We start from the raw sequence: 71,149 nt of genomic DNA on the forward strand, positions 1-71,149 counted from the left end.
CAGATTGAGCCGAATCCATCATCCGACATACAGAAACATCCAATTCATTTTGGGTCTGACATTGCTAGCGGCTTCTTTTAGAACCACCAGTCGAGATCGGCAATATTTGCCCATCCTGACATAGTCCCGAAATCCCGGTCATTTCTCAGGCGCCATGAGCGGGCTGGCTGTCGACCTTGGCTGCCGAGCAGCTAAGGCAGACGCAGCCGTTTCGCCGGAGGTGGCGGACGCGGTGTTTTGTCACGCAGCGCTGCCCCCCCCCCCCCTTCCCCGATGGTGCTCGCTAATGGTAATGTTGATGACAATAGCGCCGCACCGCCGCGCCAGACCCACTTATCGCCGGCGCCGGCCGCGATGGACACACGCCCGTCATACAGCGGCCAGTGTCACACTGTATTTTCACAATGATGACGGAATTACTCGCTTTTTCTCACCCTTATTAGCTCAGAATGATGTAAACGTGCCATTAAGTTAATTACCACTAATACATACTGTTTGGACTTTGGAGGGCATTTTGGAGGTTATAATAACAAAGTGCGTATTTTATTGTACACGACAATATTGTTTCGCGAGCTAATTATTGTTTGCTTCTTTGCATTCTCTTCGCTTTTATCACGATAACATAACTGTACCGCTATCACTATCACCGACCGTAACAAACGGACCGAGCATTCATGTATTCATGAGCGGCGTTACGTGGTAAGCCGCCTGTTCTGGAGCTGTAACAATGCATGGATTCCTCCTCAGATTGCATTCAGGGTGCCGCGTGCAGCTTACAACGCCACGGCGGCTTCGTATAAGCTCCCACGTGTCAGACGGAACTAGCGGGGAAAGTGGGGACTGGGGCTCTTTGCCTGGGGAGGAATGCTGACCAGCCCTCGGTGCTGACTGGACCCGAGGGCTGGTGACCCGCCAACTGCCACTGAGCAAACGGTGATAAGGCCACAGGTGTCGAGTCGTTTGGATACCGCTGTCACTGACGGTTTGGTAGGGAGCCACCGTACTCGAGGCGTGTCGGTAGCGCCTGGGACTGGCGTGCAGCATATCGTCCTCAAAGCATGTCGTCATGGGGCAGAGAATACGCGTTTCAAATCATTTATCGGCACTCCTAGCCGTTCACCTACATCAGAGAGATCAGCAGAGATTATGGCCCCCAAATTTGCACAGCAGCATAGGAATAAAGACACAGCAGGCTGTTGTCCACCCGGTATCACTAGAGCGCTAAGCGACTCGCCACAACTTGCCACGATCCGAAGGGCAGAATTCCAAACATCCATATTACGTCTTAAGATCACGTGATGAGCTGATGACCTTAGGTCATTTACGGGTTTGGCCGAAAAAAATATCGTAAACCACTTCTTGAACATAAGAGTAGGAATCATTGCGCTCCAAAGCAGACCATTCGATAGCCGAATGCCGCTGAACCATATAAGTAACTTTCCCTTCAAACTGGCAGTGCAAAAGTGACCTCGTTCGACCTGTCCCAGGCCCGATTCATTCCACTGTCCAGATTCGGGACTCCTGCGATCGACCCGCGCACCGATGGGTGAGCTGGGGTGAGACAATTTTTCATGCTTTTGAGGCCACGTGTATTTTTAGGTGCATTACATCTGAAAAATTATTCCGTTTCAGTGCAGACACATTTTGTATATATGTAGTATATATTCGATATTATTGCCCTGTAACAATATATTAGGAAATACCATTTATTACTATAGAAACCACCACACTCACCCATCAGTTATGTACATTGTATAGTCGACTACAGAATGATGTTCAACTTTTCACAGAGGAGTGGTAGCAGGAGGAGGATATAAGTATAACCATGGGTGTCGATTTGTATACCTTTGGGGGTGCTGCAGCACCCCCAATGCTCAAATGAGCACCCCCAATGGTTTTCCGGGCACCCCCAATGATTTTGTCCCTCAATAACTCCCACTAACTCTGCTTGAGGAAAATAATTGTTCTGCAGTCTTTCACTAATAAAAATAAAACAATTACGCAATTTACAAGGCATGAAATAAAGATGTGAAGCCAGAAAAGTTAGTTTTAAGAAGAAGAGCGAAAAAAAGACGTTAAGTTGTAAAGACACTGGTGTGGGTCCGTCGTACACGGGTGTCGGACCCTTAGAGCTGCTGGCGCGTACCCTTTACAAGCCAGCAGGGGGGCTCCAGAGACCGGCGACGGGCCCTCAGAGGCCGGCTAAGGGCCATCAGAGGCCGGTGGTACCTTCAGAAACCCTGTGGGGTCGTCTTTAGAGACCGGAACGGACTTAGACGCCGATGGAGCCCTCAGTCGCTGGTGTGGGGCCTTCAAATGTCACCGGTGGCAGGGTGGCCGTCACATGCGCACTTGTGGGGCCTTCAGAAGCTACGATGTTGGGCCCTCAGAGCCACCGATATAGGGCCTTAAGAGGCACTAGTGTGGGACCCTCAGATATGGCAATGTGGGGCCCTCGGACTGGAGGCGCCGGTGTGGGGGCTTCACAGTCGCCGGTGACGGCCCTCACAGGCGCCGTTGTGGGGGCTCTCAGAGACACTGGTTTAGGGCCATCACAGGCGCGCGTGGGGCCCTCAGAACTGCTGTTACGGAACGGACCCTTCATAGGCCGACAAGAAGATATCAAGAGGTCACCGGTGCCTTCAGGAGCCTTGTGTGGTTCTCAGAGACTGGCATGGTGCGCTCAGACGCCGCTGGGATCCTCCGAGTCACCTGTGTGGGGCCGTCAGGGTCGCTTGTAACTAACAAGGGCCCTCAGAACCGCCCATGTAGGGTTTTTAAAGACATTGGTGTAGGGCCTCAGAGTTAGGGGTGTGGGGCCCTCAGAGACGCCGGTGTGGCGCTCAGGGGTGCCGGTGAGGGCCCTCACAGTCGCCGTTATAGGGGCCCTCAGAGAAATGGGTGTGGGGCCATTACAGGCGGGTGTGCAGCTCCTAGAGCTGGCCCCCTATAGGCCGGTTAAGACCCCCAGAGGCCGGCAAGTGGCCCTCAGAGGCTGGCTTGGGCCCTTATGGAGATCTTAATGTTGGTACTTGTGGGCCCATGAGGTGTTCTTACGAGCCCTGTGGGGCCCTTCTGAGTCCAAATATAGCCTACCTGGATCCTCAGCGGCCAATTGGCGCCGTAGTGCCCCTCAGGCCCGAATAACCCGATGGGCCCCTGAACCTAATGGGGGGGGGGGGGGGCATGTGCCTCACGGGCCCACCTGGCTACGCCACTGAGGAAAATCGTAAACCCATAAATATCGAAATGCGATCACCTGTCATTTTTTTTTTCAACGATTATTGTGATCGTCTGATTAACGCCAGAGCCTCGTAGCTATACCGTTGCCTCCCGCGCAATGTCCGCCCCTGTGGACCGCAGGGGCTGCTGCACCGGTGCTAATCGCGGTCACCGGTTTGTCACCTTATTACAGAGGTGCCGGGGCTGCTGCCGAGCTGCCGGCAAATGTACGCGTTTTTTTCGCAAAGATGTTTATGTAATGAGGTAGCCAAGTACTAGGACGAGCAGAATGATTTTGAAGAACGTTCAACCTTTGGGAAATATTAGTGGAAATCCCGGGATTATCAGTACCTTATGGGGATACCCAACCATGCCTTGTACGGTTGTGCCCATGGCAAAGCTGCAATCTTTCACCCGGTGCAGGGGTTGAGCACCCCCAACCATTTTGAGAAATCGACACCCCTGAGTATAAGTAGTGGTATAAGTGGTGTAGAGGATAGTGGTATGGAGGAGTGGTATAAGTAAAGTAATCTTGAGTGGTAGGCTGTGCCGCATCACACGGGCTGAGTTCACAAATTATAGCTTTGTCCCAATGCTCACAATCGACACGCTTAATTGCGTGATAAACGGCACAACTTAGCGCTCCGGTCAACTGATAGCTTCTCAGGAGTGGAACATCATTCTGTGATCGACTATACGTACCCAAATGACCAAGTAATTCATATAAATAAGCATGAACGTTTTCAAAGTAGGTAGGTATGGGTGTAGGAATGTGATCGTGTAATGTGCGATAGGTAATTATTTTTTCATCAATGATCATACAAATACCAGACGATCTAAAACGTTCTTCATTTCGGGATGTCAATTTATCTGTAAAAAACGATGCCTAAAACATATGTGTTACGACATTTGTGTTTAATTTAATTTAATCTTTAACATAATGTGTTGTGTTACATTGTGTGTTATGTTATGTTGTGTTACCTACGTGTTAATTATGTGTTAATTCGCGCTAACTGCAGAAGATCTACAAGCGATTTTGCTCGAGCGTCGGGAATTATTTAACCGCACCTTGCAATGTCAAATATTCCAATGGCGCTTTGCCTCGGTCCAAGGCCTTCAAACAAGTCCGATCTCGTGTTCCGCTTACGAAACATGAACGATTTTCAGGATAAGGGTTGAGCTAAAATTCGCTTAGTTTATTGTTTTTGTAAGATGACGTCTGCTGCTGGCGACGCACAGCCTGAAAATGCAGCATCAAGCATAGAAGAGGACGAATTAGCGACAAAGAAAAACGAATCAAAAGAAAAGTCGGTGCAGGTGGTAGCCAGCAAGCTAAGTCACCCCAGCATCTTCGATCCTGAAACTGAAGATAGCAACAGAGATGTCTGGCGTTTGGGCTTCCTTTTTACTATCGCGACGCTTGCGGCAAGTTTTTGGCTGAAAGCGTTATTCCGTTTACCCCAGCTAGCTCTGAGACATTCAGGTGGCGCTTTCTTGCTTGCGTTCATATGTACGATATTTTTTCTTTGTATTCCCCTGGCATGTTTAGAAACATTTACGGGTCAGTATGGAGGAAAGTCTTTATTGTTGACCATGGGAGAAGTTATTCCTATCACAAGAGGCGTTGGATTCGCTATCGTAATAGATCACTTTCTTGAAGTTATATTGTATGGTGTCAACCTTTCTCAACTGTTCATGTACTGTTTCTTTGCGCTTAAGTCGCCGATGCCGTGGGAAAGATGTGACGCAAAATACAACACCCCTCTCTGCACTACTGATCAGCTTGAAGAGAAATGCATAAAAGACAAGGCGAAATCAGGATATCTCCGTCATACCTGTGTGCCAGGTCAGCAAGTCTGCTCGGCCATGCATCTCGGAGCGGCGAATGCGACACACTGTAGTTTATCAGCTAACAAGACAACCGTTTATTTGCCGCTGCTGGACAGACCAACAGCGCAAGAAGAATATTACGAGACCGAAATACGAAACCATGGAAATCAGACGCTGAAAACTCTGAAGGGCATTGGCGAACCAAATCTTACCATTCTTGCTGCATTGGGAGCTGTGTGGCTGATAATTTTGGTAACTGCAATGGGCGGTATAACACCTCAGCCATTTATCGCCTTAATCGCAGTTATCCTTCCTATGCTGGGATATATTGTTTTAATGTTCTACGCACTAACATTAGAAGGAGCCGGTGACGGGATCTCCCACCTACTTCGGATGAACATCTCGGATCTGACGAACGGCCGATGCTGGGCAGACGCTGCTGGCCTTGCGTTTGCTTGCATGAGCGTCGGCTACGGCACTTATCCTTCTCTGGCAGCGAGGAACCGTCCAGCCCGACGATCTTATTTCGACGTCCTCGTGGTCGGCGTCCTGTGCATAGTGATAGTGCTTGTGACAACACTCAGCTTCTACGGACTGGTGGGTTCTCAGGCGAAATCCGGTGCACTAACCATCGACGCACAACTACTGCACGGCAGTGACATGGCCCGGGTGCTGTTCCCCACCGCCCTGGGACGCTCCAGCATGGCGAAAATTTGGACTCTGGTGTTCTTCTTCACCATAGCTGTACTCGGAGCCGGTTCAATGGCCGTGCACATGGCATGTGTCATCAGCGACCTGGCATCTACGTGCCAGTTCAAGTGTCATACGGCGGTGGCGTGCTGCCTGGTGATGCTGTTCGCCCTCGGCATCAGCGCCTTCTTCTCACTCGCCGGCACCATCTTCGTCCTGGACACCATCGAGGACTCCATGCTCGGCTCCAAGAAGTTCCTGCTCAGCCTGCTCTTCCTAATAGTCGTCATCTTCTTGTACGGACCGAGGAACCTGATCCACCACGTGAGGAAGCGTCTGCGGGTGCGCCTGGTGCCGCCGCCCTTCTTCTGGCAGCTGAGCTGGTACATCATCTGCCCCCTGGGACTCGTGGGACTGATGGCGCTGGCCTTTCTCGGTCGGGGCGGCACCTTCTTCCGCGACGACGTGCCGCTGTGGATCAAGCTTGCCGCCGTCGGCTACGAGTTCTACTACTGGGTCATCATCGTGTTCTTCTTGGTGCAGACAGCCGTGGCGTGGAAGCGACCGACGCGTCCGCGCGGCGTGTGGCGCCTGGAGACGAGTCCCGATGACGTCGAGAATGACGAGGGTGGCGGCGGCGGCGGAGGGGGCTCCGACGAGTCGGTACTGATCACTGCGTCAGAGCCGAGGAGCAAGCCGACGGAGGCCGCGTCTAAGACTGGCGCTATCGAAAGCTCGCCGACGCTGACGGGAGGGGGTGAGAGCGTCCCGGCGGTTCCAGCCGACAGCGAGGCTCCGCAGGCAGGTGACAAAGACGGGGAGGCCACCGAGGAGCCCGAGGAAGACCTGACGCTGCCCGGGGAGAAGCGGCGCGCAGAGGCGGCTCGCGGCGCCGTGGAGCGGATCAGAGGGCTGGAGCTGGAGCCGGGCCCGGACGAGGCCGACCTGTTTGTGCGTCTGCACGCGTGGTCGCGCGGTCCGCCCAAGCCGCCCACCCCGTCTCCGACCCCGACCCCTCCGTCACCAGAGTCGGAGCCGCCGCCGGAGTCCGAGCCGCCACCGGAGTCCGTGTCGCCACCGACATCAGCGCCGTCGTCGCCACCGCCGCCGTCACCGTCGCCCACTCCCTCGCCGGAGCCGCCGCCGCGACTGCCCAGCATCGACAGCATACAGACCGAGTACGCCAACTTCCTGGGCCGACAGAGCCCCAACATGCGCGCGCGCGGCCTGCCCATACCGGCACAGGAGCGGATCGAGAGGGAGGGCGTCAGCCGGCTGCCCTGGAGGGACGAGCAGCTGAGCCGCCAGTTCGGGCCCAACGTGCTGGGCATGATGAGTCCGTTCACGAAGCACGGCCTGTTCGGACGGGGACGGGTGTCTCCTGACCTGCCCCTGAGGAGGAGCCCCGAGTGGACGGAGCCGCCGCGACGGGCCGCCAGCGTGGCAGCGGCCATACCGGAGGGACAGGAGGCGGAGGAGCCGCCCAAAGACGTCAGCGAGGACACGCCCTCGCTCATGAACATGCTACGAAATATGAAGTCGTGAGTAAACCGGGTAAATTGTCAGTGGTAGTCACTCGCGATCGTGTTGGTTGTAGTTTGCTCAGCGTGGTGATACAATACATAATTGCAGGAGGCAGATGTTTATTGGCGATACAGCTGTTTGGTGTGCAACAAACGCGGAGGCACTCACGGCCGATAGACGCGGAAGGAATAAATGTTAACGATTACAGGGGCTAAAAGGTGCGACACTGTAGCGCTGCATGCATGGTCGAGGCACATCAACACGTCCTGAAAAACGTCCTTCTTTACGACGATGTTAAGCGGTTATAAGGCCCCTAAACGGTTCGTAGTCGACACATCTACTTACTAAATCGTGACTAAAAACCACTACTTCGTGGTTTTTCGTCGGTCGCGGTCGTTACACAGCATTTATTGGGTGAACGCCTAAAAGCAGGAGCAAATAAACATTCCCTTGATAGTTGATAATGATTAAAACTAATAGTTTGCGTGCTGATCTTTTTGCTGCTGCCAGCGATTAGCACGCTGGACTGCTAAACGAGAAACAGGGCGGCTGGAGGAGCGACTATCTAGCTGAGCCGGTTACCACACCGCGGTACGTTTGAGACGTTCGACACGACATCGGACATTCGTCGGACCAGTCTGACTCATTTGGTCCACGATAGCTCACACCGAGGTCCTCCCTTGACAAGCTCCTTCCCAACACTCACCACCTGTGCGATTCCTGACCCCTCGCCAGCTGCAGCTCATCCCCGCCGCCTTCTCTCACCCTGTTCAGGGGCTCATCAGGGCGCTGTTCTTGCGGAACAGTGCTGAGCGGCGCAGCGACTCCGAGATAGCCTCCACAGAGTCAAAGAGCGCCATGTGCGGGTTGGCCAGTAGTTTGGCCGACCTCTGGCGCGTGGAGCGGCGCACCGGCGTGATAACGGAGAGGATGTCGCCGCTCGGAGCCTCTCCGGCAGCGCCCAGACGCAGCGCCGCCAGTCTGCAGGAGGAAGAGCAATTCCAATTAAAATTTCATTCATCATGCCGGGGTTGCATTGGAAACGCAACAAAGCACATGATAACCAATAATCACGCGAAGCCATGGCAAAGAAATACGAATATTGCAACTACGCATTCATGAGACGATGGATCGACGTCACGGAATATTATGTCGTAGACTATATATTCCGTGATCGATATTATCAATGGACGTAATAATTGATAGACAGTCAATAAAAATAAACATTGCACATTTCGCTGTTTATTTCGCTGTTGAGGCTTTAGCTGAGGATCCACCTACTTCCTTTGTGCTAAATAGGACTTCACGACTTCGAGAAAGAATATCATCATCCCTCAACAGTCCACAATCACGCCCTCATCCCACCAATCACCACTCGCCTTCCATCCCCAACTCATACTCACTTCTTCAGCACCGTCTCATCGTCCACGAGCGCGTACTTGATCACGCTCGAGTCGAATACATTGCTTCTGTCGAGCAGTGGGCGTCGCGGGGTGCGGGTCTCGGCGCGACGCCGGCGCCCTGGGCCCGGCGTGCCGTCCGCGTCCACCGGCGGAGGAGCGTTCTCGGTGTCCTCGGATGCCTCCTGGGGGGTGCCCGGGGCGGCCGTAGCGCTGGCGGCGCGCTTCACGAAGTTCTCCAGCCCGGAGATCAGCTCGGCCACCGGCTGGGGAGGGCAGAAGGCAGGGTGAGGGTGTCAGTGGCGGGTACGGACAGTAGAAGTAGAAGAAAAAGTAAGAAGTACAAGAAATTAGGCAAGAGTAAGAAAGTAAGGGGGTAGAAACAAAGAAGAACAGTAGAAGAGCGATAACAACATAGCGGAAAAACGATGCATTATTTATTCGGAATCACGTTAAGATACGCAAACGATACCATTAATATCACCGACAAAGTTGTTGGTTTATTGAAGCTTTAGGGCGCTTCGACTATGACTGGGTCATTTTGCGCCGACAGAGCACCGACGGAGCAAATACGCTGAAAACACGTTACAAATGAATTTGATTATACACTGTCGTTGTCGTAATTGTAAATCACAGGTTTCGTTACAATATGACGACACACAAAAAAAAAATGTTACAGAAATTGGCAATGTACGAGCGTATGCTGCAGCTGCTGCTACTCGTATGCTGATCGAGCGATATAAGCATATATCCAGCAAAACGCAACGTTTCTGATGTACCATTTAAACTAAGGATCATGGCTAAATGTATCCATCTGACGACCGGCCTATTAGTGACATCCGCTCTAAATTAGTAGCTGCTGCGCTACAAAGGCCAATAATAAGGCCTGATTTAAAGAGGAAGCCGTCAGATATTTTCGTCATAATCCGTTCAACCAGGATTCATTGTATATGCCGTGAGCGTCCAGTGTCGGCACTAATTAACCCCTCTGCTAATTATATCCGATTCATTGCGTGCTATTTTCGCAGCTGCTTTATTAGGGCATCCTCAGGGCCACAGCATTAAGCTGGATCTCAAACATAATTGGGCACGCTGGGATCAGTTTGCAGGGGCGGCATTGTCGGTTATAACAGCTCAGCCCGCAGTACAGACGGACCTTGTAACTGACAGCTTCACGTCAGCGAAAAGGACGTGATGTTGCCGCAAATCCTGGCTCGGTGGATGTCAAAGTGGACAGCTCCCTACATCATACTGACGGGCAGCATAAAAATACAAAAACAGGTGGCCCATCACGTAACATGAATTGCATAGTCGAAGCAGAGGCTTGTATGCCACTTCAGCGGGCTGCTTTGCTGATCCTGACCAACATAATATAACGGTTACATAAAAATGCTTAGTTTTTGCCAGCGTCATGGCAGAATGGCAAAAGGAAGATCGACGAAGGGTAGGTGACTATGATTTTAAGAATGTATGGGACATTTTGTGAAATAAAATAAAAGACAAATATGAAAAAATGCGTTTTCTATGAACTTTTTTTCTTCTAAAATTCATCAAACGACTTCGATAAAAATCACACTTGAAATCAGCTCACTATAAGGTTTCGAATGATTTGTTTTATTCCTTGAATCAAATGACCTTCCAACGAGCCGTGTGTACTGCACCGTGCATTGTCCGCCCCGGGGCGGCAGAGCTCACCTCAGCCTGGGCGTGTGACGCCTGCCGGAAGCAGTGCAGCACAGTGTCCAGCTGGCCGTCCCGCTCAGCGGCCGAGGCGCGGCACAGCCAGTAGCGGGCGCGGCCGGCCGACACCGGGTCCCGTGAGAGCCGCTCCAGCCAGCTGACCACCTGGTCCGAGGGCAGACCCAGCTCCTGTGGAGGGGAGGGGAAGTTACAGACGCTCCAGTCAGCTGACCACCTGGTCCGAGAGCAGGCCCAGCTCCTGTGGAGGGGGGAGGGGGGAGTTACAGAACCTCCAGCAGTCAGTTGACCACCTGGTCCGAGGGCAGACCTAATTCCTGTGGAGGGGAGGGGGGAGTTACAGGCGTTCCAGCCACTGCTCACCACCTGGTCCGAGGGCAGACCCAGCTCCCGTGGAGGACAGGGTGATTTCGGGTAGACGGGGTTGCGAAGGCAACTGAAATAAGACTTCTTTCCCATCACTTATCAGACACAGGGCGAGAAAACAAACCAGTTAAGGCATGAAAAGAAGCAAAACTCATTGTCTATTTAAAACAAAAAGCATCCTTAACGCATAATCCAGATAAAATGACCGTCTTAAGACGCCAGACGAAATCCGCCAAATTTTCACTGATCGTTACAAACAATGACGAACCTGCAGCTCCCTCAAGTCGGAGAGCACGTTGTCCATGCGTTCCTCGCCACCGGATGCGGCATCGGGCGTCTGTGGCGCCCCCTTCTTCGCGGCCGCCGGTGTCACCTTAGCAGTCGTCACAGGCGTGGTTGGCGACACTTTCACAGTAGGGGTGGCCTGGAAAAACGGACCTTTTCGTCAACCAAAGCCGTTGGGAAACGACATATCTTTATGGAGTGAGAGCAAGCAAAGCACACTAGTTTTCAGTCATCTACTGACTTAAACAACAACAACAAAATCATGCATTGGATATAAAGTGAAAAAGAGCATGTAGTCTAGGTGGTGGACTATATGTATTCAAGGGTCAGGTCAGTGAGTCCGTGTGCTGAACTTAAAGCTAAATCACAATTAACTACTATCGATAAATTTGTGCAAAGATTATCACTTATCGAAGAAACATGCAATCTTCAGGTGCCCTCGATCGGGTCCATCACTAACCCTGAGCGGAGGAGAGCCGGGGTCGAGCTGGACTCGGGGAGCCACCGAGCGGCGGGCCTTGGCTGCCTGCGCGCGCGACGGCGTCGGCTGCGTCAGCTCGCTGCCGAAACAGTGAAGGTGCCTGCGGGAAGAGGATGAGGTCAAATCGCATCGGGGTCACTGAAGATCACACTTTTCTTCAGCCATAAACAATATAGCGTGGTTTCTTTCACGCCACTTTCACGAACGCTTTCCGTCTTGAGAATAGAGAAGGTGAAGAGACATTAAATCATCTGTATAGCGCACTACGGTGTTCAAACACCAACCAATTCGATGTAATCTACCTAACGTACAATCATTCTAGCTATTCCCAGCTCGGCAGCGTTTACTCCCCCAGACCAGACCCACTCTTACTTGAACGAGCTGAGCTGCTTGCCGCGGCGCGCCAGCCACTGCTCCAGGCGCTCCTGGAGAGTCTGTTCGGTAGGCAGACGGGGCCGGCTGGCGGATGGGAGGCCGCGGGCCGGGGTGGCGGAAGGACGGCCACGTGCCGGAGTGGCAGACGGACGGCTCCTCGCTGGAGTAGCGGACGGACGGGGGCGACCTGGAGTCGCCGACGGCTGCTGCTGCGGCGCCGTTCGAGGTACCTCGGTAGGAGCTGAAACGAAATGAGATAAAACATAAGCGTGGTGTTAATGCTCCCAAAAATGTTCCAGCACTGAATTTCTCCCAGAAATTGCCAAACAATGGCACTATAAACAATCGCACATCAACAGCATCATAAAAAAACGGCTGAGAATATTGCGCAAACTCGAGCACCAGGGATATCTATGTAATAACCAGCCCCAAGAAACACCGTCCGGCACATACCTCCACCAATGGCGCGGGCGGTGTCCAGCTCATCCTCCCTTGGTACGGCGGCCACAAAGGCGGCCGGCCGGTGCACCGCCGCAGAGCGGTCTGAGGTCGACCGCGACCGGTGCATGGCGCTCAGCGAGCGGCGCATCGTATTGGGCAGACCGGCCGGCGGCGCCAGCGACCCGCCCACAGACGGCGCTACAGTCGCGCGGCGCTGGACCGGCTTCACAATGCGAGCAGCGCGCGGCGGCGACGTCTTCCGCTGCGCCGGCTGCTTGGGCTTGGCCAGCGCGGCCAGCCGCTGCTTGCTGAGACCCGCTTTGACGGCGGTGACGCGCGGCGCCGACCCGGGCACGGTGCGCGGCGAGCGGCGCGTCGGAGCCGGCGGAGAGCGCCTGGGGACCGCCGGCCGACGGGCGGCGGCGGGCGGCGCGGGGCGGGCGCCGGCGAACGTCTGGCGCCGCGGCCCGGCCGGCACCGGTGGCGGGCGGCGGGCGGCCGGCCGGCCAGCCGGCGGGGCCGCCAGCGTGGTGCGCCGCTCGGCATCGCGCTCCGCCTGCTGCCGGCGAGCCTGGATCAGCGTCAGACGCCGCTGGGCGGCCTTGTTCAGCCGGATACCACCCACCGTCGGCGGCGGGCCCTCGGGGACCGGCGGCCGGGCCGCGGCGGCGCCGGACGGCCGCTGGGCCGACGTCGAGGCGGTTGCAGCGCCGATAGGTCGTTTGCGCGCACCGTCGTCCGAGCTGGGAGCGGCGGCAGTCGGCCGCGGCTGCAGCACGCGGGAGGCCACCGCGCGGGGCCGGGACGGTGCCGAGCCGCGCTGTCGCTCGGCGCCCAGGCCCAGGCAGGCGGCGGCTGCGGCGGCGTCGGCCGAGCCCTGGCGACCGCGCAGGATCCGCTCGGCCAGCTTCTGGCGGCGCGCCGCACGCCATGCCTCCAGCTGCTCGCTGCTGACAGTGGCAGGACGGTTCAGCGTGGCCATCTGGGGAGAGCGACACGCGCACTGAGGGATGACACTGACACTCATTTATGGAGGCTTGTTGCAGTAGCATCATCAAAACGTTAAGCATAAATTTTAAGCTAAATATTATTCTGTTTGCGCTTAAATGAAATAGAAATTCCCTGATTTCATCATCCTTTTAGTTTGTTTGTTTGCTTGTTGGGGTTTAGGGGCGCACCGACTGCGAGGTCATTTTACGCCCATCACCCTGATCATCCTTTTAGAATTCATCTATAAACTTACATTATCTGAACATTTGTTTGAAGATAAAAACTCGTCCTGTAAATAAATTTGTAATTCCCATAGCTGACACTCGTTATTCGTGCATCTGTGCTACCAACCTTCGGCACTGAGGCGGCCCGAGGGACGCTCGTCGGTCGGTCCTGCCCCGACTGACGGGGGGCCATGGGCGGCCGTTTGAGCGGGGCTCGCTGTCTGGGCGGCTGCTGGGCCGCCGCCCCCGCCTCCGACCCCGCCCGCAGGCCGGTGTCTACCCGTGCTGACACGGCGCGGGGCCGCTTGCTGGCCGGAGGGGCAGCTCCTCCGGCGCCGGCGGACGTCTCCGACTCCACCCGGGGTCGCTTCACTGGAGCCATCTGTCGACGGGAGGGACAGATAGAGGTTGGAGTGGGCAGTACTCTTTAGTGCCCTGGCAGTAACATATCATTACCAAAATGATGATATGGTGATGGCGATCTAGTTCACCTGCAGCATTGATAAGTAGGAATCAAGCCTGATTGGAATTTCAATTCCTTTATTAAATATGAATGCTCAAAGCCAGCTTGAGCTTTCAAAAATGCTTCTTCGAGCTTTCAAAAGTGTTTCAACAATCGCAATCCAACCCAGACTACATAATTTGTCCCAACAATCAACAATATTTGTGATTAGGTGGGTAGGTACCTGATTAGGATGATCTTGAACTGGAATTCAAATTCAGCACACATGACTGATGACATGGATCTACATAATGGTTAACCAAATGATGAATTGATAAAGAATTACTAAGGTTTCGGTCCTAATTTGCACTCATTCAAAAAATGGCGTTAAATGATATATACTGATAAAGCTAGTTTGTTGACGACTCGCTGGAAGAAATTCCAGTTCCATCTCAGTCCTCAGATCGAGATATCCTTGGGGATTGGGATATCAATCTCTAAGTCCATAGGCGGCGGAACGGGGGGGGGGGGCACCGGGGCACCGTGCCCCCCCTTGAATTCTGCAAGGGGGGCACCAATAGCAAGGTGCCCCCCCTTAAATTTGATGTATTAGTACCAGGGGCGGATTCGGGAAAACTCCAAGGTGAGGGTCATGAATCGAAGTGGTGCCCCTACCTATGCCCAAAATTAAAACCTCAACGGATTTCGGCCACTTAATTTTGGTGGTGCCCTATTTTCAGTTTTTTTTTCTATTTTCTTTATTTTTGGTTAGTCATGTGATGACTGGTGCCCCTGCTAGGCCGCTGGTGCCCCTGGAAAGACTGTGGTACCTACCTACCCTGCCCCCTGACAAGCCTACGGTGGGCCCTGACATGACTTAGGTGCCCATGGGCCCTGACAGGCCCGTGGTGCCCCTGACAGGCCTGTGGTGTCCTTGCTAGGCCTGTGGTGTCCCTGGGCCTTGGCAGGTTTGTGGTGCCCGTTAGAACGCAGGTGCCCTTGACAGGTTTGTGGTGCCTCTGACAATCCTAAATTGCCAACGACAGGCTTGTGGTACCCTTGACAGGCCCATGGTGCCCTTGCGAGGCCGGTGGTTCCCCTGCGAAGCCGATAGTGCCCCTGGCAGGTCTGTGGTGCCCCTGGAAGACCTGTAGTGCTTTTGCTAGGCCGATGGTTCTCCTGACAGGCCTGTGGTGTCACTGACAGGCCCCTGGTGCCCCTGCTAGGCCTGTGGCATCCCTGGCGGGCCTGTGATGCCCCTGTCGGCTGTCAGGCCTGTGGTGCTCCTGGCAGGCATGTGGTGACCCCAGGCCCTAAGTCATGGCCCATGTGACCTCACCCCTGGGATTCGCCACTGATTAGTACTGCGATGGCTTCTTGGGAATTATACATGTAGGATAAATGGAATTTATCAAACGACAATAAGGAAGAGACAAACACATACATAGGTACTTGAGGATCAGCTTAAAGTTAACCACACATACAGGCAGGGGTGTAATTTCCCTAAAATGATTGTGGGTGCCCAGCTGTAGGGGCGCCCGGCGCCAGGCCGTTTTGGGGCGCGATAGATATTCTTTATGTGGGAGCCTAAATTAACACCGAATTTGATAATATTGCTAGCCGAATGGCGCTTCAAGTGACGTGTCTGACTAAGCAAATACACGCTTAAAAGTGGAAACTGACCGGAAGGACGTAAAAAAGATGTAGAGAGGCGCCATCCAGTATAGGAGGGGCACCAAATGTGGAGGCACCAGACGGTTACAACTTACGAGGGCGCCGTGAGACGATGAAAAGGGCGCCATTCTCTTAGGAGGGCGCCGAGTGATTGAAAACGCTATGTGGTCCAGGGGCGCTAAGAGGCCAGAAGGGCGCCGCACAGTCAGTAAGTAGTGCTACGTTGGTGGGGACGTGGGGGCGCCAGATGGTTACGAGGGCGCCTTGAGATCATGAAAAGGGCGCCATTCTCGTAAAAGGGTGCCGAGTGATTGAAAACGCTATATCGACACCTTTTTTTAACCCCACATCTGCTCTCCCGTGAATTTCCGGGAGGCACGAAAGATCTCCTTTTAAAAGTGTCCAATCGTCCGATCCTGATCAAATATGTGTGCTCGTAGGCCTGTTCTGGTCTTGCTTTATCTGCCAAGACAGACAAACTTGAGAAAAATGGAGTGATTGTACCTTTTTTGAAGGTCTCTAACTAACTTGTCTGAAATTCACCGGAGAACAAATGTGGGGTTAAAAAAAAGGTGTCGATATGTGGTTCAGGGGCGCTGAGAGGCCAGAAGGGCGCCGAACAGTCGAGGGATACACGGTGAACAGAGACCTAAGGACGCGAGATGGTCAGGAGGGCGCCGTTAGACCATGAGAATGGCGCGGTGCTGTCAAAAGTGCGCCATTCTCCCAGAAGGGCGCCGAGTGATTAAAAACGCTATATTATCCATGAACGCGAGACGGTCAGGAGGACGCCGTTAGAGCATGCGAAGGGCACCGTGCTCTCGAAAGGACGCTTGCAGCCTTGTAAAAGACTTGTGAGTGCATTTTCATCATTGTGGGGGCATTATTCAGGATTGTGGGTGCATATGCCCCCACAAAGAGACATAAAATTACACCCCTGCATACGGGGGTTAACTGCCATTTTCGTTTAGTAAAAAAAAAAATCATCGTGTCAGGGCTGTGACGAAAAATAAGTGGCCTAAATCCGATGAGAAAACAGGATTTGGGGGTACCCTAGGTTTGGCTCCTTGAGCCGTGGTGCCCCCCCCTCACCCTTGTCTCAAATCGTTCCGCCGCCTATGTCTCTAACTTGAACTCACCGAAGAAGTTCAAGTTGGTCGATGCTTTCTTCGACTGCAATATCAACCAAGAGTTATGTCTTATAGATACAAAGGCAAATAACGGTTGAATGAAGGCTTTACAACGAATATAAGAAGAATCGAATAACCACCCGAAGCGTTTTCACACTCCGCGCCCCGCGCGTCGTCAACGCGTCGTCTCGTTTTCAAACACGCCGCTCTTTCAAACCGACCGATCAGCTGATCTGCATCAAATAAAATACCAATACATTTACATTATTATTATTGGATAAATTCTTACTTATTTTTTGTACCGTTGAAAGTGATTTTTTTGTGATACGAAGTATTAAAATTAAAACAATAAAACTTCTCACGAACTTTACTAAAGTTGTAAACAAATGACAAGCATTTCAATCCTGGCGCACCGGGCGCGTCAGTATTTGTGCTAATTTTGTTTGTTGTGAAGGCACGGTATCACTATATGCCGTGCTGGGTGCTATTTATTAAAGCATTTTAGGCAATAACAATTAACAGTGGGCTGGATCGGCTGGCTAAGAAGTGAAATATTACCGCAAAGCTGAACAGGTGCCTACTTTCGATACAACACTCTGTGAAAGAGTGTTTTGGAGTGTCTGTTAGTTCACGTTGAAATATTGATATTAGCGTTTAAAGTTTCAAATCAAAATGCCTATTGAAAATATGGAAGAGCAGGGCCTTGAGAAGAACCCAAAGTTGGAAATAGCCCAATGGATTTTCAATTTGACCTTGCCGTCAATGAAGAATGATACCACTTTGAAGAAACAACTAATGGATGCCATACGAGAAGATTGTGAGTGCTTACCTACCTACCTATTCTATTCATCCTAGAGTGCAGATACAGGCTGTACAAGCCTTTAACATCCTCTAAGATCTTAAGATTCTAAGATAAAGAAAAATAATGTAAAAGGAAAGAACATCCCAATCCAGAATCCTCATCCTCGAAAGCTTGGAAAGTGGCCCGCCCCAACCCATCAAAAATTTCAGTTAGCATTACAATTTACAAAGGTTTAAAACTTAGTGTAAAATTAATACAGCCTGTGCATAGCAGAATTTGAATGATTTAAAATGTTAAAAGAGAGATAAATGAGGATAAATGTGTTTAAGCACATGTCAGTCAAGAAAAGAGCACAGACATTGATGTCATTACCTACTCTTCTTGGCGGCACAAAGAAGGCCTCAGAGCTACAAGCCGCATGGACCGGGGAGCATAATGAAAACTGAATTAAGAGAAAGCAAGCTTTCTATCTTTCCTGATAAAATGACAAACAGAAATGAGAGGTCTAAGGCAGTATGATGCTTCTCATGTGAAACGATTTTATTAAACGTGTGATGCAGTCTGCAGGCCCTCATAAATGGTCATGTCAAAATGATTGCATTTATTGCCCACTAAAAATTCCAAAACTCGTGCTGAGAGTGTTTCAGTCTTTCCAGATGCAAGTGTGCTGCCCCTGCCCAAATCACACTTCCACATTCTAGGACTCATTGGACATAAGTGTGACACTCGGGTCCCTCACGCTAGTGACATGAGAGAGCACGGCTCTGCCAACGCTAAACAGCTAAAGCATGGACCTCTGTATAGAGTAGACCTTGGTATACAGAGGTCTATGGCTAAAGCAGACCGGAAGTGGTTTTGATTTCAGTTAGTAATCGAGAGCATTGATCAGATTTAGAGTGACGTGCCAAGTCTGGGACCTATAATGTAGCCAATTCAGATCACACTGAAGACTAAACAAATCCCTGTCACTCGTGTTGTCAATAGCAGATTCTCCCCACGAGCAGGTACCCCCATTACAGTCTCCTCACCCACCCACCCACCCACCCACCCTTCCCGCCCTCTCCCTCAGACATGGCTCCGCTGTACGAGTACGCGTGCAAACAGCTGGGCTGGAGTCCGGACGTGTCGCTGCTGCAGTCCATGCAGGAGCACAACGCTGCCCGGCTCAAGGAGCTGGACGCCAAGATTGACGATGCCGAGCAGAATCTCAGCGAGATGGAGGTCCGCGAGGCGAACCTGGCCAAGTCGGAACACCTCTGCCGTATCGGTGACAAGGTAAGATGTCCGGCTCTGGCGGCGGAGGACGCTGGGATTAGTGGGGTGAATCGATTTTGCATGAGTTATGCTGTGATCACAAAAATACAGCGAGGGTTGATTGGATTTCTAATTAGCTATGCTCAATGCTGTGATCAGAAAAATGCTGCTCTCAGTTGTCTTCTGTTTAGACGTTGACTCTCGTTTGATAAATTGTTGAGGTGTGAGAGCAACTGAAAATCCACTTGATATATGTGCATACCTCAGGGCGTATTTTAAGGGATTTTCACTGGGTCGGCAATCACATTTAGGGGCGGCATTTTGCACTCATAGGGGCGGCACTTGGCATCTGAGGGAGCGCCATACCTACTGATATTTAATGACAAAAAAGACATGTTCGACGGTTCTTTTATAACTCTTTCTAAGTAATGACTTCAGATTCAACCTACCTAAGCTCAGCGGTATTACGTCTATTTTTCCGGGATATAACTAGTATTTCTCGTGTCATAACGCGACAAATGAACTATAATTTGACTTTACAAAAATTGATTTAAAAATTTTACCTGAGGTCAAGTTCATGAACTCACCATAAATAAAACATGTTGCATACCAGTCGATCCGTATCGTCAAGCTTAAAACATTCACGGTGTTTTATGGCTCTAGAACAGTGGTCGGCAGGTCGCACGAGTGGTGCCCACTTTATGGGCGCTGGACGGGGCCATTACCCCCACTTGTCATACCCCATTGCAAGCCCCATTGCTTACACAGCAAGGGTCGCTGATATTGGGCCATATCCTTTGACGCCTCTATTTTTCTGCATCTAAATAAAATGCAACACAATTAACTCTCTTTTTATGGAGAGGGAGGAGAGCAGGTGGAGTAAGGATGAAGTCATACATTTTTTATTCGTTAGTTACTCGCGTAATGAACAGCGTATTGATTTGTAACGATACGTTCATCCCCCCCCCCCCCAAGTTAATGAATGGTATACCTACCTACTCAAATATTTTCGTGACCCCAGTGACATTTTCATTGAGTTTTTGAAATTTGAATGACCTTCACTCGGTAACTTTCTCTCCGGATCGGCCGGCGGACAAAACGCAAGTGAAGACAATGCGGGGAGTCCGGTGCTCTACCAACTGAGCTACGGAACAGGCAAATGCTCACCATAGATACACCGACTGAACGATCCCTTTATAACTTCAGCGATTGATAAGACAAACAGTGTGTAACTGTATATATAAAATGTAAGTCTCGAAATTGCTATGTCTTTGACCAAAGGTAAGGACAATTTTGCGACCCTTCCATTAGGTATAAGGAAATGGGAGAAAATCAGGGCATGCATGCCTCTTTTTTTAGGTAGACAAATGTCAAAGTTAACGAATTTAAACATCATAAAACAATTAAAAATGAAACACTTAATCGGAAAATTGCCACCCACGACCCCTCGTTATGTCCTTGAGGTCATGTCAGGTCATGGAAGGCCTCCATCAGTTTTTTCAATAACTTCTGATAGAGACATGCGACATGCCTGGGCGATGAAAACACCTTAGATGATATCAGTTTGACGATACAAATCGACTGATATGCAACGTGACCTTTACCAGTCAGGTCATGACCTGGACATGAGCTCAAATTTCCCAAATGACATTTGAATGTCAAATTATAGTTCATTCGACGCATCTCGACGAGAGGAGCACAGTACTGAAAAAACAATGTCATAACTTTCGTGAGTCAATAATTTTTACAGTAAAAAGGTTCTTCGTTAAAACAGCTCAGTAGAGGGGCGGAGGGGGGTCCACTGTCCACTCCAACCCTCCCCGGCCCGGCACGGGTTAAACTAGTTGTGCTCTGGAGGTTAAGCCGTTGATGTTAGGTCAAGTCTGAGGACTTTATAGGAACTTTGAAGAGCAATCGAATGCGCTTTTTTCGCGGTGCTGTAGTTCTATTCTTCCACGAGGTATGCGCCAGTTTGTCAATAAATGTTGAAACAGACAACATTTCACCTTTGATGACCTCTGGTCACCTGATATTTGACATTTGACTTGACCTAACCAAAGTACGGTTAACCAACTAACCCAAGTAGTTTTTGACACTCTTTCGAATGCCGCTTACCGCGTGTCGCTACGTGGCCCAGTAGCCAAGTTATAGGGGTCGGGAGGGGGGTTCAAACCTCAGCCCGGCGCCGGTTAAGGGAAGGCACTATCATTTTGGAGGCGCTGCAGATATGCTAAGGGACGACAGCATCATTTTGAGGCGCGCCACCAACTTTTTTAGGGCACTTAAACCACTTTGAGGGGCACCACCGACACTGTGAGAAGCGCAATTATCTCTTTGAGCGTTGGGGGTGGCACCATTACATTGAAGGATGCCATGTGCGCAGTGATGTGGGGCAAACTGACAATGAGGAGCGCCTCCGATGCTTTGAAGAGACGCCAACATTACTCGGGGGGGGGGCAACATCACTTTTATTTTGAGGACGCCACCCCATTGTAAGGGGCGGCACTGTAACTTTAACCCTCGCCCGCACATGGGGGGGGGGGTGGTTGCCACCCCCCCCCCCAGGCAGTCTTTCTGCTCTGCACTCAACATTTTTAGAGCTAGAAGGCTGATTTTTCGTATAGCTGCTCATCTATCCTTTCTTGATGTCCACTGAAAATTTCAATTTTCTGTGATTTTTGGTTTCGGAGATATGACCTTGTTTTTCAGGTCATGTCATGACCCAAATGGCCAATTCTCAACATCTTGCGTTTGCCATGGGCCTTGTGAGCTTTTGACACCCTGATTTCGGCCTTTTTTGCCAGTCTTACCTCCCACCTATCATGGAACATGTTGTTCGACGATGTACAGGGTCAAGGTCAGGGTCAAGGTCAACCTAGGTCATCTAAGATAATTGCGTTTTAGGCAAGCTGAATTTACTTTTGTTTTGAAGTTTTTTGACTGCATTTTTGGTAATAGCTTCTCAGATCATGATTTCATGTGATATGGACCCAAAAACAATCGGTGCACACATCAGCATACACACAGACACACACAGACATACAAACACATATAATTGACCTTGACCTAACTTGACCTGAAATGACCTCAGCAGCAAAATTCTGGTCGGATAGTGTGACAAAGAGGTTCTAGCTGGCTTGGCACCAGAAAACAGCATCGTCATCGGTATTTGATAAGCAGCGCACTTGATATCCAACGGTGACCCAAAACAGCAACATTTTTTAGTTTGACCTGACCTGGAAGGTCAATGACTGACCTGAGAAGATAAAACTGGGTATCATTGGATTTGTCCCTTCCCAAAGAATCTTTTTGGTCTTTACTGCTAAGCTCTATCTCAAACAGGAACGAAATGGCGCGGGGGGTGGCAACCCCCCCCCCATGTGCGTTCTAGGATGGGAAAATGGCATGTGCGGGCGAGGATTAAGGACCGCCGCGGATGCTTTAACCCTCGCCGGCCGAGGGGGGGGGGCGGGTGCCGCCCCCCCCCCATAGGGTTTTTTCGCGATAGCTCCGAACACGCTGGCGATAGAGAGCTGAAACTTGGCATACCTGACCTTTGATCCAAGCCGGATCTTTTGACACCCACCGCATTTTTGGGTCAGGTCAGGTCACTGACCTATGACGTCATAAGTGAACCTCTGCACGGTCTTCAGATGTCGCAACTTCGCAACGCCCTCACTGCCAGAGGAGATGTCACAGGGAAATGAAACTTGCAGGATCTAGTATCCATTATGAGTCCTACAACTTGTATATCTCGGATTTTTCCTAAAGGTCATATGAGGTCAGGTCATTTTCGTGACCTCACCATTATAAGTCAATGGGGAAAAATGAAAACTGCTATTCTGGCGCCGGGAACGATCTCCAACTATCTCAAGCACACAGAATCGTGATTTGATGCACTCCTTGCAAGGTTAGATGCGTCACTTTTGCAATGTTGACCTTGCGTGACGTCATTTATGACGTCATCAAGGTCATATTAGTTTTTCGTCAATAACTCTTGATCAAATTGAGCTAGCGAGTCGGAAAAGCCACCAATGGACTCAGGAAGACCTGCCGAATCGAATGATATGCGACATGACCTCTTTCGACCAACTTCGTGACCTGGGGGTGCTGACCTGACCTTGACCTGAGGTCAACACCCCAAGTTGACCTGACCCGGACAAAAAGTATATCATTCGACGCGCCTGAGCGAGACGAACACGATGCTGCCAAAATCGGCGCTCTGCGGCCGTTTTTTGCGAAGTTATTCACCAACAACTGAACCGTACCTTGGGGCACTTGACCTGACCTCAGAGGTCACCGGTTGACCTAGGACCTTAAAATCGGGTACCAATCTCTGCGTCTCGTAACGGCGCACACGCTCGTTTTTTCCGCGACGCGCTAGCTCCACCAGGGGCGAAACGGCGAGGGGGGGTCGTACCCGACCCCCCCCCCCTCGGCCGGCGCGTATGTAGAAAACCAATAGGTCCGGCGAGGGTTAAGGGGCGGCTCCATCATATGGAGGGGCGCTACAGATCGTTAATGGGCGGCAATAGGTATGATATTTAGGGACTCCGATACTTCGAAGGGCGCCACCGTTTGTTTGAGGGTGACATCATCACTTTGAGGGGCACCACCGATACTGTTCGGGGCGCCACCGACACTGCCAGGAGCACAGTCATCACTTTGACCGGCGCTTCTATGACATTTAAGGGCGCCGTGAGCACATTGGGGGGGGGGGCGGCACCATGACGTTGAGGGGCGTTACGGAAGGTTTGAGGGGCGGCAACATGACATTGAGGAGCGCCTCCGACACTTCGAGGGACACCAGCATTTCTTTGAGAGGCGGCACCTTGACTTTTGAGGAGACACCACCGACACTGTAAGGGGCGGCACCATCACTTTGAGGGGCGCCACGGATGGTTTGAGAAGCGGCACCATTATGTATATGGAGGGACGCTACAGAAAGTTAGAGGGCGGCAACATTGTATTGATGAGTTCCTCCAAAACTTTGAAGGGCGCCACTGACACTGTAAGGGGCGGCACCAGCACTTTTAGGGGCGGCAGCATCATTTTGAAGGCCGCCACCGACTCGTTGACAGGAGACACCATCACATTTAGGGGCGTCACTGGCACTTTGAGGGAGGCACCATCACATTGAGGGTCGCCACCGATGCTGAAAGGGGCGGCATCATCTTCTTGAGGGGCGGCATCATCTGCTTGAGGGGCAGCTCCATCACAATGAGGGGCGATGTGGATACCTAGAGGGGCGGCATCATTATATTGGTGGGTTCCTCTGACACTCCGAAGAGCGTCACTGACACTATGAGGGGCGGCACTAACACTTTAAGGGGCGGCAGCATCATTTTGAGGGGCGCCACCGACTCGTTGGCGGGCAGCACCATCACATTCAGGGGCGGCATCATCTTCTTGATGGGCGGCATCGTCTGCTTGAGGGGCGGCTCCATCACAATGAGGGGCTATGTGCATACCTAGAGGGGCGGCACCATTATATTGGTGGGTTCCTCCGACACTTCGAAAGGCGTCACTGACACTGTAAGGGGCGGCGCCAACACTTAAAGGGGCGGCAGCATCATTTTGAGGGGCGCCACCGACTCGTTGGCGGGCAGCACCATCAATTCAGGGGCGCCACCGGCACTTTGAGGGCGGCACCATCACATTGAGGGGCGCCACCGATACTGAAAGGGGCGGCATCATCTTCTTGAGGGGCGGTATCATCACATTGCGGGGCTCCACAGATGCTTAGAAGGGCGGCACCATTTGGTACATTGAGTGGGGCTACTAACAGATTCAGGGGCGGCACTGTCACATTGAGTTGAGGGATCATCACTTTCTATAGACGGCTGCTTCACTTTAAGAGGCGGCATTATCATTTCGGAGGGCAGCAGCCTCACTATGAATGACGGCACCTAGCCTGCATGTGCGTGCTGCATCCTAGAGGGGGCGGCAACTGGGTCGGCAAACGGCTGTCACTGGGTCGGCATTCTCCGTGACTGGGTCGGCAATTGCCGACCCAGTTAACATGTTAAAATACGCCCTGGCATACCTGATTACCGATTAGTACTGAATGTCGTTTCGCCCCATCGCAATCCAGTTATTTAGTAAAAAATGAATTTGCGTTTTGCAGGACGGTGCTGTGTCAGCCTTCCGAAAGACGTACGACAAGACGGTATCGCTGGGACAGCGACTCGACATCGTCTTCCACCTCATCAGGATCGGCCTGTTCTATATGGACAACGATCTCATCACAAGGAACATCGAGAAGGCGAAGAGGTATGAGATCCACATCGATCTCGAGTTGAAATATATTCATTTGCGAGTTACGTCGGCTTAAACATGATTTTGTACTTGTTGAATGACGTTTGACAAGCTATAACACTAGTTCGGTTACTGCATTTGTACGATCGTTGTACAGTTATTGGCTTTTTCCTGGCAATTTCTAGCAGTAAGCGCACCATTCATCCATTGTCCGCTGTTCACCTACCGCCGATTCTGTGCTCTGACTGCACTCTGACTCGGTTCTGTCCGTGCCGGCAGTCTGATCGAGGAGGGCGGCGACTGGGACAGACGGAACCGGCTCAAGGTCTACCAGGCCGTCTACCAGATGGCCGTGCGCGACTTCAAGGCGGCCGCTCAGCTCTTCCTGGACACCATCTCCACCTTCACCTCGTACGAGCTGATGGACTACGTCACCTTCGTCAAGTACACCGTCTACAGCAGCGTCATCGCCCTGCCGCGACAGGAGCTCAGGAAGAAGGTGGGTGGTGGTATAACTGCATCTGGGAGCTCGGGAATAAGGTAGATGGCGGCTCTAGATTGGGGAGTTGGAGCTCTGGAAGAAGGTGGGTGGAGGCTTTGGCCTGAGGAGCTGAAGAATATGGTTGGTGGCGGCTTTGGGGCATGGGAGCTCAGGAAGAGTGGTGGATGGTGGCGACACGGGACTGGAGAGACGAGGCATGTTGTAGGTGGCGACACTGGACAAAGGACCTGGGGTCTGCGGGGGAGCTCAGGAATAGGGTGCGTGCCGGCAAAGTACGGAATAGCTGCTCCAGATGGCAGCTCTGGGCTGGGGAGCTGCATATCTAGGGGGCACCACCAGGATTAGAACTAGGCATATCTAGGTAGCACCACCAGGATTAGGACGGGGACGGATCGGTGGTGAGAATATCTGCCGCTGTCATTTTGTCGTGCGAACCATTTTCTTATCCACCCAGGGTGACAACTTTGACATGTGATGATATCATGACCATGCTGTTGATTATTATATCAGTGATTGGCGTTCTGGGGCATGGGTAGATGAGCAGAAAGATCAAGGAATTGGTGTTTCCCGATATAGGTACGTAGTCTAAGATCGGCTGTGATTTTAGTTTGGTGTACTGTAAAATGCTACAAGTTTGATAATCACCTTTGTCTTGCATGCATTACTGAAGCAGATCGTACGCCTAACCGGCCATTGAAGCTATACTATTAGAATTTGAGACCGAGATCCCTTGCAGCCATTGCGGTGATGCTATATTCTAGCCACCGCTCGTGTTGCGTGTAGGCCGCTCGCTGACGCTTGTGCACCGTGTCGCCACAGGTGGTGAAGGGCTCGGAGATCCTGGAGATCCTGCACGGCGAGCCGGCCGTCAGAGAGTTCGTCTTCTCCCTCTACGAGTGTCGCTACGCTGACTTCTTCAAGGCGCTAGGTAAGCTGGTGCGAGTCCGCTCACGGTAAAAACAGAGTGGCTAGGCTGGTTGGTAGGTGGCGCTGTCAACTGGAATGTGCTTTTTATGCTTCACCTATGTCTGTTTTTATAGCCGCAACTTCGGTCAATTCTTTGAATCAATTTATTCGATTTTACGCCTGTTCTCTGGTGCAATATGACGCACTTCATGAGTGATAATGTCTTGTTTATTTCTGCGATGACTTTTATATCGGCACTAGCGAATTGTGGATACCAGCCGTCACTGCAGCTGTTTGATGTTTATCAGAAACTCATGTCGGCGCTATCATGAGCGCAGCCTGCCCGCACGCGTCGCTCCGTCTCGTCTAACGTCTGCAAATTGTGCTCTGTCTGTCACCTGTCCATAATATCTCGTCTGTCATCTGTCTTGTCTGTACATATTCTAACGTCTGTCTAACGTCTGTCTATTCGCGGCGCGGTTGGTCTGTCGCTGGTCTGTCTTTGGTGTCTGTCGGGACTCGGGAATCTGTCGTCTGTGGTCTGTCGGTGCCCCTCTGTCGTCTCTCCATGATCTCTCGTCTGGGGATTTAGTCTCGTCTGTCGGTTTAGGTCTGCTGTGGTCTGTCGTCTATGATCTTTCGGTCAGTTTGCGGTCTGTCGGTTAGCGTCAGGTCCGTCTTTCGTTTCTTTATGATCTCTCGTATGTCTGTTCATGATCTGACGGTTGACTGATGTGGTCTGTCGCAGTGGCGGATCTAGCTCAGAGTTTTTTTTTGGGGGGGGGGGGCAAACCATAACAATTTATCGATTCTTTCCACGCCTCGTCCATAGGCGTAATGTTAAAGTTATGCCGTTTGGGAGGGGCAAATGCCCATTTTGCCCCCCCCCCCCCGGATCCGCCACTGGTCTGTCGCTGTCCTGTCGTCCGTCCATGACCTCTCATCTATCCGCGGTCCGTCAGCTTGTGTCTGCTGTGGTCTGTCGCTGCCCTGTCTGTCGTCCGTCCATGGTCTCCTGTCCGTCCGCGGTCCGTGGCGGGCGTATCGCCGTGTCCGTCACAGTCCCTCCGCTCGCGGCGTGGCGTGTCCCGCGTCTGGCTCCTGGCCAGTCCGCGCGGCCACCTCGGCGACTGACGCGTGCTGTCTCAGCACCACGACTATCCACGCTGACTGGCGACGGAGACTCTCTCTCCACCGTGCGCCGCCTCTGTCACCGACACCGCTCGACCGAGAGTTTTACGAGCGTGTCGGGATCGAGTCGCTGCCGCTGTCAGCCTGAGTTTGGCTCTGGCTCACCGGTGTCGGTGTGAAGGTCGGTTGGAGCCCGGCGGCGCTGGGTCGGGCGGTCCTGTCGCGCTTGCCGCCTCCCCGCGGGATGAGATTGTGCGTAGAGTGGGAGGCTGGACTCCTGCGAGTCCGCGGGGAATCGAGACGCGGCGGTGGGTGAATGGAAATCTGTCGTAACGTCGTCGCAGGGGAGAGGGGCGGGGTGGAGAACAGAGCACAGCACAGCACAATTGAGAGCAGAGCAGAATAGAGAACAGAGCAGATGGATTGATTTGCAGGCTAGGTAGGAGGTGCAAAAGAAGAGTCCAATTGTGCGTGACTATGGCGACCTAGCTGAAGAGCATGAAAAGTGGGCTCGCTTTGCAGAGCAAAGAAATTGTCTGCTGAAAATGTTCTTGCTTACGCTGTTTAAAAGTTGTGAAAATATTCGAATATACGAAATGAGGCGTGGCGCGAAACGGTGGAACTGAGGGACATTTCATGTTCAGGCCTGGTATATACATGTCACGTTAAATCTTTGGTTGACCATAATGGCATATGGGCGCAAAGTAACCTCGCTGTTGACCTGCCCCCAAACCCCCAACAAACCAATGTCGAGAGCTGTTTAAATGGTCCCGTTTTCGTCACGGGCGTTTCTCGTCTGTCCCATGTCTGAGTGCTGAATGTTTTGTGTCTGTGCTCCGCCAGGGGACCGACTGGGCCCACCTGTGCCCTCTCGACCAGTCCCGGCCCGGCGGGCGGTGCCACTGTAAATTCACCGGGTGTTTACGCGCCGGCCGCCGGCCTGGCCAGTTTGGCAGCCAATTATCGAGCCGTTTCCGAGTGTAAATAGGACGCCGGCTGGCTGCTCTCACGACTGGAGAAACAGACAGGCCCGACCGTGAACGGTTTGACAAGGTCTCTGCCTCCGGGGGGCGGTGGACGGGGACAGAAGTTGGTGGGAGGAGGACAATGTGGATGGTGGGAGGCAACTACAGTGGGTGGGTCTGGCGATGGTAGGTGGGCCATCAGTCTTCAGCCTTTTTGCAGTCTTTTGCGCTTATCGTAGCTTATAATTACCCAAGTAGTCTATTTTACTAGACTGGACACGCGTGCCTAAATATGCAGTGTGTAGCATCGATTAAAGGGACCCTCCCACCTTCAAAAAAGTTAATGAATTGGCATGAAAGTGATGTCGCTCGTTTCAGAAAGAGCAAAAACGAATATCTACCAAATTTCATCGAAAAATATTCACCGGTTTTCAAGATATTAGACTTTTACATTTGTTTACTTTTTGGGATCTCCGCTGTTCCTAGCGACTTTATTTGAAAGTGCGGCATTTGTTGCGCGCAAAGCAGCATATACCACCGCGTGCTACAAAACGTTTTAGTCAAACATTCAACGGACATTCGAAAGCCTGATGACGTCATCAGATTCCCGTAATGGTTAAGAGATAGGGACCACGCTGGTCCCACCCTGCAAGTAAAGGGAAGAAATTTCTTGAACACCATAAAGCTGCGGGGCTTGCGACCAGGATAAATGGTGGTTTCTGAGCCTGGCCGCAAACTTGGCTATCTCAACTCAAAACTAATGTTAAGGTGGGAGGGTCCCTTTAAACAAAGTGGGCATAAATTGTATTCAACAAGACGAACTTCCAGCTCACCCCTGCTTGCTCTTCTAAGCTGACTTTCTCGCCATTTAAGATGGTAAACTGATTTAGTGTTGTTGCACCGAATACGATTGTTGAGATTTCGGTCTCTTTTCATCAGCTGAAAGGCTACCTCTCCCCTGTGGCTGTCATAGATTTAACTCCCCTTTTATCATGTTTGTCCGCTATGTTGATTGTGGCGAAGAGAACCTGCGAACGGCCAGCCAGAAATCCCCCGATGTTATTCTTCCAATGGTTTTCTTTCTTTTTGTACCAAAGCGCCGCTTCGCACATGTGTTCAAACACGCCCTGAGTTCCCAGCATCAACTGTGACGAATTCGTCTTCCAAAAATATATCTTGATGTCTAATTTTAGAATACGGTTGGATGACTTTTCGCGTTTGTGATGTCAAGTTAGACGTGAAATTATTGCAGTGTCATCTCACCCGACTTTTTACGTAGCTACCACCGACTCTCTGGAACTTCTGAGTTGCAATTAAATCCGCGCGCAAACATCTAGTTGGATGAGGTGCTGACACGGGTTTGACGCCTTCTCCTTCATCGAGCGCCCTGATTTCGCACGACCCGTGCTTTTCTGATGTGTATTTGTTTACAGTTATTGCTCTCACAAAGATTTTTGATTGCATATTAGGGCTTTTTGGCGTTGCACAATGCACATACAGTTTTCATTTTATGCCCATAACGAACGACTGATTGACTAATATTCATCAAAACGACTGTGGCATACCATAGAAGAGCTGAATCACCGACTACTCCCCAGCCCGCCGAATCACTCCGCCATCTAACCAGTCTCGCAGCCCCCACGGCCCACCGCGGCTGTGTCCACCTGATGCTCATTGTCATCACTACCGCCATGCTCGAACACGGGAACCGCTCGGCTATTTTTGCCTGGGGCCGCTCTCCGTGCGTCAGAGAGCGGTGGTAACGAGTCGACGCCGCCGGCCCAGTATCAGCGTATCGACTTTACCGGCGCGTCTCCTGGGAGCGGTGGGCTCCGTGCAGCACGAGCTCCGGGATGAGATTTCGACGTCAGTTTCCGGAGGAAGAGGGGGATATTTGTGGAAGATGGTGTGCAGACAAAGTGGCGATATGTGTCAGTACTCAGTCGTTGTGATATACGTTTCGCTAGTAGTTGCTTGTCTCCATTTTCGTTGTATTTGATTCAATAAACATTGTGTGTGCTTGTGTGGCGTTATGAGATTGATTACCTACTGTGTGCTGTACTTCGTACTTTCTCGATTTTGCGTTGTCAGAGTGCCTTTGTATTCGACTGTGTGTTTGCTTTTTATGTGTTTTGTATCATTGATTGTGCAGAATGTTGTGACGGCTGCAGGCATTCGTTTTCATCTCCTTCGACTAATTAACCTTTGGCCTGACCTTTGTGTTGTGTCTGTCGCTGCAGCGTCCGTGGAGCAGGTGCTGAAGGAGGACCGCTACTTCGCCCCCCACGTGCTGTACTACGTGCGTGAGATGCGCATCATGGCCTACTCGCAGCTGCTAGAGTCCTACAACAGTCTGACCCTGCAGTACATGGCCAACGCCTTCGGAGTCTCGGTGGAGTTTATCGACAAGTGAGTGAAAGTTGTTGGTTCGGTTTTGGTGGACAGGGTCCAGTGTCGGGTGGGAATTAATATTCAGCTTTCCAAACAGAAACAGACGCGTCCCCTAAAACTGTTGCGATTGTGGTCAATGGTCGTACTCAGCGCACACTGTCCCTGGAGCTGCGATCGTTGGCGGCTCGTTTTATCGGCCACTCATCGGTAAAGTGCGGTGTCCGGGCAGTGGCGTGCTGCTCAGGGACGGCCCATTACACCCTGTTCGGGACCGTCTCCACGCACTGGGTGGGTTGGAGCGTCTTGCGTTCAGTGCTCTGTGAAACTACCATCCCGAGGCTGTTACCTTCTCGGGCGGCCAGGGTGAGTCGCTTAAGTCCCAAGTCTGATCAGAGGGGATGACCGAGTCGGAATACCACTGACCAAAACAATACTATCGATGCAGCAGCTAATCTCAAGTATGTACTATTGTACTATGGGCGCTCGCTGTTTCCGCCCCTTCTTCCTGCTTTCCTCACGACGAAATATCCGTTCCGGGACTAGTCTTGTTCCGTACACGTTCAGAGAAGCCTGTAACATTTTACACGGCGTTAAACCTGGCTGCGATTCTCGACTGCTCGGCCAATGCGCTCAGTGAGTGACCCGTGCACTTTGATTCGATTGGCTTCGTTACGTCCGGAGAGCGAGCCGCGAGGAAGTTCGTAACAGCAGGGCCGTGAGGCGGATGGCCGCCCTGCGCTGGGTCGGAATTGTTAAATTTTTGACGAGACTGTTGTGGTAGATGGGAAATGGCAGTATCAGGGCAGGCTTGCTATTTAACATGCATGAAGCATGTCAAGACGGCCTAGTTTACTGTTTCTCTTTGGTCGTTGCCTCTTCAATGCCCAGTGTTTTGCTAGGAAATTTTGTTTTCAATTGTTTCTACGGTACATACTTTCAGAATGCTTGGAAAACAGTGTAGGCTGTAGCATCATGAGAAGTTATCGTGCCTCTGTGCTCAGAACAATTCAAAACGAATCGTCTCGATTCCTGACCATGACCGCGAAAGGATATACTTTTATCTCAATAATCTGGCCAAATCATATCGGCCGCCGCGGAAAGCGTTTGCGATCGAGTTAGTGAGGCGGCGCGGCGCCGTCTCGGCTCTACCGTGTCGGTGATATGATCAGCGCTGGGTGGAACGGCCCCCGCGGGACAGAAATTCCCAGCACTTTGAGCCGCTCACAGGCGGGTCGTGAGGTAGGCTTTAGCCGCCAGCGAAGTTAGGAATGGCTTTTCCACGAGTACCTACAAATGGTGACAGACGCGCCTTTGAAATGGATGTTTCCGTATGTTTCGGATGCATACAAGTTTCATTTATCTTAATGGCTTAAAAAAGTTTGTTGTGAATGATACTCACTCAGTTATTGTCAACGATATTTTACGGAAAGCAACTATGAGATTGGTAAATATTATATTTTACTTTCCACTCAAATCGAACAAAATTGGAGCTGGTGTGCTACCAAAAGAATATTAGATACACTGTCAATATTTTATGGTGAAGATTGGTCCTGTCCTCTTTTTTATCTTTCTCTTTTATATCCTCTTTTTTCTCCACATCTAGGCTGCTCTTCTCCAACCATCAGTGCATATCCTAACTCTGGATTTACCCATTCGCACCGTTCGCCACGCTTTCTAAATCTTGACACTTCTAAGTCATTCCCCCTAGCATTGCGTGGCTCCTCAAACGCCCAGGAGTAGGTATGTCATCAAACCACTCTCGCTGATTGACGGTACGGATGCTTCTGTTGCCGGTGATGGGGTTTTCGATTGGTCCCCACTCTGTGAAGCGCGTCTGGGCGACCCCCTCTGACTGGCGGTATGAAGTGTCGGCAGTCAGTCCCGTAAACAGACCCCTGCCTGTCCGGTTACGTCAGCCGCGCGCCGCAGCGCCCCGGCCACCTGGCCCAATGTATCGGTCTCTAAACGAGCGCCGCCGCGTCAGACACAAAGGCGGTGGTGTGCGCGGCGCCGAGCCCGGTTACTAACAGTCGGCCCCCCGGGCATTGTTCCAGGGAGCTGGCCCGCTTCATCAACCTGGGCAGACTGCACGCCAAGGTGGACAAGGTGGGCGGCGTGGTGGAGACCAACCGGCCCGACTCGAAAAATTATCAGTACCAGAACACCATCAAACAGGGAGACATCCTGCTCAACCGCATACAGAAACTGTCGCGGGTCATCAACATCTAGTGACAGAGAGACGCGACGGCTGAGGCCGGATACTCAGTCTGGTCTGTGTACAGACACTACTGTGGAGGTGCCGTGTGGTGCGGACTGGTGACTCGGACCTCACCCGCTCTGTGTGTGAGCCGCACGTTCCACCTCACTGGGTGGCGGACGGTGCGCTGGCCGCAGCTCGCTGCCACACCACTCTGTTGGCCTCTCCCTGTGGTGCCGATCTATCGAGGTGAAAGGCGACAGAGTGCGGCGCCGATCGGGCGTCATTGGTTAGCTACAGCCTGGATGTTTTCGCTCTGAGATAATAAAATACCGCGGTATGACGCCGGTGGCGCCCGTGTGTCGTCGTTGGGCAGTCGGCCAGCCGCCCCCGCCCCCGCCCCCGCCCCCGCCCCGGCCCGCGCCCCGTCCGGCGCCAGCCTGAGGAGGGTGTAAATCAGCAGGTGGTCGCGGCTGGCTCAGGGCCGGGGGCAGCCCTGGACGATTGTTCTGCTGAGTGGCTGTATTTCTATACTGATACAGTTATCATACAAGTTACGATTTAATGGGAACTGATCGATGCAGAAAATACTGAACAGAACCAAATACGGAGAAGGGTGGCTCACACAAACACATTCACATATAGCACGTGGGCGTATACATGAATGAAAACCTACCGATGCCTTAGCCGGTATGGAAATCAATGAGACAGCAGTAGCTGATTCTTTTCAGTTCCGAATTTACTTTCTATCTAAAGCATCCAGTCTCGTATGGATTTCGTAGTACGGTGGCGAGGTAAGTAGATTGTGACGGGAATGTTAAAATTGAAGAAAGAAGTTGGAAGCCTACATGCGGTCCCGGTGAGGTTGTGAGATCTAGTTGTATTATTTGTTTCGTTTCAGTTTCACCGTGGCTTGAGAATGCAAGTCTAATTGATTTTTTACGTTGACTGTGACAGTCAGTGAAGGCTGAAGCGTAATATTTCTTCATTGACCTGCCAATGTATTTTAAGGAAACCGCTGACCGTATTCGGGCCGAATTCTACTATTACGTGACCCTGTACTATAGTTTCTACCGTAACTCTAGTTGCGATGTCCTCGCAGGCTTTGGGCGGTGGCCACAATGCATGCCAAGTGCTGAGATTTTCCTCTTTTCCTGCTCTGTCTCGAATTCAGTAGCGCTGTTTCGTTTGTCATCCTTAGCGTTCTGCATAGCTGATTGCGCCGAGTCGAGGCAACCGCAAACATCAGACGGCTTCGCTGATGGGCATCGCTTTTTCTTCTGCGATGTTGGTTTCTTTTCTTACTTTACGCACGGAAATTTCACCACCAGACTCGAACCAAGACGCTTATTTCACTGACTTTTCCATTACGACGTAGCTGCGATCATGTTTGGCGATCTTCGCTAATATCAAAATGTTCGCCCGCTCTTTTCATAGCATTAGCCGAGTTTGAAGTCTTCGTGCGGAGTCCACTTACTTCAGTTTTCTGCTTGGTATTCATTTGAACACGCTTTGTGGTTAGATGTAAATCGGAGTCTAGAGGCTTCCTGGTTTGGAGGGTCAAGAGAGTCGAGTTACCGGGGCTACGTGGAGGGCCGTGAAGGCGAACGTATGCTTGGGGCGAGAGAGAATGAGGTCAGTGAGCAGTGAGTTTTAGTTATGGTGGTCCTTTTAAATTTTTTGTTGCGACTTGTATGCTCCTTTGCCTTCGGAGTAAGCACTAAGTATGTATGTTGATTGTTGTGTCTACTTATGATTTTTATGCGATTCCCAATGACCTAAATTTTCTGCCGGGAAATGTGTCGGTGACCCCAGTGCACTGCTTTCCTGGCTGCAGCAGCTGAATTCGTCACCGGTGATTTTATTTAATTTAATGAAAATGTGAGATAAACCCGCTGATACCGTCACCGGTGCCATATTTCAGAACCACTCCTGGCGTCACCGATTCCGGTGCTGGCAGCCGGCACAGTTTATATCGACCGTCGTTATCTCGTCGTAACACACCCGTCGATCGTTTGCATACCGATGTCCGTCCCGCGCCCAACCCGTCCCGCTCCGTCCGACACCCGTGCTCTCAGAGAGAAAGTGCCGCGATTTGTCCTAAAACCCACCCGATCGACGGACACCACTCGATAAAAGACGAGCTGAGGCGAGAGCTCAGCGGTCTCTCTGCGGCGCACATTCCTCCAGCGCGGCGGCTGGCCGGTGAACTGCGCACGTGTCCGCTGCCCCGCCAGCTGACCACATCTGGTGACGTCACGTCGCTTCGGCTCAGATTGGGGCGATGAATAAAGGACGCGCTGGATCTGTCGCCTATTTCGGCGGCGTGGCACCGCGCAGATCGGCCCGACAGCCCCCGTAAATCGGCCAGTGGCTCTGCGCCCGACACTTATGCACAGGGCGTAATGGAATGTGTCCAAAATTAATGCGCCAGCTTGTGGTACACTTTGAGAGGATTGCAGTGACCGGCACGTGTACATGGCTCTGGCTGCGGTCATCCATGTCTAGTTTGGGCACCGTCGTGGTAGCTATTAGTGGAGCATGTGGCTGACTTCCAGACCGCTGAAGCTTCATTGACGTAACGTTGCGCAAGTGTCCACTTTCTATGCACGAGGTTTCACGAGATTCTTAGAATTATCGGCTCTGGGTTTCGATTATTTCAGCAAGCCGTTAGCCTAGCTGGTCATAAACAAGAGGAGACCCTTCATTTTTAATCTGGTGACGTCACCATCGGCTGAGCGTGATCGCACTGCTGATGGCGCTATTTCCGGTCCGTTTTGGGGTTCCGACTGAGCCAACACGTTCCACCCAGGAGCCCAGCGGATGAAAGGTCCAGATGGTTCCGATTCGGGGGCTTATCGTAATTGTGGAGTTTACGATGGAATCAGCCTTGTGCGATAGGCCTCATAATCGAGCTACAAGAGCCTACTTTAGACGACCAATCGCGGCTAATTTGTTTTTATGTTGTCGAGAACGAGCTCCAGTGTAGTGGCGCTGCCGAGTGTTGCGGCACAGCATAGATGCAGGCGCTTGTGCTACTGCTGCCATCTATGGGTGAGATTTGAAGGTCGCCCGCAAAGCCCGAGGTCCCAAGTCCCAACTGCCCTGGTCCTGCAACGTTCGCTAAACGCGCTGCGCCCTGCGGTGTCCACTGTTACGGAGATTCTCGTTTGCAATTGGTTGTTTTAATCGTGATATCGAAAAGCCTGTAGAGTGTAGATGACTCACCGATTTTTATTTGCCCCATGTTTTGATAGCTCGTTTATATTTGTCTTTGAGTCATCTAGTCACTATTTACCTTCAATTAGATTGACACATCGCCTCACAAGTTCGCTGGAGGCAAAGTTGTCGATGTTCATATCTTATGTTAAAGGGACTATCTCACCTTTAACATGGGGTTTGAGTTGAGATAGCCAAGTTTGCGGCGAGGTTCAGAAACCACTATCTATCTAGGTTGCAACCCCCGCGGCCTCTTGGTGTTGAAGAAATTCGTTCCCTTCATTTGAAAATGGGCCTTGCGCAAGGCCCTATCTTCAACATGGAGCGACCGTTAGTGTGACGTCACCTCGTTTAGTCATTCTGATTTAAATAGGTTTGTTCGTTGAAAAATCGCTTAAAACTTGGTCTGAACTTTGTTGTGGTGCCTACAGAGTAAAAAGAATCAGCTTTATGACAGTAATGTGGCCTGGGGAAGGAGGTAATTTTGGGCTGTGACGTCACATATTTGAAAGTTTGTGTTTGGAATATGGGAAGCCTAAGATGTTTAATGAAAAATAAATGCCAGAACCGTGTTCCTGGTCATCCAATCTATAAAGTCGGGCACAATTTAACTGGTTTTAACAACATTTTAGAAGGTGGGATAGTTCCTTTAATAATCGCTTTGCTATTTTGTCGAATTCTGCTCCGTTTCCAATCTATCTACTCATACGTTCTTATCCATAAAGACAGAGCATACATTTCGGCGTATTTCCGTTCCGTTCATGTATTTCCGTTCAGTGCTCTGCCTAAATATCATGCGAAGAAAAAATGTACGGTAAAATTAACATTGGCCAGATGACATTCATTCCGTCACTCACCAACTACATATATGACGCGCTCGATGCGGACCCACGGGCGGCATAATCTGCAGTCTCATTTCTCCTCTCAGTGGCTGAACGGATCGTCTGCTGTGCATGCGGATGTTATGACAATAGATTGTGCCAGCCCTCGAGGATCCTCGTCGCGTCCGGGCTCGTCTACGAGGTAGTATAAGAACGTGTCTCATTCCGAAAATAGCATGGGAAATTGGCATATTTGTTATCGCTATGTGCGAAAGAATATAGGTATACCAAGCTGTTGAGGAATGTGTATGCAGATCATTTTTAGCGATGCATAATAATTTCAATGGGAGCATTGTGAAGCTCACTCAAAGCTAAAGAGCATTTTTTTCCGATTTATCCTAACGCTGACGGTCATGGGATACGAGTTTTTCCCGGCTGTTTTACATCTGGTGCAGTGAGATATGTTTGAATTGCAGCCTGGACCGTGTCGGAAAAAAATAGGTGGATTTTTACTCCTTCACAAACTATGCAGATCAATCAATGACCTCACGAGTCAGGCCAAAGGTAACTCGTCCATACCCTGAACTCGTCCCATGTTTGTCCACCTCCGTTCTTCCGGGACGATCCCACTCCCGACAGAAGCAGACCCCTGGGGGCACGTGTGTCGTGTCGTGACACCACGGCCCGTCACGGTAACGTACCGTGATGTCTGCCGTGACTCTCTCACGACTCACGAATGTCGCGAGGGACGGCCCGGCGTGACGATTGCAAACGGTGAGTATTTGATGGCCCTGCCCGGTCGCCTGTCCACTCCGCCTCTAACCGGTCGGGCCGCCCGGTGCCCAGTACACGCCCCAAAGCCACGTCCACTGGGCAGTGAGAGGGAACCGACGGTCTGCCCGCGCCGGCTGGATAAGAAAGGCGTGGGAACGGGATGACGTATCAGATGTTCAGTTAATTAGTGTAATACGCGTTTTCAGTGGCATACTAATAATAATGATTTAGATCCGTCATGCCTACAACACAAAGCTTCTCACCAATGCAATGCTATCGACTTCGAAAAATATCGAGTCCTGGTTCACCTTCACACTGCATGCTGCTGGATTTACATGATATGTTTGGGCGAACCCCCACTATATCTGCTGCAGTTTCTTGAGCTCGTTTATACTGGTTCTCTGTAGTTTCCACTATTATCTTCGGCCCTCCATTAGCTCACGGATCTTCTCCAGCCGAGCCGTAAAATACGTCGCCATTTCAGAGCACGGCCGATTTCGTCCCCATTCAGTTCTCTGGTCAGGCGACATCCGGGAACATGGCTCCACCGTTCCCGTTCATTCAGAAAAACGAATAAGACTTACTCCATCGACCAACTCGCTCTCTTGGTCAGCACCAGCTAAGACAAATGAACGCCGTTTGTGGAGCGCGGGCTGACTGCATCCGCGGCGTTCGTTAGACTTCTATAAATTCGTCTTGTTCCTGGACTGTGGTCGTTTCGAGGAGTCCAGCGGCGCTCATCGGCCTGTGACCGAGTTTTGAACGAGCGCGGATGATCGTTAGTCGGCCGTTCTTCATGCGGCGGCTCCGGGTGATGAAACTGGACGCTAATCTCAGCCCGGGAGAAGCCGTGTTGAACGAGACATGGCCGTTTGGCTGCAAATATTACGTGAAGCTTGTCAATATTTTGCTGGAAGCAGATCATGCAGAAAACTACGATTTGACGAAAACAAAAGAAGAGAACTTTTGTTTTGAAGTGATGAATTTGTCGGCTCGGCTTTATTAAATATCTTGCAACCCAAAAAATTGCGTCACTGGGTGAATGAAACATTACAAATGAAATATGAGTCGATATATCTTTATAAAAAAATGGGATTCCGCTCTTGCTAGCCTTTCTGTTGTTGATAACGTTGCGCTTAGATCCATAGGCGGTGGAACGGGGGGACACCAGGCACCGTGCCCCCTCCTTGCTTTTGCTATTTTAACCCTCGCATGTGTGCGGTGTTTGCCAGCTTCTAATGTGTAGGGGGGGGGGGTCGGTTGGACCCCCCCCTTGCCGTTTGGCCCCTGATCGAGCTAGAGCTTCGCGGAAAAAACGAGCGTGTTGCCCGTGACGAGAGGAAGCCGATGATACCCAATTTTAAGGTCCTAGGTCATTGGGTGACCTTCCAGGTCAGGTCAATGACCCAAAGTCGGGAAAATCGGGACCTGTTAGAAAGTCGTAAAGTGTGGCTGCTAAGGGGTTTTTCGGGGTGCTGATCACGAATATCGTGTTGGTTTTGATCACAGATGATGTCTTTAAGCATTTAGACCAGGTCGGGTCAGGTCAGGTCAGGTCAACCAGTAGGCATCGTGACGGGTATTCGTAGTACGTGTCAACCGCCTCTGACAGCTTCGTAACATGTTACGAAGGCACCAAAACTACTTCGTAAATGTTCAAATGGTTGCTAAATTCGAATTCAGCTCCAAAAACTAGCCTAGAAACATGTACAGCTCGAAAAAGTGAACCGAGGTCACCCGAGGTCACCAAAGGTCAATGACCTGACCTGACCTTCAGGTGACCTTGACACCCACCCTATTGCATGGAAGCAACATCAAATCACATGTTTGAACGTTTGAAACCACGAAAAGCTTGCAAACGCGCGGCTAATGCGAGCCGACATACGCAGAATCGCGATTCCGGCCAAACATGGTCTCGGAAAAGAGGTCACAGGTCAAAGGTCATTTGGGTCAGGGTCATGAAATTTTCAGGGTAGGTGTAAAATTGATCAATGTGAGGGTACTGAAAGTTTCGTCGCGATCGGCCGCTTTTTACGCGAGTTATTCGCGAAAAACCATGGGGGGGTCCATCCGACCCCCCCCTACACATGCGAGGGTTAACATTTATAGCCCTATGGGCGTTGCATGGAAAGAATGGGACCAAAAGTCGGCAGTGCCCCCCCCCCCTTAACCCGCGCCCCAGTGGCGGTCTCAGCCAACTTCGCCCTAGTGAGGGGGGGCATATGTTACCACCCACCTCTAACTCAAAAACTAAGAGGGCTAGAAAGACGCGGTAAAAAGCAGTCGATAGCTCTCAATGCGTACGTTTGAAAGTATTTCGGTCATTTTTCACCTTAGAGCAATATTGGGGTCACCAGAGGTCATCAAAGGTCAAAATTTGCCAATTGTCATTATATTTTTCAGAAAACATGCCGCTATCTCAGGAACTATGGTAGCTAGAAAAACGCATAGAACAGCAATCGATAGCTTTTGAACTCTTCTTTTGAAAAGGTCATTATCAATATTGACCTCAGGTCAACAGTTTAGCCTCCAGAGGGCAAAAACTCCAAAAATAGCTGTTTTTACGAAAAGTGTTTTTCGACAATAACTTTCGACTACAAAAGGTCACGACATTTCTATTGCCAGAATCGTGTTCCCCTCGCCGAGACGCGTCGAATGGACTATAATTTGACCTTGAAAGGTCAACTTGAAAATTTGACCTCAGGTCAAGGTCATGACCTTACCGGAAAAGGTCATGTTGCATATCAGTCGATGCGTCTCAACAAGACAAACACAATGAGACCATCCCCAGCGTTCTATCTCTTTCCAATCGCGAGTTATTGGCAAAAAACTGTTTGTAGCCTCAAGTGACCTCGGATGACCTGTCTAGAGGCTATCAGCAAAAATGACACCTTGGTCATCACGAGTGGACTAAATCATTGTGATTCTGAAATATTTGGACTGTTCCGATGCGTACACACGGATCTAGAGGCATTTTCATTTTTCTCCATTGACTTGTAATGGAAAGGTCACGCCACTGACCTGACCTTAGGTCACGGATATAAAAAATCCGAGATATATAAATTGTAGGCGCCCATAACAGCATGCAATCCACCAAGTTTCAAACCTTTCTGACAAACACTGCAGGCTGGACATGATTGCAAACTTTTTTAGGCTTGGTCAGTAAACTTGACCTGATGACCTGACCTGACATGACCTGGGGTCAAAAATTTCACACATTGTCAAAAATTGATGTACCAAAAGCTACCCCAAGCGGCGCGGCGCTACGCGCCGCGGTTTTTTATTCACACGCAAAAAACGCGACAGGGTGGTAACATATGCCCCCCCCACTGGGGCGAAGGTTAAAGGTGTTCCGCCGCTACTGCTTAGATCAATGCTTTTCCATAAGTAAATATAATTTGTAAATATTGTTGTCGTGCTATGTAATTGAGTAACAGCTTCTGCTTACGTTGTTTATGAATTCGAAGCATGCTGTTGATTATTTTGTGTTATATAACACGTCCCGGTCGATTGCAGGTTCCCACACGCATTCCGTCCATGTAATAACCCTCTCGAGAGGAGGCTATGTACGTACGGTAAGTTTAAATGCATGGGGAATATGATAAACGATCATCACATATTCAGGTGACATAAGGATTGTCTGGAGCGATCTACGCCGTTAGGCACGCGTCAAATAAGTATGCTGTGCGCCAGAGGAACGCACCGGCCAGGTTATTGTTTGGGTGCCGGCACGTACTAATGTCAGGCGCATATCCTGCAGTCCCATTGCCGTAAATTCTGTGAAATTGACCCTGTTTGCTGTTGATCATGACTGTGAAGAGAATGCCCTGTGTTTGAATTTCATCCGACGTAGGAAAAAGATCATTCCGGGAGCCCAAACCGAGGCAATGAGATGCTTGGAATTTCGAGCTGACGTGTTTTTAAAGTCATGGTGTTGAGCTTGAAACCCTGCTCACCATTGAAATGAGGGTGGTGGAACAATAAGCCATCTATTTCGTGAGCAGGTAGAGGCGTTGAGAGGCACAGGCATATTTACGACGAGTGAGCTTTATGCCGGCCTCTGTTTGCTGAGCCTGACACACCGTTCTCCGCGGTCCAGCAGCACGATCGTCGCCATTTTGTTTCGTCGGCTCCAGTGTCCCGATGATGTCACCTTTACCGCACCGACGACATGGAACAACCCGCCGGTCACCCTCCGTCGCGGTCGACGCGTCGGCGGTGGTCCTCAACTCGCCCTCCCCGGGGTTCTCAACTCTGCGCGCGCGCACGGTACCCTGCTAATATTAGCGGAGCCAGGCACTGCTGGCCTTGTGGTCGGGAATGTCCAAACAGACAGTGCCTCCGGCAGTGGGTGCAGTGCCGCCGCAGCGATCGAGGGCAGCTCACTGGCGCGCGCTGCACGTCCCGCGCCACGACGCTGACCTGAGGTGACCTGACCTGACCTGACGACCCGACCCGACCGGGAGGTGACGTGAACCGACCTGCACGCGAAGGATTTCAGACGGTCAGAGCTCAACTGATTTGAAAGGCTGTGTTATAGTGAATGTGGGAAATCCTGCGCAGACTCATATCTGTGTCGACCTAAGTGGCGGCTGGCCTGCCCTTGACGAGTAAGGGACGTTTCGTCGGTCAGCAGAGGAGACTGGAGGTGACAGAGCCCGTCCCAACAGACGCAGACGTTACTGGAGAGCAGAAACGAGACTGAATCGTGCGCCTTCTCGGGAGCACGGGAACACAGGAGGAGTCGGCTGTGATCTAATCTTAAGATTTAAGAGTGAGAGCTGGATCAGGTAAGCAGACCAAGCGAATGCCGGGAAACGGATAGGGCTGCTATCATCTGTGTAGTTATTTTCACTCTGATTGTTGTGATAAGATGGTCAAAATCGTATCTTATTTGACCATATCAGGGCTGATGAATACGCCTTTATACCTCACGTCTTCAACAAATCCTGGGTGTGACTTTATTTATTGATATATTCGGCTCAGAGTAACGTTGACGAGTACTGTTGGATCACCTGAAATTTACATGAAAAAGATGTGCTGATTCTGGAAATATCTTAGCTGTTTGACTTGTATCGTGGATGTTCCATCAGATATATTTTTTTGTATTACAACAGTGAATAATGACCATATGGAAATTGATTTAGATCTAAACTATGTGGTTAGGATGAGATGTCACCAAGTCACTAACGGCTGACAAAAGACAATATGCGAGACCATATTTCTCTTCCGTAAATTTTCCTATGCTAATTATCCTTCGACCGAGATCAAATGTGGTGTTCTTGCAGGTAGGTACCCTATTCAGTGAAGCAGCACTGATTGACTACCGACTTGCAGAAAAGGAGGGGAGGCGTTAAATGCCACAATTTTGTCGCCGTGTCTTATTTATGAGACGACGCGGCGCCGCGTTAAATCCCTATTTCCTGTCGCAATTAATTGAAAATGCATCCCGAGAAAGTCCATAAAATCGGACTTTAATTTTGAATTATCGAATTTCAAGTTCGGTTATATAAGCTCTTATTTTTAACTCACACAAGCCACAATATATGTTCGAAAATATACAAAGTAACATTTTAATGTTTGATGCAGCCCACCGTTAAATGTTGTAAGACGACAAACACCGTGGGTGCAAATATGGCTTTTTCTATACACATACTTTTTGTGGCCTATTTTGATTAGATTCTACATTTTCCCTAAATTTGGATCGACTACAGGCATGCCTTTTATATGAGCTTGGAAGTTCACAAAAATGACACACGCGTTTGCAACCATTGTCCACACCTTCTTTGATCTAACATGTTTTCATACAAAGCCATGCGTTTTGTCTCGAGCGTTTCCTTGTTGTTTATATTATTCGATCCTGAGTTATCGGTTGCATATAATCATATAAGCTTATTATATGTTTTATGTTATAGTTGTTTGTCAGACATCGAACATCACAAGTGACTTGTCGCGCTGGCTGCGCTTGATTGAATGCCCCCCTGGCGTGTCCCTTGTTATGATCGATGTCACAGTCACGTGATAAATAACTGCGTATTTATGATAACATGATTTGGTCTTATCAATTTTAATTTAATGAGTTTACGACGTTATTTTCATCATGAGCTTGACAGAGCTGCTTATCATGAGGCACATTTAAACATCAACATAATTTCATCATTTGTTCACGGTAATTTCTATGGCATCAATGGCATACCAATGGGCAGGAGACATGCTTATTGCTTAGCTTAATACACCTTTTTGCACTCAAAATAGGCATCTTTTCATTCAATTTCGGCGAATTGCATTCAATTTTAGCGATCTCTCTATTCAAAGCAAATGAGAGATCGCTAAAATTGAATGCAATTCGCCGAAATTGAATGAAAAGATGCCTATTTTGAGTGCAAAAAGGTGTATTTTGCTCCTTTATTCAAAATTGGAACACATGAATACTTAACGCTCGGACAGAATGCCTCAGAAAAACGATAGCTTATTTTCATCAGCCCCCTCTGATTATTTTCGTGCAGTGTAATTAATCGACGTCGTGTTCCTCGAATGTTCACACGCACCCATCACGTCACCTTTGACCGATCCATCAATCTGCGTCTCGACTGGAAATAAACACACCAACACCAGAGAGATGGGACTCTTGAGTGGCTGAAAATAATAATGTGACGCATTACATGAGTCATTAGTGTAGCAAAATTTAACTCGCGCCGTAGTGGCTCGTTCTTAGTCGTTTATTTTTGTCATCAGTGGTCATCATTCCTGATGTCTGTTGCGCAGCCTGCGCGGTCATCTTTAAATGGCACGCGCCCAAAGCTGCAAGTGACTGATGACTTCTCTTGTCGGGTGTGTTTGGCGCCAGCCACCTCATGGTTAGCTGATTCAAATGATTCAAAACAATAACAAAACAACAGTATCTGTGTGCTTTTACATGTATTCCATGACCAGTAACTGAAGCGAACAACAAAAGTTGCACCTACTGCCAGGAAGTTCTCCTTTTTCGAGTGATCTATTGTGCTGCTAATGCTGCTACACGGAACTTTGGTGATTCTGGAATTAAAGCCAGTGTGTTCACCCATTCATATTCATTCGTAATATGTCTGGCTAGACTCTCAACGTGTGTGTATTTCTGGGTCAAGGGCAGCAAGGTGATGAATTTATGGTCTGCTGGCGTGGTCTTATAAGTGCACAAGCTCCCATCGTGACTTTCTTCTGTTGTCTTGTACATGTCCTTATTAAAATGTGAGCAGTGAGCACACATGACTAATATTGGTTGAAGTATAGCTACCTTCTCTATATCATTATCGTTGGAATTGATATTTGATGTGTAGTCAATAGCATTCTGCCTCGACTCATAAGGCTCGATTGCTGCTGGAAGATAAATTTGGAATTTTCAGGGAACAAAATGCCTACGTATGCGCGACCGTTTCACCAGCAATCCGCCGAAGACTCCTGAGAGAAGTAAAATCGTACCAAGCTCACGAAGCTGCATGTCGTCCTTTGCGTGGCCTATACAGTGTGATGACATGTCGTTACATTTGTTCAGCGGGTTCTCGCTGAATCCAGCACCGAGACGCCAAGACCGGTGATATGGGCTGTTTTTTTTTTTTTGCTTGTTTGGATATGAACACTTCATCCACATTTATTATGGCTTTCGTGTTTAGCTGAACATTGGTTCGATACATAAGCCTTCCGTGGCCAATATGCAGACAAGGATGAGGAAAGCTATCAGAGGTTGATGCACAACTGAGAGCGCCACCCTTGGTGCTGCGCACATCTTCCGGTGCAAGATGTCTAGTTGTTCACAGACCGCCGGTGTCCACAGACCGGTGCACAAACTGTCCGAACGCATCATCAATTGTTCAGGAACGACAAAATTACCGGCCGAATCCCAACCTGCCGCTGCTCAGTTGGCTCGCAATTCGTCTTCCCTGGCAGCAAAGAAAGGAGCTGCTGAAATCACGAGACGGCTTCATCGCCCGCTATTCACACTGTTTTTCTCCCGTGTTATTTCGGTGTTAATAAATGTCGCTAGGCTGAAAGGGTGTTGGAATGCAAGATATGCTTGGAAGAGTCATAGGCCGATTTTTTAGAGATTAGTTACAGATTGACAGGACTTCAAATCTGAAATCAAATGTTTGTCTTCATGCTTGGTTTGATTAATCAAATGTTGAGGCACTAATAACCCATTTCATTACAATCAGGACACTCCCAGTTACACATACTATATCATTGTAATTTATTTGTAGAATTGGGTACCAACTGTCCATTATAAAGGCTCTGCATTTATCGCTCCCATTTAGCTCTGCTCCGCTAATGGCCGGGCCGGTTCCGGTGCGAACGTTAGGCCGAGCTAGTAAAATTGGCCGCTCGTGTCGGTCCGGCTGAGCCCGGCGGTCCCCTGTGGTTAGTGACCGGAAAAGTAGGTCTGTTCAGGAGCGCTCCACTCGCTGATAACGTCACGCTGCGGCCGGCACAAACTTACGGCCAGATTGTCCGGTACGGCGGTCTTACTCGGTCAGGTCGGATGGCCGCGGGCGATTTACTGGCCGACGCTTGGCTGCCTCGGGCGCACCTCCCCCGCCCCGGGTCAGCGAGGGGGGGGGTAGAAGTCCCTACTCTCTGCGGTTACAGGCCACGGTGGTGCTGATGCAATGCCTTCCGTTCGAGCGGAGATCGGCGCTCATTGCCAGGTCTGCGGGCCGCGACCGACATCGGGCCGCGCCGCGGCGGCGAGTTTCCAATCTAAATATCCGGATTCTGTTGTTTGTCAATTGGAGGACAGCACGAACGGTGCCAAAATGGGGAAGCGCTGACAACTCTTTCTTTATGAATCGACGTGTAGCACGTCTCTACCTGTGTGCAGCTGACATTTGAAACGCTGTTTTTTACAATCTGCCTATAGTTATGTTCTCTCATTGCAATATTGCATGCAAAATGCGTATTGCACAAACATTTGAGAGATCATTAGCGCAAAGCTATCACTAGAGTAATGTCGGCTGTAGTCATCTTGCTGCTCCTTACTCACTCATTTAGATAAAAATGTCATTTTAGGTGCTGTTAACATTTACTGAACATCCGATGTGCAAAAGCATTCCTCAAAATACTACGTTTTAAACTGTTATTAGATATGTTTCTCGCATCGCCTCTCTGTCTGTGCTCTCCCGCTACGGCGGACGTCTTTCTCCACCGTCTGACGTTTGCTTTTCACAGCGGCCGTCATTGGGGCCTCCAATCACGTCTGGAGATTACCACCGCCTCCCATTTGTCTTCTAGGACAAAAATATGGCTAAAAATATGGCTACGCGTGATCCGCATCGACGTCAAAATGCCTACTTCATCTGTCGTTGGAACATTATTCATAAGCTACAGTTATTTTTAGAATCCAGACGCATAAATTTTAGGAAGATATACATACAGCATTCTTTGTGGTCTGTGATGACAGATGCAAATAGTTGGAAGTATTTGAGCAGGGATTATAAGATTGGTGGCTCACCACGCCAATCTCAATCCCTTTTTACACCATTACGGGCGCATCCTATAATTTACCAAGGTCTTGAGCGCAGGTTAACTGGTGCGATCACCCATCAGCTCAGATTGGCTGCCGATCGCGCTGGATAGTGCTTCCAAGTTGCGAGGTGTGACCATGATCATTCTCTGCCCCGCCGCGTGCGAGGGGCGCCGCGTCCCTCAAATACCGATCTGCCGACTCAGCTGCGGTGCTGCCAAATGGCTGCCAGATCCGTCAGGCGCCTGCCAGGTGTCTGCGGCTGGTCGAGACGGGCCCGAGTCATGTCTCTCGCGGTGTGTCACGAGGTGTCAGAGAGCAGTCTCCGAACGAGCCAGTGTCACCGCCCGGCCGCGGGCAGATGATCATACAGAGACACTGACGAGCTACGGGATATGTCAGAAGAACACTAGGGCGCGGCAGCATGACCTCGTGACACGGCAGTGGACGAAGATACTGGAACTTGACCTCGTCATAGGCGCCAGACGCGCTGGCGTCACCATGAAAAAGCGTCAAAGGCACCAGGGGCACTGGCGTGACCTCGTGGCCACGTTAGAAACACCATGGAGACAATGGCGCGTCCTTGTGACACATCAGCGGCACCAGAAATACTGGCGTGACCCCCTAACACGTCACCGAACCGGAGGCACTAGGGCGTGGTCCCGTGACCGGCGTAGGAGCTGATATTGTAGCTCAGCCATAAGGAGCGGTTATCGTTATAGCCACGATAAACTGAGTTAAATGTAATTCGTTTGGTTTGCTAAAATATAGCTCTGCAGTGTTGAACTAATGTGTTTTGTGAGTACAAATCAATTTCCCCCATGGGCCATGACGATGAATGACTTAAAAATCCAACGAATTAAGTTTGTTGATCAACATCTGTATATATGCTCCTGTCGTATTCAATCTGTTCACATATTTCGTCACTGGAATTTTATTTCGCACTCAGTCAACACTTCATCATTTTCGCGTTGGAACTTGGTTCCACGGCGCCCTCACGGATATCGGCCGACTTCCCATGAATGATGGCTGGCTGTTCAGTGCTGTTTTCTCTTTTCATGTCGCACCTCTTTTGCTGCTGCGCCACTTAGGGTGACAGCGTTTCATTCATGGGCACATAAAGGTTTAGCCAGTGGTCACACAGCCGCTGAAAACGGACCGATAACGGTTCAAGGGATAAGTGCTCACTATCCATCATTCGGAATCGCGGAAAACCTGCAAAATACGACTCAGTAGGTAAATGTCACCTGCCATGGAACATTATCTGTGGCATTTTTAGACGGTTAGTTCATGCTGAAGGCTGATAATTTATCAATCAAATAGAACGAGAACGATTTTGAGCAATATGTAAAAACAACAAATATTGTGTAATGCATCGACACTGACACACCTGAAACCAACGACGGAAACGTTGAAAGATGAAAACACTACATTGCAGTGGTATAACCAATAACCATATCAACTGAAGTGGAACATTTGGTAAATATTTTATCATATTGTAAACGCAATGAAAGAGACAAACTGCATGGAAACAGGCGCGACAAAGTGTCTCATCGCTTTTGTGAAATCGCTCGTTAATCTAAACATATCGCTTGTTATGAGAATCACCCCATTATCTAGATCCGCATTGGAATGCCGATTGTTGAGACGACATTGGGTCCTGTTTTGGGTCTTCTAAAAATAGCTCGACCAATAGACAAACGGACGCGCCATCGGGCCTTTCCGGGACCGAAGAGTTACTTCTGGCTGCGATTGTCTCCCGCCCGGAACAGCAGTTATCGGACTGCCGAAATTCCGCTCACCACCCTGATCGAGATAAATGGGGCACCCTACCGTTTTCCCGCCCGCCCAACTTGGTAGACGCTGCTAGACAAATCCGGGAGGGATGAGGCGCCTCAAAACACACTGTCTCATGACCCGTCACGGACGATTTCCCTGCTCTGAATGACATGGACCCGACAGAAGCCGCAATTAAAGCGACGGAAGCCGCATAAATGGACGTCACCCACCCGCTCGCCGTTTCCGGGCCGTAATCTCGTGCACCGGGCTACATGTGGGAGTCTGGGACCCAAGCCCAGACAGCACATGTGGGAGACTCCACGCTTGACGCCACGGACCGAAAGCGTCTACTGCCACGTCCAGAGCCAGTGATGTCATACTTGTGACGTCACTGGCAATCGTCCGTGGTTAGTGGTTAGTGGCCACTGCTGCGGCGGTGACCGCGGCCGGAAGGGTGCCGCCATGGCTCGCACACGCGTATTTCTGGAGCTATGCGCGGAATGTGTGGAATAATTCGGGACCACGCAAGTTGGCACGCTACATGCGTGAGCATATGTGGCTGCAGCTGTTTCTGGCTCCTGAAAGGTGGATATAGCTGCCGGCTGAGATGGAAGACAGCCTTTCAAAGTCCAAAAACCACTCCTCAATCTTCTTCCAAATGTAAGAACAAAGCATGAGAGAAATGATACAGTCACACATTTTGAAAGCCGTTTTCAGTGTTATGATGTCCAGCCAACTGGATTATTTCTGACAGTAAATTGGGGTTAGAAACAATAGCATGCCGATCCCTTCTCGTCATTGTGAGCTGGAAGATCACCCACAGCCCGGTACCTTTGGCAAGTAGATTACCATTAGGACTTTTGGGCAATTACCGTTTGTTGCGCTCCGCTGTTCAGGAGGCTTACATAGTTCACCGGAGAAATACAATCAGGAACAATCGGTGCTTTGCGCTTTATAGTTGTATTTAATATACATGCATAATAAGACTGCTTCTGGAAGGTGCCGTTATCCGGATTCTAGAGAATGAGGACCCGGTTCGTACGCCACTACCTAGACCCAAAAATGTTGTGTGCCTCTTTTAACACTCGAAAGTTTGTAAGTTGAATAGAATGCTTGCATCCATGGGTGTTGTTCATCTCTTTCAACACATTCGTTGAAGGTGAGCTATGGCTAGTTTGAACCAGTGGCGGCGGATCACCTTTAATTAAGGGGGGAGGCACTGCCGATTTTTGGTCCCATTCTTTCCGTGCAATGCCCATAGAGCTAATGTTAAAATGCCAAAAATCAAAGGGGGTACGGTGCCCCGGTGCCCCCTCGTTCCGCCGCCTATAGTTTGAGTATTATTACGAATATTATGGTGTTAAAAATGATATTATGTTCATGTTGCAATGAAAGCTACGAACGTTAACGTTCGTAGCTTTTACGAACGCTAAAAGCTTTGTCGTTCAACACACACGAAAGTCAGCACATGCGCTTGCACGTTGGATTATTTGTGTGGTGTAGCGTCTGTCTGAATCAGTCAACCTCCACTCTTCTGGTGGCCAAACACCAACAGGCAATCTGCCAAAACACGTCATTGGTGGAGGCACAGAGCTCAGTGTTCGACGCCGGGTCATCCATCAATCTCAGATAACCACAGTAGCCGGGATCGGCCGCCTAATCCCAGTCCATCAGAGTGGCTCACCGCCGCCCGACGATCGTCATGACTTTTCCAGTTAGCAGTATCAGTTACGGTTCATTGAAGAGCTGGACAAGTCTCAAAATCCTAGGAACAGCTAGCTGTATGTGCTAGCTCAGTTATAACTGATGGAATGATAATTGCTGGGGCCGGGGCGAAACTGGACACGATAATCTCAGATCGATAATGAGGCATGCAACGCGAGCTTTCGTACATCCATAACAGCCAGCTTAAAATAATATTATAGTGAGAGCAAATGTGTAAATGTTTTGTTGCGGCATTTTTACATACATAAACTCAGCTTGATTGCATGCCTAAGCAAACTTGTATAAAAATAAGCGTCTTCGGTACAATCCAAGAAGACACAACTTTATTTTATAGCAATTTTCAATTGCAGCCTAATGTGCAATATTATCAAGCCATCTCTCCCTCTCTCCACCGATAACCTCATAACACAAATATGTCCTTATCAGCATCTCCCACTCTCGCTGGTCCAGGCATTTTTATCCAGTGTTCTGTCTAACAGGTACCGAAATGAAAATGCACGGGCAATGGGCAGGGACATACAAGAAACAGTGGGTTCACCAATGGTAGCGCCATGTAATGCAATCGACTGACCAGGGTCCAGTTCATATCGAAAAGCCCTTTGGCTAGTGTCCCTTTGCGAAAGTGCCCCTTACTCCGAAAGGGACATATTTGCCAACGATGGTCTGGTGCGTGAGGGTGGCAATATATGAACGCAGGGTCGCCCTTTCCAGTATGTGTCACTTAACAGCAAAGGGGTCTATCTGAACTTGACCCTGCGTGACTGACAGCGGTCAAAGAGGCAGTTGGGTGGCTGTCAGTGGGCGGTGGCGGCGGCCGGCGCGGCGTCGGACCGCAGCCAGCCACAGAGAGGCGGCGGAGCGCGCCTAAGGCCGCCACCTTGACCCGGTTCAGTCGCTCCCGCGGCGGCGGCTGCAGCTCGGCCCGCTGACAGGCGGCACACGCGGAGCACAGGTAGCCGCGCCGCCTCGCCTGTTAGTCACCACTTTATCAGCCGCCGCCGCCGGCTGGCACCGCCGCCCGCCCGCCCGTGGCGCCGAGCCAGACGGCACCTGCTTACGACGCCGGAGTCGCACGTCGTCGCAGACGGCACCGCCGCGGACTGCTGACTGCTGAGAGCGCGATGTTTTCTGGCTGTGAACTCAGATATGGTGGTAGGCTGGAGCACTGACGTCTTAAATGGTCCGAAACCTTTGATGTGTGGCGAACAATGAATATGAAATGCAACAATTAAAAGAAAAACTGGACGGAGTGAGGAATGATAGTGAGTGGCTATGATGCACGCAATGGAAAAGAATGTGTTTAGACTTCCTTCCTTTGAAAAGCGGAACTTCACTTCCTTGATCCTACAAAGCTGCCAACGGCATGACCTTCAGTGGCTCCAAGGCTGGGATCATCTCCAACAACACATGTTCGTCTCACGGCATGCGCCTGATTACCTACACGTCTGTACCACGGTATGCACCTGAGCGCAGACTGGTGAACCGATTCGTGCATCACTCAGGAGTGCCGGGACCTCGGCGCCGTCTGGCCGAGCGCGGAATGAATCACACCACACCTGTGCATGGTGTACCGGGCTCTGGGTCTGGCGTCGGCCCGAGCCACCGTCAACAGGAAGTGGCGGGTTTCCGGCTGCCGATTCCGGGAGGGGTTTCCTGGTGCGCATTCCGAGCCGGCGTCAGGTATGCCACCATGGGCGCTCCTGCAGGGGCGGCGAGCGGCGCCAGGAACTGTCCGGGAGAATGCAGACTGTGGCGATTAATTCTTAGGAGACAAGCCGTATGAAGGTGGAGGGGGCTGAGCTAATGCGAGTGCTAACCATCGTCTCACTGGACACACTTGGCATATAGTTACCTACTTCACTGCAGACTTGTGCCAAGATCCCAAAAAGATCCGGGATCCAAGATCTGCAAGATCCAAGATCCGGGATCTTGCTGGACCTTGGATGACTTGTAGGTGCATTGATTTAACATATCAATGTAATTTGGGGGAAACACTTTTTCATTAAGAATGAAAAATGACACATGATTGCTACGTTTTATTTTTGCACTGCAGAGTAAAGTAAAAGAAATGATTCGAAAGGACACGTTGTCCTAGTACCTTTGCCCAATGCCCATCATCCTTGCTCTGTCGGACTTTCGTCCCCGTCTTGAGTTGAGATGTTAGTTTCACAACGTTTCGGCCAGTTACTTCTCCGGCCGTCGTCAGGTGTTCTTTGTTCGACAACTAATATCAGTGTTACTAACACCTCGTCTCAAGTATCCTTGCTCTCTACGGCCGCTAGTGCAATGACACCTGTTTAAAAATTTATGGTGAAAGCTGCGCAAACTTCGCCTGTTATATCTCAAGACGTTTGTGGTTTTGTCCGTGTCAATAGCTCAATGCATTGAACAGCTATTGCGTATTGAGGAGTTCCTAACGATCCGAAACGAGATGACAAGAAGCGCGCCTGTCAGTGAAAAAAATGTCTCAAACGGGCGTGATATCTCGCGCCTGAGCATTAGAAGCCCTGCTTTCAATGATAAGAACCACAGAAGTGTCAGTGGGGATTGGTCTCACTTACGGACATTAAAGACTTTTATGTTTCATTTACGAGAGTTTCTCCGAGACGCATACATTATACAATGGAAGGTACCGACACCCAATATCCGGTAGTAGTATAATGCGGAATCGGAATCCGGGTCTACGTCAATGCGTTTAAGCATTGACAAGGATTTCTAGTTTCTACGCACCAGAGGCGGTTTCGTGTATAAACATGTTTGGAACATTTAAATTTTCAAAATAAATTGGATCAGATCAGCTGACAGGTCACAGATGAGTGCCACTCTGAGCTAGGGGAGGTCTGGGGGGTCCGCGGCGGTCGGCACTGCGGGCCGCGCGGGGGCACCTGAGGGCGGCAGCGGCCGGCCCGGTCCGGCCTACTGCCTACCGGCTGACCCAGCTGGACCAGCGCCAACTCAAACAGAATAACAGGGGCAAAGTCAAGGCGCCGCCGCCGCGACCGGGTGGGCCGGCACCTGTTTGAGTGACAGCGACAGCGGGTGACCACGCTATCACCACTCGCCACCACCCGAGACCACTTCTCCTCAGCCCCCCCCCCCCCTCCCTTCCCCAGGGAACTGTTCCGTCACAGCCTCATCCACACTGGATGAGACTGTGACGGAACAGTTGGACAGCTGAGCCGCTGTCAACATCCCCTTTTTCTACACCCCACCTCGTGTGGTAGGCATAGTTCCCTGGACTTTCATCATTGAATGAATATCATTGAAGCCGTCTCAGTTACATGCCAAATGATTTGCATTGTGGGATGATGCATGTTGAATATTTGAAAATGTTTATGTGTGCTTATTTCGATGGTCATATCAACATTGCACAAACGAATACTTGTGCACTCCCAACAGTAACTCAAAAAGGCTTTGCCTAAAATAAACTTTTACAAAAATTTTGCCTAGAAAAAGGCTGCCAGCATTCGCCCAATTATCAAAAACGTTAAAACGATTTAAGCCCACCCCCACTAGCCCTAAGCGACTTCTAACTTGTTCGGTCTCGGCTGACAAGTCGCTCCAACAAAAACTGAAGCATGCATCACCGGACTTATCCACGGACAAATGTGCCGTCATGGACCGACGACGGCCATCGTCCGACGCTTTACAAACGACCTGTGTGTCTGGATCGGTGCCAGCGTCGGTAAAAATGCGTCAGCGACCTTGTCGGGACGATTAGACAAGAGATAGTGCACGCGCAGTGGTGGCGATAACCCCGGCAGTGCTCAGCCAAGGCACTCTATTATACGCTTAGTCCTAACGTTTTATTTGGTATTGGGCTTAAAGATTAGTTTGATCAAGAGTTTTTGACGACGGGCTTTGACCCGACGTGCACCCGTGCGGCATTGCATTTTTCGCCTTCTCTCAAATTTCGAGTGATGTAAGATGGCCATAGTACTCCTGTGTGCATGGGTTGGGTTAGCATGCTGTTGAATGGTGACTGACTCGGTTAGTGCTCTTTCCTGTTGGTGCCTAGCTTGGGCTGGTGCCTGTTTGATGTCATTGCTGACGGCGTGAACTGGCCGCTCGGAAGTGTTTGGGAGTACCCATGTCGTGCAGTGTGACACGGACACGCTGTTGAATGGTGTCCTGCTCTGCCTGCCCGACCCTGTCGAGTGGCTGCTCCGATCGCTGAATGAGAACGGTATCTGTTCGGTCGGTTTCGACCCTCAGTCAGTCGGTGGGGGCTGAAAGACAACCGTCTCCAGCATGTTCGCAGTCGGTATCATCCGTAGGGCTGTTAACGGGCAGTCTCCACACAGAGTGCCATTCTATAATGGATGTCCGAATGGCGAAGTCCGGGTGAAAGGGCTACCAAAGAAAGCCTGGTCGCCCGGCATTATAGGAGTCGGCGCCGTTGCAGGAGTGCATGGTCGATAGCTGTCGAGATGTGTGAATGTCACCGGACGAGCTCAGCGACTTTTGTTCCCTTGGCAAACAGTGGCTCGCTTGTCTTATCACTTTGACTAATTGGCAGTGGCACAGATTTACTCTGCTGTCGAGATTTGTGAAGTGACACCTGCTCAGACACCGTATACACGAGCCTGTTTGTGTTTTGACGCTGTCCATGATTTAGAGATACCTCCGCTCGCAAATCGGCGACATACCAAGATACGACGGTCATTACTCACGCCGATAAGCAGGCTTAGCATAACTACGGCTCCCCTTCGCTGTCAACAGGGCCGTCAGCTTCCACAAGTGTTGTCCCAGAATGTCTGCCGCTATTGATGCGGTCTCACTGCTGCGCTCTATTTTCAGGCCTGGTCTGTGTCGGAGCGCCAGCGCGGTGAGCCGCCACGCGCGCCCCGCACCATGTCCTCCAACCTGCGAGTGATCCGACGAAAAAAGTCCTCCCTGTCAGAGGTGAAAATCGTCCTCTTTGGAGCGCCAGGAGTTGGAAAGAGTGGTAAGTGGAAGGAAAAATGCTGCGCTTAGCAAAAACACATTCATCAATCATCGTATGTTCCAATCTAACCTGTATGTATCAGAATACGAGATGTTTAACATCATTCTCTACTTGCATTAATTATAGATCGAAGTGCAGTTGGAATGACGATCAATTCGGATAATCCCCCTGAAGTTTCAGAGAGGATATCGCCAGAACTATTGTGGTAGTGTATGGGAAATGATGCTCTGAAACAAGTTGCTACATTAGATATATGACGATTCACGGAACGGTAATGAAAATTGATGTCATTCAGAAGTTTCTCTCTTTCTGTTTGACGTCTATTTTGAATGAGAATATTTATTTATTTATTTATTTATTTATTCATATCGCCGACGGGAGGACCCATCTCTACATATCTCTATCCTGACTATATTCGGTGCTAAGCTTCGTATCAATCTTCTGGAAACCGTAATGGCCTTGATTTAATAAACATGCAGAACGTATTTGTACATAATTCATTCTAACTTATTAGATAATCAGACTATTTATTAATTATAAACATGAATTATAAATAAACAATAAATTATTTTAATAAATATAATGTAACTAAGCCTACAGGTCTGAGTTCTATAAATAAATTTACTTTTCTGTCCACCCATACATCAGAGGCGCCTCACACGTCATGTTCCAGGCAGCCGTGGGAATGCGAACACGTAAATGTAGGCGCGCGTCTGCTTGTTTGTGCGTCTGGCGCGGCGCCGTAGGTGGCGGGCTCCCGTGCAGGTCAGAGTCGCGCCCTTGGCTGCCATTCGGCCGATCCAGTGCGCGCAGAAAGAGGGTAACGGTGGGTGGTGCAGTCGGGGCTGAGAAACCTCACCTGTCGGGCGGTGCTGGGAGGCGGCCAATGCAATGGGGTGTGAGAGGAGAGGGGCAGTGCAGGAAGGCGAACGCTTGACAGTGCAGGAAGGTGGAAGCGCTGCACATTGCCTTGTAGTGGGGATCGCTATGTATGTACTTACCTACACTGGACTGATCGGGAACAAGTACGAGAGATGGATGTCATTGGATGATAGCATCGATGTAATAGCCGTTTTCACCACGGGCTATCCGGCGAAAGCACCTAATCTGACCAAATCTGCACCTAACCTCCTTTACAGCAAATATCTTCATTTTATGAATTTATTTCAGCTTTTTAATCGATGATACTCTGATAATATGACAAAGGAGGCATATAAGCAATTAGTGCAACCCTATAGCTGATAGCTTCTAATAGATACACTGAACCTAATTTGACCAAATCTGCACCTAATCTGCACCAAATGTGCACCAAATTTGTACCAGATGGCCGTCGTGAAAACGGCTAATATGTCTTTTGTCTTTTGAAAGCTAAGCCGCTAGCAGTCTTCAATATTTCATAAGAACTCACTGATCGTTCCTGCTCTTACGTTTAGTTAATGCTAGCAGAATGCGTTCTATGTAATTTTGCACTTCCTTCGCACTTTATTACACGCGAAGACGAGTGAAAATTATTACATCATTTCCATAGAATTGCCGAGCTCAAATCTTACTATTATCCTTCAGATTTTCATTTCATTCTGTGGCAAGTTTCCAGACTGCGTTATCGTATGACCGTAATTCACAGCGGCCGGTCATATGCTCACCCCAATGTTCACTTATCTTGGACAAGCTCCAAATAATCCCACCTCTCCTGACCACCGTCACTGGGCTCGCCTTTCAGGAAGTCGTTTGTTCTTGTAACCGATAACACCGCTGGCGCGCTGAACACCGTCCACCAGTCGTCCTCTCAGAAATACTGCAGGCCCATTAGAGCTACACGGTGTAGTAGTTCGACCACATGACACCTTCTCTCAATGACTGGCACCGAAACCAGCAGAAATGCTAATCCATATCACTGTCTGATTTTGTCCCCGCTGGACGTGGTTGGGACTGGGCCAGACAGGACGGGACATCCGTGGGTGGGAGAGGGTAGAGGTGTTACCATTAGGCACCTCTGTTCCCCCTCGGTGACCACTCTGCCCACGCCTGCGGTCCCTGGATGGGGAGGGGTGATGTGTTGTTAGGGGCATCCCTGTTGCCGTTTAGTGAACCGCTGCCCTTGCCTGTGGTTAATGGGTGGGGAGGATTAACCCGCGCGGGGCTGGGGGGGGGGTAAATTTTACCCCCCCCTCGCGAATTTTTGCGATATCTCAAAAACGGCGGCGCGCAGCGCCGCCAAACTTTCAGTACCTTTTCTTACATCAATTTGACACGTTCCCTGAAAATTTGAGAGAAATCCGTCGGAAAATTTTTGAGAAATTGACGTTTTAGTGACGTCATGTTCGCCATTTTCGCCTCAAAAACGGCAAAAGTTCAAACGCCGCTAACATCTTCATTTTTAAAGGAATCAAGACGTAACAAAAAAGGTTATACGTAATTTTACTTTGTCTATCAAATGGTTATCTCGGTTTTTTGAAAATGTTGGATTTTGGCCTAAATTTTTTCAAAAAAATGACTTTTTTGGGAAAATCATTATAAAATCCAAAATTTTGAGTCTATCGAAAAAACCGGAATATATGTCAAAGAAGTGGTCTATGTGCACCTACATACCAAATTTTAGAAGAATTGGTTCAAAAATGTGGGAGTTATTCAAAATTTCATGACGTCACGACACACAATTTTTTTGAAAAATGACTTTTTTGGAAGTTCTAGACCTCGTACGGAAACAAAAATAGCACCATTCGATTCGCCGTGAAAAACTGCATCAGATAGACACCTTTTTAGGCCTTAACAACCAACTTCAAAATTTGACCTCACTTGACCTGACCTTGACCTGACCTCGACCTGAAATTCATCCAGAGGTGGTCCATATCACTTATTGAGTGTGCCTTTTGAATTATATGAGTAAAATGACCCATAAAACATGTGTCGCACATGCCCTTTTCTATATTTTGTTTTTTGGTGACCTGACCTGACCTGACCTGACCTTGACCTTGACCTCTGAATGATATTGTATGCAACGAATATTGTCTTGGTAGCCTAAGAACACGTTTTGGGCGATCAGTCTCAGTCCATGACTCCATTCTTCGGCAACTACGGTGCAAGGCCGATACTGTAGAAACTTGCAATTTGTACCCTTGACCTGACCTTGACCTTGACCTCAAACTTTAAATTAAGTACATGTTTTTAGTAGTTCGTGATGAGAGATTTCGATTGGCGTTTGAATTTTCCAAATCGGACCATTAGTTCGGGAGATAACAGGGGGGGTAAAATTTACCCCCCCCCCCCCCCCAGCCCCGCGCGTTCGGCTGGAGACCCCAGCCCCGCGCGGGTTAAGATGCAGTTCCCCCTCACTGAACTCTCGGCCCACACCTCTGATGGGTAGGAGAGGGAGAGGTGTCGCCCTGTTCCCCCTCACCGAACTCTCGGCCCACGCCTCTGACCGTGCCCCTGCTCCGGTGCCCCGGTCGCTCCGCTCGCTGACCCACCAGTGACCGATGCGCTCCATCCCGGCACGGTCTGCGGGTGCCGGCGCGGTGGCTGAATGCACAATCCTCCCACACGGCACCGCTCCGTCAGATAGGTGGACACGGAGCGCGGTCACCTGATGGATCACCCGTGCCGCCAGCTGGTGCCGGCGAATACACCGGCCGAGATGAGATCCATCTCGGCGCCTCACTCCTATCTGACCCCACTGCCAGATTTTTATCCCTGTCCTCCAGTCTTTTTGCATCTTTTTATCTGTTGTGCTACGTATTTCAATTTATCATTTTTCCTTTCCTATGATGCTGGGCTTTATGTTTTAATTTTGTAGTGGCTATAGTTATACAATGTCCATAAACTTTTGAAGCATTTGTTTTCCTTAGATCCGGGCCTTATTCCTATGTAAAGCCTAGGAGAGAAATATATTCTCATTGCCTCCTACATGTCCAGCATAGCAGTGCTAAGGATACATTATGATACGATTCATGCTCAGTGTTTACATTGCGCACAATTATATATTGTAGATTAAAAAAAAAAAACATTGCTCCTCGTTAACCCGCGCCCTGGTGGGGTCTGTTTATAACGCGACCTGGTGGGGGGCTATTTTTTGCCCCCTCGTATCTCCGAAACTACTGGACGGATCCGCAAAATTCAAACGGCGTTCGAAAGGCCTGTCAAATTTGTCGAAGGCAACCAAATTTCATTGACGTCGGGGTCACCGATGACGTCACAGGTCAGGTCAAAGATGAAATGTTTCACCGTTCACGGGTCTTCTAGGGAATGCGCTATAACACAGAGGAAAACGCATTTTGTCGAGAATCAGCGATAGAGCGTCAGTTGCCTAGTAGATATGTTGCTATTAGAGGTCACTGACAATACCAGGTCAGGTCACAGGTCAGGTCACCAAGGGTCACAGGTCAGGTCACATGAGCCCAACTTTACTAAGGTTGTGTGATGCATGTTTTATGGCCAATTTTTCATTTCCAACTCAATGGTGTTGGTTATAAGACTATCAGGTACGGCTTAGGTCACTTTCTGGTGAAGTTCAGGTCAAGGTCAGGTCAAGGTCAGGCCAAAAAAGGTCAAATTTTAAAGTTGATAGTTTTGCATAAAATGGGTATTGATTCGATGCAGCTCATCACGGGGAGTCTAATGGTGGTCTTTGTTTTGCGCTACGCGGTCTAGCATTGCTAAAAATTGAGGTGGAAAATTTGACGTCATCAATTTTGAACGGAGTTTTCGCTATAACTTCGCCAAAAAAAGAGGCATCAATCTCAAATTTTGTATGTGGATGGAAGGCGGTAAGGACTATCACATATATTCCGGTTTTTGCGAAATTCAAAAAACGTTTTGGATTTTTCGATTATTATATCCAAAAAAAATTATTTTTTGATTTTTGGGGGTCAAAATCCAAGATTTCAAAAATCCGAGATAGCAGTTTTGTAGCCCTGTCGATTCTATAGCTTTTATGTTTATCATTTTTCTGTATTTGCAAAGCTATAGGCCTGACAGCTCTTCCCGCGAAACCCTTTTTTGGGTCGATAACGGCAGAACATGACGTCACTCTGACGTCATTTCCGGCCAACCTATCATAGCCTTTGGAAAAAAAATTTGGTCACAATGTGTAAAATTGATGTCCGGGAGGGTACTGAAAGTTTGGTGACGATCGGCGCAGCGGTTCTGGAGATATATCGAAAAGTCTGGAGGGGGCAAAAAATAGCCCCCCACCAGGTTGCGGGTTAACACCCCGATTCTTTTTTGCGACGGCCGACGCCAGGGGGCTTGTGCTGAATATTTAATCAAGTCTCTTGTATAAGCTGTGTTGTGAATTCGGTTACTCTTGCGACCAATATCGATGTGCATATATCTCCCTTTATATTACATATGGTATTTCTCGTGGATGTGGTGCCGTTTTTAAATTGGCTGTAGTCGAAACTCACGAAGACTTGAAACTATCGCTATCTCGGATATTTAGTCAGGGGAAGGAGGCCCAATTTTGGGCCGAATAACGCAAAATTGGGTAGAGCTTAGCAAAGGGTGGTTTCTGGGACAAAAATGACCGCTGAACCCGAATCTGACCGGTGCGCACCTCTAACTAATGTTGCACCACTTCCAGAGCACGTGCAACTGCGTGGTTCATCTTTTTTGGAGAATGGTACCTTTTTAATGAATTGCAGTGTAACGTCGTTGATATTTGAGATATTGTTTTGAGATTTTGTCCCTGTGCTAAAAACACATGGCGTAATTGACAGCTGAAGTTTTGCGATGTTCAGGCAGCCGATGACGTCACCGTGACGTCATTTACCTATAAATGAGTTGAAAAAAGTCTTCTTGTCCTTAAAGCATTTAACTTAATTCCCGTCGTATGCAAATCAGAGAAGGGAAAATAATCAAACATGATCTATGAACATTTCTGAGTCGGATCATGCTAAAATCGTTTTTGCAGAGTGTAATGTCCGCGTTCAGTAATCGTTACGGTTCACTCCATTCAAGTTCACCAGCCCACACGCCCGTTCCACCACCGGAAAACTGTATTCTAGAGATGGCCACGTCAAGGGTACAACAATCCCCACCTCTAACCATACAAAACTCAACGTGACGCATCTGCGACAAAACAGAACACTACATCTCCCCTCCCTTGAGGGTTTACAGGGTTACATATCCCAGGTTGACCATGTCACGGGGAATATCGGTTCGGAGCCCGCCTGCGCCGACCGCGTCGGGTAGGCGTCAGCTCGAGGGGTCCTCTCGGAGCCGGGGCTTGCCCGGTGTCGGCCCCCGCGGTCGCCGCCTCGGGTGCCGACGAATCCGGCTGCGGCGGGCCCCGGGCTGGTGAGGCGGGCGCGCTCGTCGAAGGCGACGCAGGAGGGGTCCGGGCGGCGCCAGATCCCCACGGCGAGCGGGGCGCCGCTCCAGCAGGCGCACGGGGCGCCGCTCCAGCGGGAGAGCAGAGTGCCGCTCCGGCTGGCGCGCGCACCAGCGGCGGCGACGGCGACGCTTGTCCCCCGTCAGGTCGCCGCGCCCGCTCGGTCGGGCGACACGTAGCCCGTGCTGCAGGCGGAGGTAAGCTGCAGCTGGCGAGACTGTCGTCCTGTCGTCGCGCAGGTCCGGTCGGGGTGGCGGTGTCTGGCAGACGAGCCAGGTGTGCCGCATTCCACCGAACTCCGTTCTCCAGCTCGAAGGTGGCTGGAGCCAGCTGTCGGGTCACACGTAACGGCGCTGAGAACGCGGTACGTTTGCTCCCATGAACCTGTTTCTTCGGTCGGACCCAGTCGCCCACGCTGATTCGAGTCCGGCGCGTGGCGTGCCGGGCATCGTACGCGCGCTTGTTGCGCCGCTGTTGTTTCTCCACTCGGAGACGGACGATGGGGTCCGGAGGCGGCTGCTGGGCGAACACTGGCAGCTGGAGTCGCATGATCCGGCCGTGCAACAGCTCCGACGGCGCCCTGCCGGTCGAGCAGTGCGGCGACGACCGGTACCGCGCCAGCTGCAGCTGCAGATACTGCTGGAAGGGGACTTCCGACTGGTTGACCGCTGCGATGAACCACGACTTGAGAGTGCGGTTGAAGCGTTCAACCGCTCCGTTCCCCCGCGGCCAGTAGACTGATGACCGCAGGTGACGAATACCGCGCTGCTTCAGGTACGACTGAAATTCGCGGCTGGTGAACTGCGTCCCGTTGTCCGTGACGAGTTCGTCCGGGTATCCCTCACGGGACCACACCGTTGCCAGGATCCGGATGATGTCGGCCGTTGTCACAGTCGGGGTCAGTCCAACTTCCACCCACTTGCTGTGATAGTCCGTGAGTGTCACGGCGAAGCGAGCAGATGCAGGCACGTCCGGGAGAGGTCCCACGACGTCCAGCCCCAGCTTCGACCACGGTCGGTCGGGGAACGGAACTGGCTGCAGCGGTGCCTGGCTGACCGCTCCGCTGAGCACCTTGTCACTTGCTTGACACTGCTGGCAGTTCCTGATCTTCTCTGTGACGTCACGGCTCTGGCCTGGCCACCAGGAGAGCCGACGGACCAGCTGCTTCGTCCTCACGATCCCATCGTGAGAGAGATGCGCCTGTTCCACGTACTGAGCTCGCAGCTTGCTGGGGACCACAACTTGGTCCATTCCGCGCATGATGACCCCGTCCTCACGAGCTTGGAGCTCATGACGGACCGCAAAGTACGGCTGAATCTCCTTAGCGCACCGTCTCGCAGAGTCCGGCCAGCCGGTGGCGATGGTGTCCCGTAGCCGCTGGAAGACTGGATCGGACTGCGACTCCTGCCGCACTCTCTCCTCCGTGAGAGTGTCTGGTTCGTCACTCATCTCAGCTGACACGAGCGCCACGATGTCTTCACCGTCGTCGATGTCAGGTGAGTCAGACGTGTCCAGCGGCAACCGAGACAGCGCGTCGGCCACCGGGATCCGGTTCCCAGGGGTGTAGACCACTCGGTAGGCGTACGGCTGGAGACGCGCCTGCCACCTGGCGACGCGAGCTCCCGCCCTGCCGGAGAACTTCGGCGACAGCAGAGTCGTCAGGGCTGAGTGGTCCGTGCGCAGGGTGAAAAATCTGCCCCACAGGTAGATCCTCCAACGCTCCACCGCCTGTACCGCGCTGAGGGTCTCACGCTCTGACACAGAGTAGCGCTGCTCGGTGTCCGTGAAGCTCCGAGACCAGTACGACACGGGTCTCTCGGTGCCGTCCGGGTGCAGCTGTGCCAACACGGCGCCAGCACCGCGGTCTGAAGCGTCCGAGGTGACCACCGTCGGAAGAGCTGGGTCGAACGGCTGTAGGATCGGCCGGCTGGTGACCAGCTCCTTGATCCTGTTGAAGCTGGTGTCCGCTTCGTCGGACCAGTCGAACTCGGAGTCCTTCTTGAGCATTGCCGAGAGAGGTCGGACCACGGCCGCGTACCCGGTGATGAAGCGCGCGAACCAGCCTGCGAGCCCGAGGAAGCTCCGCAGCTCCTGGGAGTTGCTCGGCCGCGGCGCGGCGCGCATCGCCTCCACCGTGGCCGTCCGAGGCGTGATGCCGGCAGAAGACAGGTGATGACCACAGAAGTCTACTTCTTCCTTGGCGAAGACCGACTTCTCCATGTTGATGGTCACTCGGGCGTCTCGGAGTCGGGTGAGAACTTGACGTAGTCTCTCATCGTGCTGACCTCTGGTCTTGCCGGACACCAGTATGTCGTCCATGTAGTGTCCGCATCCAGGAACGTCCTTCAGCACGTCGTCCAGGAGTTTCTGGCAAGCCGATCCAGCTGACACCAGGCCGAAGGGTACCCTCTTGAACCTCATCAGCCCGTCGTGGGTGATGAAGGCGGTGATGTCCCTGCTGTCGGGGTGCAACTCCAGCTGGTGGTAGGCCGATCTGAGGTCCAGCTTGGAGTAGAAGACGCCGTGGAGACGGGTCTGCAGCTCCTCGATCGTTGGCAGAGGATGCACCTCTGGGACGATCTGGGCGTTCGGTCCTCTGAGGTCCACGCAGAGACGGATCTTCCCATCGGGCTTCCTGGAGACCACCAGGGGGCTCACCCATGGTGAGGCGTCGATCCGCTCGATGATGCCAGTTCTGAGAAGTCGCTGTAGCTCCTTGGAGACCTCATCACGAACGGAGAGGGGCAGTCTCCTCAGCCGGTACACCGTCGGACTGGCGTCCGGTCGCAAGACGATCCGGTGCTGGTACCCCACGATGGTGGGCAGCTCCTGCTCCGTGTCGCTCCTGTCCACAGAGCACACAGTGGGCACCAAGGTCAGTCCACCATGTCCCTGCACAGTGAGACCCAGGGCCTGCATCAGATCAAGGCCCATGACACGCTCAGAAGCACTTGTGTCAACCAGGTAGAAGGACGCATCTGCAACGGCACCACCATACTGCACACGCACAGGCAGAGAACCAACCACCTTCAGGGGAACCTTCCCAAAGCCAAACAGGTTGGTAGTCGTGGGCTCGTACTTGCATCCCTTGAACAGCTGTCTTGCAAACCCGAGGCTTAGCACAGAACATGACGCTCCAGAGTCCACTTGGAGGTCAACTTGGTGACACTTTTCCCCAACAGACATCGTCACTGGACAAGTGATCTTGTGAGGCTTCCCCTTAGATGAGCCACAGGACAAAACATTAGAGTCACTGACCTCCTTCACCATACCTCGCTGGTGAGGCTTCCGCTGTACCTGCTTCCTGCCTCCTCTCCGGGGTGTGCTGCCTCTTGCTGCAGGACCTCCTTGAGCTGAAGCTCCTCCTCCAGCTGAGTCGGCTTCGGATGAACCACCCTGGCAGAGAGCAGCCCAGTGGCCGCGCTTGCCACAGGCCCTGCAGGTGGATCGTCTGGCGGGACAAGTAGGTGCGTACGGGGCATGGTCAGTGTAGCCACAGTTCGTGCATTGCTTTTGACGAGACTGGGGCTGAGGCTGAGAAAAAACTCGTGCCACTGTGACTGGGGCAGCCTGCCCTGCCATCAAGCTCGATTCCCTTACTGAGCGCTCGTATGCCTCGGCGATACTCAACACCTTCTCAAGTGTTAGTTCCCTGTCCTGCAGAAATCGTTCCCTCAACTTAGGGTGCACCGTCTTTTCGACCACCACATCTCGGATCAACTCATCTTCCATGCTACCAAATGCACATGTTTTTGCTAATCCACGGAGAATCGAAACGTACTCTGCAGTAGATTCCGTGCTTAGTTGGGGCCGCTGTCTAAAGGTGAACCGTTCAACGATGACATTTATCTGCTCCTCGAAGTACGAGTCGAGCTGTCGGACACAGTGAGCAAAATCGTCCTCACCTTCGAGTTTCGGTAGAGGAGGTAAGGTATCATAGATGCGTTGCCCCTCCTCACCCAGGTGTGAGAGCAGCAGGGCTCGCGCCAGCCCCGGCGACATTGGCGGCCCGTCACCGGCCGCCGCGACCAAATAGACGTTGACGAAAGTGTCCTTCCATTTCGCCCACGGCTTAGGCGGCCGGCCTGGCCGTGCCAAAAATGGCGTCGGAGCCGGCACCTCATAGTTGGGCATTCTCGTCGCCAGAAATGTAATGTCCGCGTTCAGTAATCGTTACGGTTCACTCCATTCAAGTTCACCAGCCCACACGCCCGTTCCACCACCGGAAAACTGTATTCTAGAGATGGCCACGTCAAGGGTACAACAATCCCCACCTCTAACCATACAAAACTCAACGTGACGCATCTGCGACAAAACAGAACACTACACAGAGGTACTTGTGAGTCACGTTGAGAGCGTGACAGTCCAAGTCACCACCTGACAGATTTGGTCAAACTGGATGAAGTAGTACAGCAGATTGATAAATCACGTGAAACAGGATATTTTTATGTCATTTTTACCGTGTTCTGGCGCTGCGACGGCATTTAAATGAAAATGCTGTTGGCGTTGAAGTGACTAAATATCGTTCCTTTGGTCTTATTTATAGTTCAAATTGTATAATTTTTTATTTATTTCAAGTAAATATCCATTCCTATGAATAACGGAAAGTCAGCGTGGGTTCAGCCTCGTCATTACGCGCGTTTGGCAAGCGATAAAAAATGATCCAGAATTGTGCTTGTCATGAAGACTGGGAAAGAAAATAAACAGCTGTGGTTTATCAAAAAGGGCAAAAATCACCTTTGTAAGAAAGTGAAATATCTTGGATAATTGAGGAAAACAATCTAAGATCGAAGCGAGACCACACGATAGACGATGCAGGAACAAAACAGTGCCTACAAAAATGATCTGACAACTGAATGCCTCCTCGTAAACCTGTTTTGAATGAAGTCCATTTTCTTGGGACTACCTACATTGCAAGTGAAAATTCATTTGTATCAAAGGAGCATGGATTCGTGATTGCCCTGTAAAGTTGAAGCTTGGTGACACCTTCAACATGCATGCGGCTCGACACTATCAATTGCTCTTGGTGCACACATGGAACCGTTTTAGACAAAGCTGCAGATTGATGATGACGGGAACGACGAGCTGAATATGGAGCTCTCCCGACTCGCCCGTCTGAGTCCAAAAGAGATTGAATAGTACCAGCATGCGGCTGCTGGAGAAGGGAGAGCCGGAGCTGGCAGTACGGGCCAAGGAGCTGGCAGGCCGGGAGTATGGACGCCTGACGCGACTCCCTCCGGACGATCCCACTCGGAAGCTCATTGATAAGACACCGCCACCTAGACTGCAGTACAGAGCCCATCTCCATTGGATGCGGAAGAAACAGGAAGGTGGGAGTGCCGGCGCCGTCGCCGCCAGATGAGGACGCTGCTGGCCTCTAGCATCGACCCTGTTTCCGACGAGTGGGGAAGTGGGTGTGCGAGGAAGCTGGACTGGGCGGAGTGCCCGTAGCCCCACTTACACTGCATCAGGGAGAACCGCCGTGGAAGCAGTACAACACCAACGTCCACTTCGGCTTGAAGCTTCCGAAACCTACCAAGAGGACTGACCCACCAGAATTACGGAAGGCTGCAACGCTGGAGGCCCTGGCCGCTTACCCATATCCAGACCTCACAATCTGGTCTGATAGCTCTGCCCTATACGGTACCAAGAAAGGCGGCGGAGGAGCCCTCCTCGAACTGCACCGTGAGGGGCGCAAGATCGAATGTACCGTACCGGCAGAAGTCGTATGCAGCAGCATGCAGGCGGAGCTGGCGGCGATGGCGGAGGCGTTAAAATGTTTCCTGGGACTGCCGGAGCCATCCCTCGCAGCCATTCGGTATGTCCTGCTCTGCTCGGACTCCCTGCCCGGCTTCCAACTGCTCAGCCGAGGCCGGCATCGCAGGAATCGGCCCTGACACAGGGCATCTGGGCTCTCCTGCACTCTGCCGCGGCCGGGGGCAGAGCTATCAGTCTCCAGTGGATCCCGGGCCACGCGGGGGTCCAGGGTAATGAAGAAGCGGACCGCCTAGCAAACATCGCGGCGACATCAGGCGACCAGCGTCGGATCCCAGTTGACCTGACCTGGCCTCTGCGCGCATCGCCATCAGACACTGAACCGGCCTGCTCACCCTCGATCGCTCCAAGCACCACCCACATCTGGAGAACACCCCTGGCCACGACGACCTCGACCGATGGGGACAGACCACCGTCTCGCAGATCCGCAGCGGCTGCTCACCCCTGGTCCGGGCCACACTCTTCAGGATTGGCCTGGCCACCAGCTCTCTCTGCGGACACTGCGGCGAAGAGGACACGGTCGCGCACCTGCTATGCGAGTGCCCGGCCGCGCAAGAACGCGAACCCGGCTCTGGGGGCCGCTCCCCACCCTCTAGGATGTGCTCTCGGGGCCGGCTAAATACGTCACGGAGTTCCTCGACCGAGTGGGGCGGACCACGCCACCTGTGGACCAGCCCCGGTCTGCCGCGCCCTAGGTCACAGCCGGCAGTGCGCGGAAGAAGAAGAAGGGAGAGCCGGCTGACGCATCGGAACAGGCGCATCTATCCGAGTCTTGCGTCGAGAACAACCAGTCGCTCTGCTCCGTCGACCTGGCCAGCGACTTCACGTACCGGATGGCCCAGTCCTTTGACACCGGCCGTCACAGAGCGCTGCCCCTGGCGCCGGCGCCTTTACTTCTATTGGGAGCGGTCTGCGTGGTGGCGGACAGCGGCTGTGAGGCTGTGGGCGGCACCCAGCGCGATTGTTAGTACTCGAGAGGCGCCCCGAGTTAAGTGTTCCGGCACTTTTGCGCCAATCGAGGTAACACCGATTGTTTGTTTTGAACGAATGTGTTAAATATATTAGATGAGATGAGATGAGAGAGATGGTTGGCGTCGTACAATTTAACGGAGGTGCCAAGCACTCGGGATACTACCTATGTGCGTATGCCGTGTACTGTACAAAATGGGACTGAACATATTGTATCAAATTACGGCGAGACGCGGCCGCTGGATGGACGAGGCAGACGTCCTGGGCGAAGGCCACCGCCCAGGGTGCACAGAGTCACCGTGCCGGCGACCGGCAGCCGAACGCCTCCTGATAGTAGCCGTGCTACAGTATGTGTGTTCGCCTGTGCGTGTGTGTGTATATTTACCAGAAGAGATGAATACAACCATGACCAGAATCAAAGTCTCTCCGGTTAATTGCTACGTGTTCTTCAATGCTCGGGTATGTGACGTCTAAGAACATGAATAACCACAAGACGTTGATAAGAACTTGGGACATAACACATGTGAAACCCTCTGTGACGAAATTTACGCCCACCTTTTAGGTACGTATGCCAACGTAATAACCTAAAACTACATACGCAGCTGTTAAGCACACATCTAATTCGAAAATTTCGCAAGCATACTGCATGCCTTACGAATGCTTTGCGGCGCCAATACATATATGAACGACTTCTATATCATCTACCTTTGAATTTTGTCATGTGACGTCCTGAAAACGTCATCAGCAATTTTTCAGCTATAGCTTTTGATCAAACCACATAAGAACAATGAAAGCATTTTCCATGCGATTATCTTGATAATCCAAAGCAATTGGTAAACTACATGATTATTTCCAGTCAGGTCATAACCTTCACTAGCGTGATAATCGACCGGAGCTCATGACCTGAGGTAAAATATAATCTTAACCTATCGAAGCCAATTTGCATACCATTCGATGCGTCTCGGCGAGAGAATCACAACGATGGTAAAATGGACGACATGCAAGCATTGTATCAAAAGTTATTGCACAAAAGCTATTTGGGGTAAAAACGCACACTCCGCGGATTTCGCCCCCTGTAGACCAAAATGGTACCTCCATCCAGACGATTTTTACTTTTTGCAACGGGGAGATATTTTCTGAGCATGCTCAATGCATTTTAAACCCGCCAAAGAGCGTATCCTGTGAATAAAGTTAAATGTTTTGTTGTCACACCTCATTTTCCCGTCAGTTTACGAATAAATGACGTCACAGTGACGTCATAGATAGTCTGCGATATGCGTTAACTAGGATTTTCATTTATGCAATGATTTTTGACTATAATATTAAAGTTTTGGAATACATCAGAACTACACGACTTATTTTATTTTAAAATATATAAAAAGGGTACCATTCTTCAAAAAGAAGAACCACGCAGTTCCACGTGCTCTGGAGGTGGTGCAACATTAGTTAGAGGTGCGCACCGGTCAGATTCGGGTTCAGCGGTCATTTTTGTCCCAGAAACCACCCTTTGCTAAGCTCTACCCAATTTTGCGTTATTCGGCCCAAAATTGGGCCTCCTTCCCCTGACTAATTTATGCACTCTTGCATTTGCATGTGACATTTCGCGGACACTATGAGTTGAATGTATGGAGCGATGTTTGTTTATATAAAGCCATACATAAGACGAGTGTTGACGTCAGCGCTAGACCGTCTTGTTTTCACAAACCAGTGTTCAATCACAAATAGTCTAATCTTTTGAGCTATGGAAAGTCGCTCGCGGAAATATTGAAAAGGGAACAAGTAATGTGTGCGCCTTAGTTTAGATTAATTATGTCGTGCATTTGCCATGCAAGGGCTCATTATTGTGACGATAAATCCTGATGATCAGAAAATAAAGGCAATTTAGAATAAAATCAATTTGAATCTTAGTTTGTCTCCATCTTAAACAAACCACTCATTCGTCACACAGCTAAAAAAGGTGTGCTATTTCGGGAAATGCCAGAGCTACAAAAACACCCAATTCATATCCGTAACTCGGCGAGGACGAACGCTGGGTCTACAAATGGGCGACGTCGGACGCCCAGTCAATCGTTCGGCTCGTTTTGGGGCTAAAACGGGGAGGTGCGGGCATCCGACTGTGACGGGTGGACCCTGCTCTGCC

At 50.7% G+C, this 71,149-nt stretch overlaps 3 protein-coding genes across 3 annotated transcripts; 1 reads left to right on the forward strand and 2 right to left on the reverse strand.

The window, feature by feature from the left end:
• Positions 1 to 7,368: 7,368 nt before the first annotated feature.
• LOC122364857 (translation initiation factor IF-2-like) lies at positions 7,369 to 12,732 on the reverse strand. Its single transcript, XM_043335635.1, has 7 exons — positions 12,325 to 12,732; positions 11,869 to 12,112; positions 11,476 to 11,596; positions 10,999 to 11,154; positions 10,362 to 10,535; positions 8,670 to 8,932; positions 7,369 to 8,247 (listed from the first exon to the last, which is right to left on the reverse strand). Exons 1-7 carry the CDS (start codon positions 12,458 to 12,460, stop codon positions 8,037 to 8,039), a joined length of 1,305 nt encoding a protein of 434 aa, XP_043191570.1. The 5' UTR covers positions 12,461 to 12,732; the 3' UTR covers positions 7,369 to 8,036.
• Positions 12,733 to 17,226: 4,494 nt separating this feature from the next.
• LOC122364854 (26S proteasome non-ATPase regulatory subunit 6-like) lies at positions 17,227 to 33,531 on the forward strand. The gene is made up of 7 exons (XM_043335632.1): positions 17,227 to 17,589; positions 18,644 to 18,849; positions 24,956 to 25,101; positions 25,366 to 25,585; positions 26,408 to 26,516; positions 30,831 to 30,999; positions 33,036 to 33,531. The coding sequence occupies exons 1-7, from the start codon at positions 17,445 to 17,447 to the stop codon at positions 33,208 to 33,210; spliced, it is 1,170 nt and encodes a 389-aa protein (XP_043191567.1). The 5' UTR covers positions 17,227 to 17,444; the 3' UTR covers positions 33,211 to 33,531.
• Positions 33,532 to 62,407: 28,876 nt separating this feature from the next.
• Positions 62,408 to 66,267, reverse strand: LOC122364851 (uncharacterized protein K02A2.6-like). The gene is made up of 4 exons (XM_043335623.1): positions 66,225 to 66,267; positions 65,563 to 65,716; positions 62,634 to 65,110; positions 62,408 to 62,490 (listed from the first exon to the last, which is right to left on the reverse strand). Exons 1-4 carry the CDS (start codon positions 66,265 to 66,267, stop codon positions 62,408 to 62,410), a joined length of 2,757 nt encoding a protein of 918 aa, XP_043191558.1.
• Between the last annotated feature and the right edge of the window lie 4,882 nt (positions 66,268 to 71,149).

The sequence above is a fragment of the Amphibalanus amphitrite genome, unplaced genomic scaffold (genome assembly GCF_019059575.1).
Source record: "Amphibalanus amphitrite isolate SeventyFive unplaced genomic scaffold, NRLGWU_Aamphi_draft 000703F_arrow, whole genome shotgun sequence".
Lineage (NCBI taxonomy): Eukaryota > Metazoa > Arthropoda > Thecostraca > Balanomorpha > Balanidae > Amphibalanus > Amphibalanus amphitrite.

Coding starts and splice junctions, on each gene's coding strand:
- LOC122364857 (XM_043335635.1), bottom strand. CDS start 12,460: ATGCGCCGCTCGCTGAGCGCCATGCACCGGTCGCGGTCGACCTCAGAC. Junction 12,113..12,324: donor CGCCCGCGCCATTGGTGGAG/GTATGTGCCGGA, acceptor ATTTCGTTTCAG/CTCCTACCGAGGTACCTCGA. Junction 10,536..10,998: donor CCGACTTGAGGGAGCTGCAG/GTTCGTCATTGT, acceptor TCCCCTCCACAG/GAGCTGGGTCTGCCCTCGGA.
- LOC122364854 (XM_043335632.1), top strand. CDS start 17,445: ATGCCTATTGAAAATATGGAAGAGCAGGGCCTTGAGAAGAACCCAAAG. Junction 18,850..24,955: donor TCTGCCGTATCGGTGACAAG/GTAAGATGTCCG, acceptor TGCGTTTTGCAG/GACGGTGCTGTGTCAGCCTT. Junction 31,000..33,035: donor TCGGTGGAGTTTATCGACAA/GTGAGTGAAAGT, acceptor GCATTGTTCCAG/GGAGCTGGCCCGCTTCATCA.
- LOC122364851 (XM_043335623.1), bottom strand. CDS start 66,267: ATGTCGCCGGGGCTGGCGCGAGCCCTGCTGCTCTCACACCTGG. Junction 65,717..66,224: donor CCTGCTGCTCTCACACCTGG/GTGAGGAGGGGC, acceptor TTGTCCCGCCAG/ACGATCCACCTGCAGGGCCT. Junction 62,491..62,633: donor ACAGGTTCATGGGAGCAAAC/GTACCGCGTTCT, acceptor GCGCGACGACAG/GACGACAGTCTCGCCAGCTG.